Genomic DNA, 72,089 nt, shown 5'->3' with positions numbered 1-72,089 from the left:
ACAGTAAAAGGAGATCCAAAAGTAAGAAACCAATTCACAAATCCAGAACCAACCACATTGAGCATTTCAATAATTTGAAAATCTCCTTCCCAATATTCAAATGTGGAAAAAAGGATGATCATGATCTTCATATTCAAGCATTCAAGCAATATGCAAAACTTAAAGATATAGATGAAGATGAGTGGGGGGAGTACTTTCCATAGACACTGAAAGAGGCATCTCGGAAATGGTATTACCATTACCCAGCTTGCCAACTCAAATCATAAAACAAGCTCATCAATACTTTCAAACTAGAGTATTCAGATAATAGAGGAGATGAAGACATCTTATGTGAGCTTGACAAGATCAAGCAAGTTAAGCTGTCGGTCACGAGTTAGGTTGAAAAGATCAAGGAATTAACTAGACAAATGCAAGAACCTCCTTTTGAAAAAAGGACGGTAGCTTGGTTTCTCAATGAATTCAGAGCTAAGAAATTAAAAGAACAAGATGTTCCAATGTCAATGAAGAAGTTTAATGACTTGGTACAAAGAGCTCTGAAACAGGAACAAGTGAAGAAAGAGAAAGGTCACAAGAAAAGATAGTCTAGTGACACCGAGTCAACAATTGAACAGTCGGAAACCAGTTCCAGCTCCAGCTTGTCTGAAAGTGAGTCAAATGACAAAAAAAGGGATCATAGACCAGGAATCTAAAGCATTAGGGAAAATATGAAGTCCAAAAGGGCCCTTTGGGATCAAAGATTCTTTTGGAATATACTCTCTACACCAATGAAGATGGGTGTGTGGCCACAGTCCCACCAGTTTTGCATTTCTTTGAATAGTCATTACTTGAGCATTTCAACTTCAAAATTATCAGACAATAGTGCATTTGGATCGCATTGTCGAGCTCTTTCCCTAGATATGCTACATGATATAGTTTTGAGGTATATATATATGGGCTATCCATGCCCCCCCCCCCCCCCCCCCCCCCCCCCTTTATGTACTATTGTTGACTGAAATCTCATTGGTTGCTCTTATAAGGCCCTTTTGGGGTTCATACTTTTTCTAATGGGAAATGTCAAAAAGAATTGCTAAAACTGATAAGACAAGACCTTCAGTTGAGAAAATGGAAATTTGGTGCTCCGAGTGTAAGTCCAAATATCATAGGTCTTATGAATGTTCACAGTGTACTAAGTGTAAAGCCTATGGTCATGTTTGGAACAATTGTGTTATCAAAATCCATTATTTTAAGAAAGGTAAGGATCTATCAATGATTGTGATGAGTAATACTGAGGCAGCAACAACAGACGGGGCTAGTGGGTCCAAAGACAATGAGACGAGTACAAGTATCGGCACTCATATGGGAAGGTACCAGAGTGGCACTAGCAGGGGTAGGGGCAAAGGATATTTTGCAAAGCAAAGCCTAAATTACTACACATGCGGGAAGTATGGTCACTTTGTAGCGCAATCTCTAGATGCAGTGAAGCCAGAAGTACATAACCAGAAGGCACCAGAACCAGTGTCAGTCAAAGTAGTAACCAGAATCAAGGGTGTCATCATTGAGGAGATTCTATATGAGAATGAGGGAAATAAAAATTTGAAACTAGAAAGTGGGAGCAGCAGAGAGCAGTTTGGAAGGCTAAGGGCAAGGAGAAGGTAGTAGATAAATGACAGGAACAGCGTGAGATTGCAACAAAGATCATTGAAAATTTGAACAAGAAGCTGCCAGAACAACCAGAATGTTTTGAAGCTCGCACAATTTAGAAGCTACCACCTCAGTCTTCAGAGGTGGAGAACCACTAGAATGAGAAGGGAACATCTAGACCAAATGAGTCCATAATTGCTACGGTACAGAGTCTAGCAAATGAGGTACGGCAAGTCAGATCATACTTGACCAAGGCTAGAGTCACTAGTCTGATGAAGGACCATTTGGGGGATCCATCTTAGATCCAACCAGCAACTAGACAAGAGAAGACAATTAAATGGAAGTGTGAAGACAATCATGAAAAGAAATCTTCTAGTTCAGATAGTAGCTCTGGCAATGAGCAAGATGAAATATATGTAAAGGTCTGTGAATGCATACAGATGTTGACAATGGAGCTAGACAACATCAGACACAAGTTACTAGAGCTTGCAAATTTTATCAAACATAAGAAAAAAGTTGAGGATGAAGCCAGAGTAGTGGACCTAGTAGCCATTTGAGATGATGAGATTTCGGTAATTCAGATCAATTACAAGCTTCAAAAGCAATGGGAACCTTTTTTTTATAGTGATCTTGGATCGAGGAGTTGGTGTTAATATACTTGGAGAGCATTCGAGACAAAAATTGGGAATCACTAAGATGAAACAACACCATTTAGAGTCATAATGGTTAATCATAGGGTAGTCCAAGCTACTGGGCTGATTGAAAACATGCAAATCAAAGTGGGAAAGGAGAAATTTAAAACCACCTTCTTAGTGCTGGATGTGAAAGGAGCATATCGGATGCTTTAAGGCAGACCTTGGCTCAGAACTACTATTGCCATCCATGACTATGCACCAGAAATTAAATATTCAAGGGGCCAGCAGAAGGATCCAAATAAAGTCTGACAACACCAAAAGCTGGAAGAAAGCTTTGGGGCCTGAAGAACTATGTAAGAAATATGGGACAAAGAAAATTGAAAAGATGCTTGCCTCAAAGAACACTTTTTCCCTGACATAGATAGATCTGAGTGTTGTGCTAATGGATAAGGAATAGGCCGAGAGACAAAGGAAACAATATCCAGAACAAGCCACTAAATTGAATCCTGGTGAATTTATCCAGCTTGAAGTAATCATCACTAGCCAAATGCATGATTGCCGTGAATTCTGCCCAACATGTTTCAAAATGATCAAGAAATAGATTGAAATCTTCACTTACATCTTGTTAAATAGCCTTCAACTTTATAGCCACCTTGACTGGAGACACCTCCCTGTGGAAATCTTCTCTCATGTCTTGTTTAAGAGCCTTCATTTTTGCATCCATCTCGTCTAGAGACGCCTCCCTGCAACAATTGTGTGAGAACCACATTTATAGAGCTAGACATGCATGCCTCGGCTTGCCTTCGAAAGCTTCATACCATACCTTAGCTTTATCGTGCATCACCAGGGGAAAAGTTTGGATCTTTCTATCCTCGTTAGACAAACATTGTGACAGCATGTACAACGCAAAATCTGCCATCCACTTGCTTGGATTCTCTTGATCGGTGAAAATCATTCCATAGCTTCACATCTCCATGTTAGCCAACGCACACAAAAAAACTATTCTTTTTTTTCAATGTAGAAGCAATCAATGTGCTCCTCCATGGGGGCACTAGAAGATGGAGAGGGGGAATGGGGAACACACCCAAAACACAACACAACTGGTCTCTCTATAGCTATGGTATTCACAATGCCCCTGTCCTCTCAAAAACACCTTCAAAAAGAACAAATTACAATAGCAAACCACTGCTAGCTTAGCCTTGACATGTTCCTTTTCACAGATAGATTCATTAATCATGAGTGTTTCTCCTCCAACTCATCAGTAGCCTCATAGTAGTGATCATATAAAACTTATTTTTCCTCGATCAATTCTATGGATACCATCTGACAGAAATTATGTCTTATCCCTCCTCATCACGAAATTGTGTAGGTGGGGGTTCATTGACGCATACATCCATGGTGGCCAAAATCTAAGTCTACTCAAACGGTTCGAACAAGGGTTCTGGTATATATTCAACATAATTTACTTCACATTCTAAGATACAATCTTCTCGTCATAAACTGCCACTCTTGGAGGCTCCATACATCCAAATTGATGTGTCTATTTAACCATGCATGTAGTTTGGTTTCGATTGAGGTCTCTGAATCCAATTCTTGGATTGGTGTTCTCTGAACATCCTTATATGAATGGTCTTTCAGGTTTTTTTGTGTAATTGACCCGACTTGTTTAAAATAAAGATAGTCGCCTCCCCAGTCTTGGATCGATTGTATTTGTCTCATAAAAAGGTCATCCCAAAATGATTTTATAGTTTAGTTTTTTCTCAAAACCTACAATGGAAAAAGCATATTGGTAGTCAATTCCACAAGAGCTGACTATTGGTAATCTCAAAGGTGTCTCAATGTACCCATCTACCACTTGCAGTTTCATTCATTTTTTGTCTAATTGTTGGCTTTCCCCAGGCTTCACAGATTTCTTTCGTTGCAATGGTGATTCCTGCCCAACCGTGTAGAACAGCCATGGTTGTTACATCATTGTATTGTACAAGAAGGGTAGTGTTTTATTTGTTTCCTTCACAATAATCTCCTATTTTGTTCATAGGCACTGACTTAACAATTTTTGCCCGCGATTCTTCCTTATGCAACTCTTCAAGATTTTCTCTAATGAATCCCATTATGCCCATTTTTTCCATGTGCCTTGTAGATCCCTTTATAGATGTGGCCTTATCTTCAACATCTCTCCCAATGTGATGGTACATTGAATGTGAGTTAGCAAATTCTCCATATCCAAAGCCTGCTTTGGTCTATTTAATTTTGTGGTTTTACCAACCAGAGATTTTTCTTCGTTTCTTCCTAGGTATGAAGGTAATCTCTGAAGTATCCGATCCTTTGATAGGCTTGATTGCTCTGATCCCCAATCTCCATACAAAGATTGTTTGTCTAGCTCCATTGGTGATTGATTTAGACAAACTTCCTCCATTAGAGCCGACTTCAAAGCTAGGCTTCCATCGTTCATTTCCCTTACTTGTTCCCACATTCGATTTGGCCAATCCTCCTCTATCAAGGGAATTCCATCGAGCCCTTCCTCATTGTCTCAAACTATCAAATCGGGTTCTTACCAAAGATTCTCTTGGTTCCTTAGCAGCTTTCTTTTTCGTAGATCTTGGTTTAGTTTACTTTTTCGCTGGTTTTTCTATGATTTTCAATTTTGGTTCTTGTGTTTCCACCATTGACTGTGATTTGCACTAGGTTCTTATAAGCTTCAAGTTTTGTGGCTTCCATGTCGGGTGTTGGATAGTTTTTCCATTTTGTTTCTAGTATTTGACCTGCTTTTAGTCCCGGTTGGAAGGCTTTCAAGGCTGCATTGATAGGTTCGTATAATCTGTCTATCAACACAGTTCATCCCGATCTTGATATTTTGCTTCAATCATGTCAAAATAGCCACAAGGTCAATTTGCAACCTTCAAATCTAGACAACTCAATTTCAAGTAGCAAATAATATGCAAATGACTTTAGACTTGCTAGGTTAATTGTATATGGTGTCTATCAGTTCTCTAAAGCAAAATTGTGAAAATGGAACTCTATGGTTAGCAGGAGATGATAAGCACGCTTGTTATCTACTGAATCAAAATTTGATAATCGTCTTTTTTGGTCCACTCTGGTCAAAGCATGTATCCATTAGGCTGTGAAAGAGGTTATTTTTAATTTTTGGTCTATTTCTCCAATAGTTTTCGTATCTGAGAGTTTCAAAAATCTTTGAAAAAACCTTGCAATGAATGAATTTTTGGGTTAGGAGATAATAATCACACTTATTATCTCCAGGGTCAAATGAAGGAATTTTTCAACTTTTCTGGCCTGTGATGGATGTTCACACTCTAATCAAGCCACAAATCAAGTTTCTTGAAGTTTGGTTCAATCTTGAAGTTTCTAGGTCAAATTTTGTGTTTGCAATTTGGTTTCAATGATTTTTGAGCATGTCTAGCAACTTATAAGTCCAAATGCTACCAAATTTGAATCAAAGTATCCTTACACTATGCTTATACCTATGGAGTTGAGAAATGGTCAAAATTTTACCCTCGCTGATAATAAGCGCGCTTATTATATTGGTTCTAATTTTGTAAATTTTTCCCAATGTGTCACCTCCCACATTCGTAAGAAAGTGTTTTAAGACCTATCAAGAAGTTTATTCAATATCAAGTGTTCTTAATCAAAGGTTACTTTTGCCTAATTTTTCCCCCAAATGAAATTAGAATCACTTGTGCCTTCACAAAAGTGTTAGCCTATCACCCAAACAAGATATCCATGTGAAAAATTTTCAATTTCAATCCTGAGGAAAAAGAGCTCTTATTATCTATAAGACAAATTCTGCACTTTTTTGGGAGTTTGATGACAGTCAGGTCTTTTACAAGCTAATGCAAACACTTTTAGCCAATAAGACTCACTTTAGCATGCATCTATCTATCACTCACTGAAGAGATAATAAGCCCATTTGCGGCCAAACTTCGAAAATTTTCTAAAAGTTGATTTTCCACTTACCCCTATGTTGTTATAGGCTTTCCAAGATCAATGATGACCGAAAATGCTATTGTGAAGCTCTGAACTCACCTCATGAGTCCCGTACCTAAAAAATCTGAAATTTTCTGCAAGTAACTTTAGTGATGTCAAATCAGAGGGTAGATGGATCAAAAACCTTCCTCAAAGCCTACTTATCTAATTACATCAGCCAAAAGATAGTGAAAAGTGTCCACCAACACTAGATTTTTTGTTTTTCGCTTGAAAACTCAAACTTTGACACAGTCTAAGCTATCAACCACTAGAAAACAACCTAATCTAAGCCTAAAGGTTCTTGACAAGTTCATTAGTCCCAAGACACCTCTATACAGCTAAAGTAGACATACCTCTGCAAGCAACAGATAAAAAGGGAAATCAAGAATTGACTAATGATTATGTTGATGCAATTTGGTGCTTTGAAGGGAGCCCAAAAAGTCACAGATGACGACTGTATAAGGTACGTTTGAAGTCTCATCACCAAAACCAGTCAAGTCAGCCTGTGGTTATTGATACATGGGCTATTGTTGAAGAGGATTGCTAGTGGGTGGAAGCTTGCTACCGAGAAAGCAACATGGAGCTGCACTTTTCTATGCAAACACAATTCACACTCTAATTGTAAACACTAATGAGCATTATAATGATGGTAATCACGTGAACAAAGTGGGATGCAATTGGCTAATTGAAATGTAAACTCGAGGCTATTTGAATGCAATATAAATTATAAGATTAGGAGTTGTTCAATTAGAGAGCTTACCCTAGTGCGCAGGTTCTTAATCGGATTTAGGCAGCATTGTGTGAAATGTACTAGGGATTTGTAGTGGGCTTAGTCCTATTGAACTTTAGCTTAAGTATTATAAAGGGAGTTTACTAGTGTGATGAGCCTGGGGAGGGTAACAATGTTATATGACCCCCCAAAGTTACAAAATTAAAATGTTGAAAACGAACAAACAAAAAAAAATCAAAGTGCCACAATGTAAAATCTTAAGCTGGAAGAGAAATCTCAGCTTGATTTGGTACTAGAGCCCTAGAGGTTCCCAGTGTGGGCGCTTTTCCTTGAAAAGCAAAAAAACCAAGGCATACAAAATAAGCACGCACATCAAAATTGAATCATTGTGAAAAGACTTTGGGGGGTCAAAGAAAAGTAAATAAGTCAGGCGATGATTTCATGAGAATTTATTTTATCGTAGCTTAACTACGAGGTCTTCTAGGTATAGCCTCTACTCAACCTTTGAACATGAAATACTTGGCTCTCGCGATTAAACAACTTAATTTACCATAGAAAATTGAGAAGCTTACCCATGGTATTGATAGTCGTTCTTTAGTGCATTTCGACCTTAAATTAGTGACCCCAAACTTGTTTAGTTTTTTACCTTTACAACTTTTATGCATTTGATTATATTACAATTTAATGTTTATTGCTGACAAATGGTTTAAAATTCTGCTACCAATCAATTTATCTGACTACAACTACACATGCTTTTTAGTTGTATATGAGAATGCAATTACTGTGCCAATGTTGTTTGGTTTTGCAGTGATTGAACAAGGTTAAGGACATTCATCTCAAATGCTCTTCCACCTCGACAAACGAGCTTCAACTCAATAGCTTCCGAGGATAGAATCTACATCAGGAAGGAGGCATGTTAACCCTCACGGCTCATGGACACCCTATCACCTACGACAGATGTCGTATTAATTATTTGGTAGAGTCAGGGATCGAGCTTGTCGAATAGGAAAAGGGTAAGAGTGATCGCCGATGAGAGGTGCACTCTAACTGGAACATTCTAGGATTAGTTGGCTAAGCATGGGCGCCCAAATGTGAATGGGTAAGCTCATATAAAAGTCACCTAAACCTAAAAAACACTCATTCTCTCATTTGTGCAATTAAAGAGTGCTCTTGCTCCATCTCCATCTTCTTCTTCTTCATCTCCTTGTGTGTGTGTGTGTGTGTATGCGTGAGAGAGAGAGAGAGAGAGAGAGAGAGAGAGAGTGCGATCGAGCATTACAACGACGGCACGACGGCGATGAAGCGGTTGAGCGCGGCGCAATGGTGGCTCCTTCTTCTTCGCGACGAGGAATCCTCCATGAAGGCGAGCATAGGGCGGTGAGTGACACACCCTTGCTCTCTTGAATTTGCTAGATTAGTCTAGTTGTGTGCTTGGAGCCATTTGTGGCTCGCACATAGTGTATCGGCAAGTCCCTTGCATTGATACATGCGACAGACGTGCACACATAGCCACGAAAGCAATATGGGAATCATGGGGAAGACCAGCCATTAGACAAACTCGAATGAAATTGCAATTGGTTGATGGACACATCGAAAAACCCTTAGGACTGCTTGAAAAAGTGATAGTTAATTCCTGTGGGATTGATTATCAACACACTTTTGCAATAGTGGAGTTTGGAACAAAACTCAATTATGAAATCATCTTGGAAAGACCTTTCATGCGACAAGTACAACCCATCCAAAATTAGGGAAACAATTATTTGTACTTGAAGCAAGTGGGATCAATAACAAGGGTTAATCTAAAAGATCACACTTATAGAGATGTCATGAAAACGCCCATACAAGAATTTAACTCAGTCTCCTATGCTAAAACTAAGCTTCCATCTTGGATGAACAAAGACACACCTATTTGGATGTGCGGAGCTTCAGAAAACGGGAAGAATGTATCTTTATAAAGGGATTGCACAGTTAAACCTGAACCTTTCCGGAGCATTTGTTTGATCCATTTGAGTAGACTCAAATTTTAGCAACAATGGATGTATGCTAAATACGTCTATGCCTACTCAATTTTGCAATGAGGATAGTTATGACATAATTCCCATACAAATGATCTCAACCCTTCACATTGAAGATAAAACTCAAGAATCCAAGGAGTTAATGAAAGCTCAACAAGTCTTTTCAGACCTCTACTATGATGCAACAGACGAATCGGAAGAATATTCAGCTACTTCAGATGATTCGGGGTCGGAAAAAGAACATGTGAGAGCTAAACTACTCATGAAAGGAGGGGAGGACAAGTTTTTTTTCTTTCCAAGCCAGAAACCGAGAAGACAGAAATGGTATAAGAGAAAAAGAGACATGAGAAACTTCAAATCTAGACCTATGCCATCAATCTCCAGCAGAACACAGTTTTTGATGCAAATAGATGCACATGATTGTGTCAAATACAAAATCATTGGTAGATATCCTTTAAACAAAAAGCAGGAAATATAAAAAACAATGAGAAAAACGAGAAAGGAAACTCAAGCAAAACCTAAATACCAAGACAAGGATGGTTCCATGCAACACAGGAAGAATAGTGAGATGGTTCATCATTCTTTTGGAATTTGATTTCACTCTATTGTGAAAAAGGGCACCACTCACCAAAGAGCGGATCATTTGTCAAGGATTGTCTCAGGAGAACCACCCAAGGGAGTAGACGATGATCTACTGGATGCATATCTGTTCTCCGTGGAAATGATACCCAGATGGTTGAAAAATATGGTATCATTGATGACCATTGCTCAAGTGGATTCACACATACCACTTCCTATTATAATCAGATTAATTGAGCAATCGGCTATGTATCAACTACTAGCTGGAAGGCTGTACAGAAGAAATCGAGATGGAATATTGCTTTTGTGTATTAATCCTGAGGATAAAACCCATTACCTAAGTCAAGCACATATTACCATAGTGGGACTTCACTTTGCAGAAGACTATGCAATGAATCTTGAGACTTGGAGTATTTTGGCCAACTATGAGGAGTGATGTTCACTCATTTGTAAAAAATGTCCTCAATGCCAGAAACACACACCCATACCTTATGTGACATTGTTCCAAATATCACTTGTTCCTAAGTGGAGTAACTATCTAGTTACTTACTTATCAAGCCGAACATTTTCTGAGGATATGAGTAAACGCCACCAAAGAGAAATTGAAACTCAAGCAAGAGACTATGCTCTTATTGGAAACCAGTTGTATCAAAGAGGAAAGGATCAACATCTGCGTCTTTATGCAAATGAAGATGAATATATTCCCATTATAGAACAAGCACATGCTGGATTAGTTGGAGGTCACTTTCTAGTGAAACCACTGCAAGAGCAATCTTGATGGCAGGCATATGGTGGCCAACAAATCGGCTCCCTATCACCCACAAGCAAATGGACAAGCTGAGCATACGAATAAAATTCTTAGCTCGGTATTGACTAAAGTGGTTAGTTCATGACAAAAAACTTGGGAAATGAATCTCCATGCCGCTCTATGGGCTTATAGAATTTCATTCAAGACAACTTTAAATGCTACACCCTTTAACCTTGTTTATGGTCTTGATGCCATACTGTCAATAGAATTTCTATTGCCGAGACTAAGGGTAGCTAAGGATCTTGAGTGGACTGGACATGAATTGTCAGAGACGCTCGAAGATTTAGAAAAGCTTGATGAGCAAAGGCTAACAGTTGTAGCTCACATTTATGCACAAAAGCAAAAACAAAAACAGTTTTTTGATTCTCATCTAGTTACAAAAATCTTCAAAAAAGGGGACTTAGTTTTAGTCTATTCCCTTAAGCAACACATTCCCAAGTTTAAGGAAAAGAAAAACAGACCGTTTATCATTGAAGACGTATCTCCAAGTGGAGTAGTTAAATTGTCCACCCTAGATGGTGAACTAATGGCTAATTGGATCAGTGGATGCCGTTTAAAGAAGTACAAATTGCCACTAACCAATGAATTGCTAGAAAAGATGAATGCAGCAAAACAAAGAAAGATAAAACGAGAGCAGGTTATTGATGAAGCCCAAGAGGAAGCTCGGCGTCGAGTACTCAAAAGGAAAGCTGCTCTCAAAAATCAACAAATTCCTATTCCCATCAACAATCTGGAACTAGATGGTCGACTATGGGAATTACAGAAGGATGCAGTATCAACAGATGATGAATGGTTAGATGGAATGGACCTTCGCATCAAAGTACAACTGAACAATCATAGCACAAATGCATTGGTCGATACAGGAGCTCCAGTAAATGTAGTCAGTTATTTCACGTACAAGAAAGCAACGAATCAGTCTTTGACTTCAAGAAAATCGACTATTAAAGGATGCAGTAAGAACCCAACACCAACACTGGGAGTAGTCAACTTAAATGTGATAGTACATGGATGTTCATGCCCTCATCAGTTTGTATACTTACCAGATGAACACATGAATGAAACGACAATTCTTGATCTCATGGGTGCGGATGTACAAAGCAATACCAGATTGGGATATCAATCAACTCAAGTTATCACCTAAAGACGGACAACTCATCGTTCCAATTGCACCAAGCAAAGAAGAATGGAAAGGAGGTTACCAGCAGAACAAACCCACAAAGCAATCAATCTTCTCCATCCTATAAACAAGCAAATGCTACAAGTAGCATGCAAGGAGTCGGGCATATCTGGGTACCAAAAGCACAACTTAAGGACAAGCCGTGTCAAATTTGGGTGCCCAAAACATCATTGACTGTACGAAAGACGGTTCCAAGGTTCAAAACACAAAGAAGAGCATCTTCGAGCAGGGAACCTAAATCACAATGGATTTGGAGGAAAAAAGAGCACTTATCTTCTCTGCAAACCATAAAACCGATGAAGCAGTGGAGAGTTAAGTCTCAAAACACTCAACCACAACATTTCATTGAAGAAAAACCAAGATACCAATGGCGAGTTAAAGCTAAAAAACAATCAACATTGATACCGTCAGCTCAAGAAATCAACGTGCCAAAGCATCTTGACGATACAATAAAGAAAAGAGCACACAAACTACAAGACTTGCTCTTTGGGAAACAACAAAAGAAAACCTCGACCTCAGAAACCCTTGAGTTAATTACTCAAGACCCAACTCTTGCACAACATAATGGTTTGAATTGCATTGATCTTCAAAGCATGGTAGAGCCAACCAAGGCTATGCATAGACACGATCATTCAACCCATGCACACAGTCGTCCCGGAGTACGTCATCTAGGAGGGGTGGAAGGGAACTAAGTAATTAAGGGCAATGTTTGAAGAGGGAGGAAAAAGTTTGATGTTAACGTGTGATTTTTTGCAAAATTACCTAAAAATTCCTTTAACAAGTCATCAACATGGGAAATTTAATTGATAACATCTCCCCGATGAGTGTAAATAGTGTATATACTATGAGAAAATCATCAAAAAATGGTCTTTTTTTGTTATTCTCATCATTTTTCTTGATATTGGGACTTAAAAATGGAGAAATCCAACAAAAAACAATAAAGCAGTGTTGTTCAATAGATTTTCCTAATTTGATTTTTTACTTTGCTTTTTTAGCGCATTTTATGATTTTCTTTGATTTTTTCAATAAACAAGTCAAAAATTAATAATAAATAGTAAATGAGCTCAGATGGAGAAACTGAAGATATGTTGATGATCAGAAGGACAAGGTGGACATGCACAAAAAATTTTAATCAAATCGACAGATGGAAGTGGGAAGCCTAAATTAGGCTGCCAAGGCCTACTTTCGCAAATTCTTGCGGAATGAGCTAACGGAATCCGATTGAAGAAATTTTTGAGTATAACACAGATTTCACGGCCTAGTAGGACTAACAAGGGAATTTGGGAAAAAATAGTTTGGGAAGTCCGAGTATAGATATCCAACGTAGCCCAAAGTCACCTCATTTCCACTAGTCACTCTTGGAGGAGAGAGCTCTCTGCCTTCTTCGCGCGCGATTTCTGGAGTCCACAGTCGTCCATTTACAACGCCGTCTCATACGAGATATGAGGGGTAAGTTCTAAGCTTATCAATGAACAAATCTATATGGCCGGGTAGCAAGTCTATGCTCAGGAAAAAACTCTAGAAACCCAGCAGTGCACGAAGTCCTACAACACAAAATTGACGACAGCGGCCTGTCAGCTCAACCAAATTGGACGAGACTTGAAATGTAGCATGCCCTTATGTAATAAAACACTTCTATATCACCGGATAACTAGTTAGCAAGGGTCATGGGGGAGGGGGGCAAGTAGATAATCTAGGTTTTCGCCATATGCCAAAATTGGATTCTGACACCACAGACAACTTATAGACTGGGTACACAATGTACCTGGATGGTTTCATGAAAACTGTCAAAGCAAGCTCTCGAACAACAGAAAACATCTCAAAGACTACAAAGCGTCAAATTCGATATATGAAGTCAAACTGACTCCAAATGGGCCAAAATTAGATGGGCACCATGATGACTATGTAGCGTACAAGCCCATAGCTTCAAAAGTGACTAACCAATTCCACAAGCCATCTAGTCACAAAAAATGATGATTTTAGAGTCGACAAGAGTACGAAGTAATGCCGACACGACAAAACTTTACCAAATTCATTTTAGTACTTATTTTAGATGTATTGAATATGTCTAGGGCATCAAATTGTCAAGTCTTGCAAAAGAATTGACTACTGTAAATAATCACGATTATTTACTTTTGTCCTTGTTTGGCTTGAAAATGATCTCTTCACTTCACCTATCACTTGCACACATCTATTACATGCCACATTTCAAGTATGAGCCAAAATGATCAAGAAAAACTTAGAAATTGTCAAAAAAACGCACCAAAGTCTTTCAATCCAATTTTTGACTTATCTGTCACATTTTTTGATCCAAATATCCCCATATCTCATACACAGATTCTACATCATGCCTAGAACCAAGTTGCAACAAAAAATGTACATTTTGAAAAAAAAAAAGTTAATAACCGCGATAATTTACTTTCTTGCCAAAATGAGTGCAAATTGCAACTGTGACCTTATGGGACCAAAGAACATAATGTCCCAAGTCCACTGATCAAGTTTGAGCAAATTTGGATCTCAAAAACTCAAAATCTCTTTTGTATCTACTGTTTCAGACCCTGAAAGCATAAATCTGGCACCATTTCCAACCAGTGCACTCAAATGAGCCCACACATCACTCAGAGAACCTAAATGCCATATGTTTCAAGCCTATGATGTCAAAAATGCAAAAAGTTGGAAAAAATCCCCATACGTAAATAATTGCGATTATTTACTGTATGATTTTGATCTCTACATGTTTTTATGCATCCATGCATGCTCCAAAATTGATTTGAGGCAAAATGTACATCATTTATCAGCAATTCAGACTCCGAGCAATTCAGAGCGGAATTTGCAAAATTTTCTAACTTTGACACTGTATTCACTTAACAAGAGCAACGCAAGTTGCCACAAGAAGGCAAAGAAAAGGGTGACACAGAAAGAAAAGTTGCCACCTTACCAATTAGATCCAAGTTCAGTGAAGACGGCAAAGGCGACTTACTTGTCAAAAGAACAGCTTGAGGAAAACAACACAACTATTTTCACTGGTAGATTTAAGAGCGAGGAAGGACACCAAGTAGGATTGCAAATTCTACCAAAGGAGATATATGATGTAGCTGCAAATCTAGACACCAAAGAAGCCAACAAGGCTAGGCCTAAGAGACTTCTACGACCAGGAACCATGCGGCGTGGATTTCCAGAAGGCATATGAATTACTATCCACAATCAAAGAAGATGGGTCAGTCCAAATCATTGACCAACAAGGTCAAAAAGTAGAAGTGGCAATCACTAAAGAGATAGTGGCCAAGGCACCGAAGCTGCCAACTGAAGGTATGACGATGCGGGCTAGAGACGGAAAGACGACAGGTACTTTTACCAAAGATACTGCTACTGCCACATTTTCCAATCTCATCGAAAGGCAAGTGGAAGAACCAGCTCGCCTCTACCATCAACACTTCCACTTCTTATCAAAGAGACTGCCACGGTACACAACTCCAAACCATGCAGTTGCGACAAGATTCACTCAAGTATTGAAGTCGACAACCAGGTAGGTAATTGATCATGCGCAATATGTGCTTACGACACTGAAAGACACAAAGAAAGAAGGCAAAATCACATATATGGGCACTCCAAAGATGCTAACCAGAATAGCATATCATGCTATTGGAATGGCCAACAATTTGTCACCATCCCCAAATCAGAACACCTTGATTGTGTCTGCTCAACCTTCTCTAAGAACCACTCGTTCAACAAAGAGAGTGTACAAGTCAGATGAAGAATATGCACAAAGCTCCCATGAGGCTCATAGCAGTGAAAGCTTGGACAATGAGGAAAGAAGAGCAAGAATTGAAGAAATGAAAAAGAAAGCAGTAGCAGCACACCAAGAGGAACCTCAACAAAATAAGGCAAGATTTGAAAGAGAAAAGCAGACATATGAAAGGAGCGGCCAAGCTGCAGGTGAGGACCCTGAAATATGGAGTCCAAGAGATATAAGGGGACCAAGAACCAAGAACCCTGCAAGGAAAGGGACAGAAGATCCCAAGGATTTTCTTGAGCGCATGTATGCGGAAGCTAAAGCTCTAAAGCTAAAGGAAGCTCAAGAAGCTCAAAGGAAAGCAAAGGAGGAAGCGGCCGAGCAACAAAGACAAGCAGAGGCTACTGAACAAAGTGAGTCACATCACGACCAGGGGGAGATGTCTCCAAATCCCACTTCACCCACTACGGAGCAAGAAGACCATCCAATGCCAAGCCCAAAACCTTCACCAACTACTAAACCCAATGAAGGCGACGAAGCAAAGGGAAAAGAGAAACAACAGGAAGAGGCCAGTTTTGAACAGCTAAGTTAGAGCTGAAGCTGGAACAATCGCAAAGACGAGACCTTCCATTGATGCGGGTCCAAAGAGAAGAACATCTGCTCAAAGAGATAGCAGAATTAAAGAGAGTACTCAATCAGCTACTGAGAGAGGGACAACCAGAAACTCAGGATGAAGGAGGACCCTCTGAAAAACCAATCGTTGACATACCCTCAGTCTCATTTGCTGAGATGGAAACACAGGCGTCAGCAGGGCTAGCAGGAGTGTTGGACTTTCAAGTACCACTCATTGAAGCTGAGCAAGTGTCCCTGGTCCAGCTTTCTAAAGCTGAGAAGATGCACTAAATGAGGAGATTGTCCAAGAAAAGATGCCAAGAAAGAACCAGATATCTAATTCTATTTACAAGAGCACCTGCAGCCCTCGAGAAAGATCCTATATTCTGTCTTGTACCAAGGGTAAGGACATGGCAGGCATACGAAGCACTGAAAAAGAAGAGGCCGACATGGCTGAATTACCCACGACTACCAGCTCCAGAGCAGGGTCTAGCAACGGAAGAATACATGGTGAAAACCCTAATGGGTGCCATGACCTTCTTTAAGAGCCTCCCTGACCTCTCATGTGCAATGCTGTATAAGATTTGCAGAATGCTGCTCACATGCATTCAAATTTTTCACGAGCCTGAGCAAGCAAGGGTACCATGGATGTATTTTCTCGAAGGCAATAAGGCTCTATGTTATGACTTAAGTGCACAGCCTTCAGAAGAAGTCCTTTACGATTTCTACGCTAGATGCCTGTTTATGCCCTCTAGCAATATGTTGGCATTCGAAGAAGCATTCTATATAGGTTTCTTCACATGGCGAACAAAGATACTCAGCCATTGAACTTAAAAATAGAGTCACCATGCAGTTCTTGCAAGTCCCAGACAAAGAAAGACGACTCATATATGAGAAGCACTACATGCGCTTAAAGACCACCTCGCCAGCCGTTAACCCAAAGACTACTTCAGTCCATGAAGCTGTGTCAAGGGACGACACAGTCGAGGAGGAGGGGAATGTTAGCAGCACGCTAACTCGGATAACGTTTTCACTTATTATTTTGATGAATCGAGAATGTTGTAATTTCTACTTTCCAGATAAACAGTGTAATTGATGAGCCGGGCCCACAAGCTTCCAGATTCTATCAACCTGTCTTTAGTTAGAGCTCCCAGATTATTAGTTTTGACCACAAAAACCTTGGCTAAGGTATAAAAGTCAATTTTTGTAAGTATTTTATAAGTTTTGGGATAATAGAAACATAGCGTGAGCTAACGACGCTCACTTCTCTCCTTCTCGCGCTTCCTACTCCCTTTTCGGTTGTCACATTGCAGTGCCGTCTGTTGTGTTGCAACCGCAAGTAAGAGCTCTATGCATTGACGTAAGCATTTCATGGTAATCCGTAGCTTTTGGCATCGCCGATGCACGGCCTAATTTTATCATAAATAGGAATTTAAGCTTCAAAATCATAAAATAAGTATAGGCGGGGTATTGCGGCATCATTGCTAAGCATATAGATGCATTCTGGGTTGAAAACGCCTAGGTCGAAAACTCACTACTGTTAATAATCGTGATTTTTGCGCTTAACCTAAAGTAAGATTTGAGACTATAAGCATGTGTGCTTAGGTCTTATAAACATGTCCTGGAAGTTTCGTAACGATTGGATGTCGTTTGATGTTGTAACAATTGTGATTTGTTTGCCGATTAGCGACTAGCTTTTAGTGATTTCTGTCATTTGAGTGTAGCTTGAGGTAGATGCGAGTTGTTTGTTGTTTTCCAAGAGATTGACAACCTCTTGTAGCCTCTATGCACTAGTCGAGTCAGCTTCGTCCCATGGATTGACAATTATATTCGTGGTTCCCGCTATGTCTGCAATAAGATATGAGTGAGGTTAGACACCTGTCCCACAAATGCTCGAAGCTGTTGCTGCACGGGGTGAAATTCAACGTTTAACTTTGCCTAGCAATGACCAACTCCTGGCCAAGATGTTCGCGGATGACTCCCCTCCTCTTCTTGAAAGCAAGCCCTTAGGTACTCAGGAAGGCGTTGGATATTGTGTTGACATTTGTTGTGGCTTTGGCATTGAAGTGTAGTATTGAGAAGTCTAGACTGATCTCCCTGACGAAAAACGACCATTTGACCTATCAGTCTAGTCTGGGGAGATTGTGTTTAAAGGAAGGGTATTTCGACATCTAGGCACCCCCTTGGGGGTGGACGTTACACACAAGCAAAGGTTCTAGTGGGTCCTTGAGAAGATCCAGCGAAAAATGAGAAGGTGGGAGTATGTGCTACTTCCCTTCTTGAGTCCTGTCAAAGTGATCAATTTATTTATGCTCCCTTATATTGCCTTCACCAGCCCGCTTCTCAAAATAGCTAAATGTAACTAGAAGGAGTTTTTGAAACCTATTAAAGGATTTTTATGGAGGAACAACACCAAAGCCTCTTTGCCATGGCAATGGGCAAAGTGGGAAGTTATCGCTTGATCGGTAGTTCAAGGTGGCCTCATAATTCTCAAGTTTGTGTCCCAAGTTTGTGGTCTCAATTGCATGTTGAGGCCATGTGTCCCAAGTTTGTGGTCTCAATTGCAAAACAAGACCAGTCTTGGGCTATCGTGACCAAGGATATGATAGACAAGGCAAACCTTTGCTCTAAGGGAGGTCAGTGGAAAGGGATCGAGGTGCACAACAAACTAGTAGCCCCGAGATGGTCTGCCTTGAGACTGGGTGGCATCACGGGAGAGCTAGTGCAATAGAGAAACATGGATACTGGAATGGGGGATATTCACCAGATACTTCGAGAACTCCATTTCACACTAGTCACCTTGGTTGTCTAAAGCTGCTGGTGTAATTATGAACTCTTATTGGAGAGAAATTGCAAGAAAGATGAACAATAAAGGACTCCAGTGGTTGATACAATTATGGGATGGGAACAACAAGCGGTGAAAATCCTTAGACCAATTGGCTGCCCAATTCCAACTCAATGGCACTGGGAAGATTCTTGTCGATAGAGCAGTAGAAGGCCTCGACAACATTCTAATGCTGATCTGGGAGTCTACTCTTGAGTGGAAAGCTTGGAAATGGCCCATGAGTAGCCAATTCTTTAAACCTCATACCAAGGGCATCTACCTAGCACTTATGCATGAGATTGATTGGTTCACCTCTTTGAACAAACAATTGGAGAAACAATGGTCGGAAGCTCGTTGGGTTGAGGTCACAAAGAACGTTTGGAATACACAGTGGCCTCATTTTATGAAGGTATTTTGGTGGAAGGTGCTCTGGGGGGACTTTGCTGACACGCATAAAGATTCAAGCACGTAGTATCGAGTCCGATAGATGCTCAGGGTGCAGATTGGCTAGCGAAGACCCCACCCACCTTTTCTTGGAATGCCCGGCAATTAGAGGCATGGCAAGAAAGGTGTGCAAATGGGTACAAAGATAGGGTTTTACAAGAAGGATCTATGCCTTGGTGGGAAACAGTTTTGAAGTCCTGCACCTCTAATCTATAATCAAATTGTCCGATATTGTTTCTTCAATAATATATGGAAGGCCAGGAATTGCCGTGTTTTTGATAGCGTCCTCTCTGTGGCTATCTTCATGAAGATTGTACAAGAAATTAAGGATTAATTTATGTGAGAGGTAAAGGGCAAGACTCGGATGATTCGCTTAGGGCGACCCTCGCCATCTGGTAGAGCCGTACTGTTTAAAGGGCTTTTGGTAATAGTACGGTATTGCAAACCTCTAACTAGCCTCTGATGTACACCCTTTAGTCCCCCTCAAGGCTCGGCAGGAGCTTGATACAGATTTGTATATTTTTGGGTGGCATTTTTTTTTTCGAAATGTGTTCGACATACTTGTGAGTTTGGCAAAAAAAAAAAGGTGGTTTTTAAGTTTACAATTCGATGATGTTTACGGGGTTGGAACGAGGGTTGAACCGTAGCGGGCGCCCTTCTCGCCCCGCGCTAGGCAGGGTGTTAACACCTACTATCAAACAACAGCTCTACGAATTCATGTAGAGTTTGAACTCCGTTCCAGTCGTCACCTCAACCTTCAGTCGTATTGCAGAGACCCACGACTGCGGAGCTCATGCTTGTTGCGAACACATGTATGTCATTGGAGCTTCACGGAGTCGCTTCAAACTATGCAGACTGGCATTGTGCATGTCCCGCTTTTCACAGCCCTTTGCAAACTCCGAGAAGGCGATCATCGACGTTGCAGACCAATCTGGGCCCAATTTAGGGTTCTGCACTAACCCTAGCACCAATATCGTCAACCTCACAATTAACACTGTTTCCAATCCTCAATCAACTACCAACCCAAGCTCGTGTACTGCCCCTGCTGGCTCTGATGCAAGCTTACCAGAAGGAGGCATATGGGCAGTTGAGCGTCTAGCTAAAGGGAAGCGGTTTGCCGGGCATGACAGAATGCAGGATAGAATCCCTGGCTATGTGTTCGACTTGTCAAAGCCTGAACTGGAGCACGTGCTCATCTTAGTGGACAAATTTCAGATTCAAAGCTTGTGGTTAAGCATGGGTGAGGGGAAGTTCCTGGTTACAGTCTTCACATTGGAGGTTTTTGATGGATATGGCTCTCAAAACATCCTTTACAAGCTTCCGGTCTTGCCTCGTAGAGTAAGAGTTCACTCTTTGCTTTCTGGTGCAGATGCTTTTGTCCACGCATGGGATAAGAAGCGCTTGTACGATTTCATTTTTCTATTTGCCATTAGTTACGTGGTTCTTGTTATTTTGTGAGTAGAGGTCGCCTCTTAGTTATGGCACTCTAATTTGTCTGTCTCAATGCATTAACCTTCAAATGACTGCGAATAAAGCTTATATCTGTATGCCCAAGTTTTTCTCCATGAGGCTTTCAAGGTTTATGCAATGAACAGTGGAAAACTCATGAACGTCATTTTGACAATTATAGATAATGTTTTTTTTCTATGGGCGCAGATAAATTATGATAAAGATGGAGATATTTGTAACATTGGGTTTGTCAAGGCTCTTCCTGGCGCGAAAATGAAATTAGATACTCCTATTCAGATTCTTGGTGAGGATGGCTGCATTGGCGTGAAGAAAGGTGCCATTTTTGTTTTTGTGCAGCTGTTTGTATAAAAAATCTATGTACTTCAGTTATCATTTGGATATGGTCCTATGGACACCACCTCTGATCCACATGCACATGCTGGAAGATACACACACGCACACATCCCCCTTCTAGCAACCTTCTCTAAAAAACACAGGCAGTAAAATAAGGCATCTCATCACTCAGGCCAAAAGGACAAACGAAAGAAGACCCCTTGTAAAATAGACAAAAGAAGGGGAGAAGGGTGACCAACCTCAAAGTGGAGTTCTTTTTTGGGGGTGGGGGGCGTCAAAGTTGACAATGTGGAAGTGCCTTAACCAAGGAGAGGAGCAGCACGAGAGAGAGAAGAAGAAGAAGAAGAGAATTTTAACGTCGTAGGAAACTATCTCTAGAGAGAGAGAGAGAGAGAGAGAGAGAGAGAGAGAGAGAGAGAGAGAGAGAGAGAGAGAGAGAGAGAGAGACACTTTTGAACCAACCAACCTTGGCAATGAAATAAGCATATTTTACAATGGGGGCTAGGTGTGTTTATATATTCACCTTAGAAAATTGCCCTACCCAAGAATTGACAAATAAGTAAAATAAAATAAATACCTAAAGCCAAAAATAAATATTGGGACCACATTGGGCTATTCACTTGAGATGCAACAAACTTTGACACCCACAGTGGACATAAATGGTGAGACCAAGTCGATGAAGAAGCTACCATGGATACTCTGGCAATAGCTGGTGTGCTGGATACACCTCGGATTTGCTATTATCAACGTGTCACATGAGAAGAATGCCTTCTTGAGCACCAGTTGCATCATGGAAAATTGAATTATAGACCAACTACGTCCAAGAATCCCCATTTGCGAACTGTGAACACATCACGTCCAAACTTTCCTAGATAATGAACTTTGAAACACGTCCTGTCCATAATCTAGCCAACAACAATGAATTGGTACACTCATTCATAGTGTTTTAGATACCTCTGATTGGTTCCTTGTCAGATGCATGTGCATTGAACTTTGACCCACACGTTCAAACACCCATAACTTGAACTCCACCACATGGGTCCAAATCATTTGTAGGGAGCACTGTCTTGCTAAATTGGCTTTATCTGACAGGAAAATAATTCTAAATGAATTATTGGATTTATAAGTGAGAGGGTTTTCTCGCTTGGAACACCAAGAAAAATAATTGTAAATGAATTATTACTTCGTTAGCGTAGAAGGCGAAATCGCAATGCTGGCTGGAGGTTCGTCTACGTGGCGACACTTTTTAACGGGAAAACGTTTATCAGCTATCGGCTATTTTCATCTGGCTCAACTCAGGCAATGCTTTGATCCATATGTATGCCAGATAAGGTGTCCATATGGAAGTACAAAAAGTTCTTGATGAGCCTTCTATGCAAAAATATCACCTTCAGAGTGCGTTGATTGCTGAATATGAGATACATGGCTCTAGCAAAGAAGCTTCGGACTGTCTTATCCATATGCAAAGTCAGGATTCTTGCTCAATGCATGGATTGATGCCCAAGTAGTCTTGGACAAAGATGTGTGTTGGCTGACATGTATGTGAAATGTGGTGTCCTTGCCCTTATGAAAGCACAAAATGTTCTTGATGAGATTTCTATGTTAGTCTCTTGAAGTGCATTGGTTTCAGGATATGTTCCACATGCATGCGGCAATGAAGCTCTGATTGCTTTTACCCGATGCGAATTGAGAGATTCTAGCCAGACGTTTCTTGGAGGTCTCTTATAGCACGACTTTGTTGTGTTTGGGAAGCTTTGGGCTGCTTCAACCAAATGGGAAGTGAGAGTATCTTGTTAAGCGCAGTCTCTTGGAGTTTATGCCAAATGTGGTGCCTTTATGAAAGCACAACAAGTTCTTGATGAGCTTTCTATGTTAGTCTCTTGGAGTGCATTGATTCCAAGATATGTGCAACATGGATGTGCCAACAAAGCTCTGACTACTTTTACCAGATGCAAATTGAGAAATTCTCGCCATACCGTCGCTAGTTTTTGATATTTTACTTAATCTTAATTCATACGAATGCAGCTAACGTTGCACTCTAGTTGGAATTTTAAGTGAGAGGGTTTCTCTCATTGGAGACATCCGAGTACAGAGTATCCCTAGTGCGTCATTCAAAGTAATGACAGGAGCACTGTGAAAGGGAATATCTGTAAGGCCACCAGGAGCGGGTACTTCTGATGCGTCACAACGGATGGGTGACAGGGAGCATCGATAAAGAAGTATCCGACCATCCGGGAACGGACATCTCTGATGCGTCATAGGATGGGTGACATAGAGCATCGTGAAGGGGATTGTACCGTAAGTTCGGTAGGAAAGGACTAGGTGATGGGTATTCCTAATGCGTCACAAGGTGGGTGATGGGTGCATCGGAAAGGGGATAACCATAGTCGAGAGGAAATCCGAACTAGAAAGAGGAATACGCGTAAAGACGCAAGCACAAGAATAAAGATGGGTTCTGAGAAGCTTTTCTTAAAAAGCGGAAAATTTGAACGAGTTTTCCGGTAAGAGAAAACGCTTTCCTGCGAGGAATCTATGTCTGCATTGCATTTGTGCATGTGGTTGCATCCAGGGACGCTTGGGAAGTGTTGTGAAAGCATTGTTTTTAACTTATAAGGTTTTAGTTTTTGGGCAGATTCAGACTATTTTTAAAATACGCCGGCCGTCCATTTAATAAGTGGGCATCCATCCGATAAATAAGGCAACAGATCAGCCAGCGTTTTCTCTTTCTCTTTTTCTGGCAGAACATTGGAAAAAAAATGTTTTTTTTTGAAAAAAAAAAAAAAACGGCTGCGATCTCTACGCGAGCATCTATTCGTACCGTGGCCAAGGAGCTATAAAAGCACCACATGCCCTCACTGAAAGGAGGTTATCAACGCCAGCAAGAGAAGACTCTGCCGCTAGAAGACGCGAGAGATCGTCACGGAAGTCACTTTTCCCGCGAAAGAGCGACAGTTATCTATTGTGGATTTGCCGTACGAATTGTTGTCGCGTGTTTGCGTGTGTTTGCAGGTACTTCATCGTGAAGGAGAAGCGAGAAGGCTTCGGCCTACGCTTGGGAATTCCGGGAACGGAATTTGGAAATTGTCTGTGGAGTCTTGACTCCGAGTACAGACGGAAAAAGGATTGAGAGCTCGTCTCTCGGATTTCCCTTGCGGGAAGGAACGACCATTGATTCAGAGATTTAGAACGGAGGGGTTTTCTTCGGTTCTTGTGCTTGTAAAAAGATTCTCCCTAATAAAGGATTCTCTTTAAGGGGGGGGGGACCAACCCATCTTCTGGTCCCAGTACTGTGTCGATCTTCTCACTCTCTATCTCTCTCTCTATCTATTTCTCTCTATATCCTTTGGCTTCAGTATTAAGTGATAAATTCTATTTATCCGAGTATATTTTATATTGTTATGCGCTCCCGTTTGTGACACACTGTTTGCCCCTCGTTGCCACTCACAAGCCTCTCTCTTGCTGAAGCTAGTGGCGGCAACAACATCCACTTGACTAGAAGGCGGGAGTCCTTGCTAGTGTAGTCACATCAACAGACTCCTTAGAATCCTTCCTTGAGTCATTATCATTGCGTTTGTCACAGTTTTGACATAGCTTTCTCTGGAGGGCATTACTCAGAGCACTCCAAGATTAGGAGGGCTACATCTTTCTTCAAGGGAAATACTCGAACATGGTGGCCCACTCTTCTTCTGAGGAAGGAAGCTCTAGTTAAATGGTTGAAATTCAAAAGGCTCTTTATTTCTTCTTGGCTGACTCAGGAGTATGAACGAGATATACGAACCGCTTGGAATCATCTTCGGATGACCAAGGGAGATTCTTTGGACGCTTATTGTGAGAAATTTAGGAACTCTTTTCTACCAACCTCTTCATTTAAGAAGGTCTCTTTTAAGGAACAAATTGAGCGGTTTTACTACGGACTCCCTACAGAGATCAGAGAATATTGTCTGGAACAAAAGTCGAATTCTACTTTAGAATTGATGGTTCATGCGAAATGGGGTTTTGCAATACATTCGGGAAATTTGACCTACCCTACTGATGAGATCTTGACTCAGAGAACCCAACAGACCTCTCACAATAAAAGTAGAAAGAAAAAGAGTTTCCAAGAAAAGAAAGACAAGGATATACGACCCCGGCTCACTCTTCAAGAGAGGGCCAATTACATCAAAGAAGGGAAGTGTTTTGGATGCGGGGAACATTGGCATGTCTCCGCAAAGTGCCCCAAAAAGGCACAGCAAGAACAACATGAAGACAGGCCAGAGAGTTCAAGAGCAGCAGAGGAACGTGGCAGAAAAGGCAAGATGAAAGCAGGACTGGTTCCAGATTGCATGGGTACTGACCCAAGCATGATTGAGAAAGTACAGAACTTTGCCGAGCTTGGGGCAAAGTGAAAGATCAAGAAGCCCTAAGTTTCTTTGATGGAGGAGCCAAGGCCAACTTCATTTCACCTGAATTGGCGACGCGGCTCGAGATAATAGATTACACGTGATAGGATGGAACCACCAGCAGAGGCAGTTCTAGCGGCACCCGGACGGGACATAGCCATTACACCTGTCATTGGTAAACTTCGGTTGCATTGTCAGGGGTATTTGGGGCATGAGGACTTTTACATAATGCCATTTAGAGGGTTGTGACGTCCTCCTAGGAGTCCCTTGGTACCATAAGAACAACGCCATGGTCGATTATCAGACAAAGAAAGCGACTTTGACAAATGAAAAGGGCCAAAAAATTGTACTTGATGTGAAACTGAAGGGCGAGTCTGTCCCTATTGTATCGGCTTTGGCCGTTTCCAAATTAATGAAATCCAGTCTGTTTGTTTACTCGATCTACTTGAAAGAGTTACATGATAAACACAGAACGAATATGTCTGAACTTGATAAAGAACACTAAGATTTTCTCCACACTCATGCCGATTGCTTTTCTGAGGGCCTGCCAGGCGAGTTGCCAACATCTCGTCATGAGGATCACACTATTGATTTGATACTTAAGAGCACACCGAACCGGCCACCATACCATGTTAGCCGAGCCCAGAATGACGAGATTATGAACCAAGTGAAAGACCTTTTGGAAAAGGGTCTTATCCAGCCGAGTACTTCACCCTACTGCTCTTCGGTGTTGTTGGTTTTAAAGAAAGACGGATCTTGGAGAATGTGCATTGATTACAGAGCTCTCAATAAAATCACCATCAAGAACAAATTTCCAATTCCAAGGATCGATGGTATTCTTGACCGACTACAAGGATCCTCTTGTTTCAGCAGGATTGATTTGAAAAGCGGATATCATCAGATCCAAATCGCGCCGAGAGATGTCTACAAGACAGCCTTTCAGACGAGCTTCGGTTGATATGAATTTTTGGTGATGCCTTTTGGCCTTACCAATGCTCCAACGACTTTCAACCGAATGATGGATAGGATTTTCAGAGAGTACAGATCTTTTGTCGGCACTTTCTTTGATGACATTATAGTCTTCTCCAAGGATGAGGCAGAACATAAACACCATCTTCTTCAGGTCCCGTTTCAGGCATTGCAAGATCACAAGTTAGTTATCAATGCCAAGAAGAGTGAATTTTTCTTGCCGGAGATACACTTTTTGGGACACATCGTCTCAGCATCAGGAGTACAGATGGACCCGGCCAATGAGAAAGAGCTTTTGGCGGTTATCCATGCTCTTACTCAGTGGCGACATTACCTACTCGGAGCCGATTTTACGGTCTTCACTGATCATCAGAGTTTACGCTACTTCTTGTCACAGAAGCAGCTTTTGGAAAAGCAGATGCGGTGGGCTAACATCTTGTCACAGTTTCACTTCCAGATTGTCCATGTACAGGGACAGAAGAACTTGGTGGCAGATGCTTTGTCCCGGAGGCCGTTAGTCTTGGCTATTTCCGCGATTCATTATAGAAGCTTCGAGGACATGGTCGATCAGTACGCCACAGATCTAGATTTTTCTGATGTATTCACTCGAATACAGAATGGGAAGGTAGTAGCGGGATATTCCATACGGGATGGCTACTTGATGAAGAAAACGATGTTGTGCGCTACACAACCGTTGAGGGAAAAGGTTCTAACCGAATGCCATTGTCCACCTTTTATGGGTCACCGCCGCATTGACACCACCTTGAAAGGTGTGGAGTGTTACTTCTTTTGGCCAAGACTCAAGAAGGATGTGGACGACTTTGTACGCAGTTGCTTGGTATGCCAAAAGGTCAAGTTTGACAGGCATAAAGCACAGGGATTGTTACAGCCTTTACCCATTCCCACCGCCCCTGTGAAAGTATTGCTATGGATTTCATTTTTGATCTCCCGAAGACACAGAGTGGGCATGATGGCATTTGGACTGTCATCGATTGATTTAGCAAGCAAGCTCACTTCGTTCCAGTGAAGAAAACAGTCAAGCCGGATCATTTAGTGAGACTGTTCATTTCACAGATTTTCAGATTACATGGCATGCATGAGACAATAGTCTCTGACAGAGATTCGCGATTCACGAGTTTGTTTTGGAAGGCTACTTGGGAGAACATTGGCACACGGTTGTAGTTCTCGTCATCTTTCCACCCGCAGACAGATGGGCAATCTGGGATTGCAAATTCAGTCGTATTGGATTTATTGAAGTCTTACATTTCTAATCAGAAGAATCAATGGGAATTTTTTTTGCCCTTGGTGGGGAAGGCGCCATTTGAGATCATTGAAGGTGCTACGAAGGTTCCACCCTTCCTTAGCACGAAAGATAAGATTTTTGAAGTCGACCAATACACAAGGGACTTGGACACTGTTTTTGCCAAGGTCCGAGAGGCTTTAGCGAAATCTCAGGAAAGTCGCAAGAAGGCAGCAGATCGACACCGTCGCGATTTGAAATTAAAGGAAGACGATTGGGTATTCTTACATTTTGAGAAGGCACGCCTAAGAAAGAAAAAGGGAAAGGAGCGGCTTTTGCCAAAGCTTAGCATGAGGTACTATGGCCCTTTCCAGATGAAAGAAAAGATAAATGATGTCTCCTTTAGACTGAAGCTGCCCGATGCTTGAAAGATTCACAATGCTTTTCATGTGAGTCTCTTGAAGCCTTTTAAAGGCGATGTGCCCGATGATGGGGTGCCAGATGAGCAACCCGAAGTGGAGGAAAGCGAGAAGATACTCGTTCCAGAACAGATTTTGGCACACAAGGATAGAAAGATAAAAGGTAAAGCGATTAGGCGGTTCTTGGTTAAATTCAAGAACTATCCTGCATTGGATTGCATTGGATTGCATTGGATGGAGGAGGAGGACCTAGCAAATACTCCTCAGATTTTGGAACTTTACCTTGAAGCATTACCCTGATTTCAGCATGGGTGAATCTAGTGCAGCGGGCTTGCACAAGAGGGGAGTCACTCCGTTCCTTTGTCAACGGATTACCCCGATTTTGAAATAGAGTCACTGATGTCCCTTTGGGTTTCAAGGATACTGCTGGGCTGACAATATTCTACTGTATGACTTTATGAACTGGGATTCCCAAAAATGAAATTGATTGATTTGTACTTGACTTGTTTGAGTGCAGGAACTGAAAGACGAAATGACTGCAGCATTTTGGTCTCATGAATCTCTATAGACATGATTGCAATAAGGATTAGTTAATCGGGCATCTGTGAGGTCCCGTCTGGATCTAGATGCGATTACTAAATACGTTGCCTATTAACACGGTGTGAGATTTGGATTGAATTTGAATGTGATGTGTCATGTGATGTCCTGTGATGTTCGGTGATGTGACTGTCCATTTGTACAAGTGCTAAATGTGTTGTGTCTAGTGCGTCAGTACTAACAGTTAGTGTCTACTAAGACAGTTTATGGCCTCTGTCTGTTTTGCAGGCGTAATCGAGGGCGATTACAATTCTTTCAAGAGGGGGGTATGTTACAAACTGGTGACGTGGTTGGCCCCGGACACACTCATCCACCCTGTTGCCCGTAAAATGCACCGATAGGCAAACTATATGGATTTCGCTGACTGCTTACGTGGCATTCTCCGCAAAACGCGCTAACTTGCTGACGTGGCAGTGCGTACAGATTTTCGGAAATTGCGCTTGTTGTTTTTAGTAGCTTTTGGAAGTTCAATTACTTTTGAGTTTGAAGCTTTTGGGGGCTCTGCTTTTAGCAACCCCATGTAATCTTTATAAGTGGCCTTTGGGGCTCACTTCTTAGAGCATCTGGACGTAGAGTATAGTTACACGGAACGGGGAACAGGGGGCTCCAGGACGTTTCCGGAATGGGGGGCCCTTGGAGTGGTGGAACGGGAACGGAGGCCGGAATGGTAGCCTTGAGGGAAAGGGAGAGGGAGAGGGAGAGAGAGGGTGAGATAGAGAGCTTGAGAGAGAGGGTGTAGTGTAAAGCCCTTCTTTATATAGGAGAGGATGGAAATAACACCCCACTAAAAGTTCCAAAGACATGTCCCAAACTGTCTTTTTTTTAATAAATTTGGTGTTTCGGATTTGCCATTCCGCGTTCCGCTTGCTATTCCGGGCCCCGTTCCGGTTATGCCTGGGAAGGGAACGGCATTCCGTTCCGTTTCCGTTTCGAGGAGGCGTCGGGCTTGGGAACGCGTACCGGGAACGGGAGGGCCCCGTTCCGCCCATTCCTTGTTACTGTGACGCAGAGCCTGAGAGTGAGAACCTTGGGCCCTCTTTGTACTTTGAACACATATTAATATAAAAAGAAATAACGAAAGGGGCGCCAGTCTTTGGGGCCAATACCTCTGGGCATGGAACTACACGAGGCCATGTTGTCTTTGTGAACTGTTTTGAAGTGCATCTCTGTTGTGTCGCGGTAGAATCTTGACTTGGGGCGTCCAAGTTTGTTACAACGTTCCTCATCATGCTTGCCTTTGCCTTTGCCCTTTGTAGAGCTTCTTTGTCTTTGGCTTTGGATCTGCAATCTTTAGACAAATGACCACGCTTTCCACAATTGTAACAACGGCTATTGGACCTTCTTTCTGGAATCTGAAGAGGCAAGTGCTTCACCACCTTTGTCAGAAACTCGAATTTTGCCCTGGAGTGATTAACACGGCTTCCTCCTCAATGAGGATGTGGTCTTCTTCGCATACAGGGTGGAGCGTATGCAGCAGTTTATGGGGATTTTTGAGCGATTTTACCAAAATAGTGGTTTGATGGTGAATGTGTTAAAAACAAAGCTAATGGCTGTGCACACCTAGCGATCTTTGAAAGATCCCACCAAAAGTGTATTATGCAGGTCAGCCTATAGAGGTAGTTCCCACCTTCAAGTACTTGGGATTGAGATACCAGCATATCATAGATGGCATAAATGCGTGTAATGTCATTTAGCAGCCGGGAAAAGCAAGTACTATCATTTTGAAAATGATTGCAGCCGAACAGACATTAAATGTTGGAAAGTAAGTTGGTCTTTGATGTGTTTGTACTACAAACAATATTGTACGGAGGGAAGTATGGCGTGAGAGCATCCCCTTATCCGCATGGAACGACATTGAGAAGCTACAGAAAGCATTTATCCGTAGACATTTGGGTGTCAAAAGCACTACACCATATGTACTTCTGCACTGGAGGCTGGATGTAGGTTTTGAGATGCATGGTATGTTTCGGGTATTGACGCATGCTACTCGAGTACATCAAATGGATGACAGTAGGCTGCCCAAATGGGCATGGGATGCTAGTGCACGTCTACGGAAAACTTGGAAAAGTAAAGTGCTTTCGATAGGGTGGGTGTTGGATATGCGGAAGTGGTTTAAGAAATGGGTAGTGGATGACTATCTAGATATGGCACCTGAAGATGTATGCATGGTGTCACAAAAATACGGAAGCGAAAACTGACTGTTAAATGCAATTTATATACTCAAGAGACTTTGGAGAGAAAGAGAGAAAGCTTGACACATCATTGGGGACCACAAGATGGGCTAGTCCCCCCCCATAAAGAGAATATCTTTATTACTAAGGGAGAATCTTTACAAGCACAGGAACGGGGCAAAAGCCCGTTCTCTATTCTTTCTTGTCCTTTTTCTTCTTCTGACTGAGAGAGTAACAGAACTGCTCTCTGACTACTGAGAGGATCTTTCCTCTTCTGTGAGATTTTGGGAAGCTCTCGTAGGCGAGAGTCTACCTTCCACGAAACTCATCGGAAGCTCTCATAAATGAGAGTATCTTCCGCTAACTGTGTCTCTTCGGACATAATCGTTCCTGTAGTCAAACCACGAAAGAAACATGCAAAACACACGCACACACGCTTGTTGTAATTTTCTGCAAATAACCAGAAATTGTTACGTGAGCGCGTTCCAATGCCGAAATGGAGGTCCTTTTCGCGATAGAAACGCTCCAAACTTTGTGTATGTGTAGAGTAGGTAGAGAGGAATAAGATTCTATTAAAGCTTTGCTGAAATTCACCCTAATACAGGTGATTAGGGGCTGAACAGAGAATTTGAAGACGCTAGACAAGAGAGAAAGAGACTTTTCTACTACTTTACGCGATGAAACCTCTCCCACAGCTGCCTACAAACATGAGAGGCCTTGTTCTAGGCTATGGGTGCTCAGAGGCTCCACATACACCACAAGGTGATGCTCTCAAGCTTCAATGGAGAGCTTCATTGCGTAGAGGACGTTCAACTTAGTTGGGGTAGTGCACTGTCAACCTGGCAAGAGGGGGAGGGGCTGCTCTTATATAGCCAGCTCAGAAGAGGGGGCGCTAGCATGAAGAGAGAGAGAGAGAGAGAGAGAGAGAGAGAGAGAGAGAGAGAGAGAGAGATTGCATGGGTAAGTGTGTCAAATGGCACACTTAATAATTTAAAAACCATTCAACTTTTGACTTTAAAAGTCCTATGCTAATTAATGAAATGTGCAATAAAGTGCACAACTGCACACATAGATGCAACCAATGAAAATGTTAGTTGCTCCCTAGCGCAATGCCGTACCAGCACTGCTCTGGCATTACCTGTTCGCACTTGTCCGGCCATTTGGTCCAGCGAAGACATTTCAAAATAATTTAATTGACTTATCCTAAGGCCGTAAAATAATTTAGGCCTTAGGATTACTGTTGTTCTAAGGACCCCATCTCATTCCTATGCTTGCACTACCGCGCGTAATTTTCTGAGCCTGAAATCTGAGGCTACTATCTACCCCTTCATTGAAGACCCGATTTCCCAATCACTAGGGCTTCAGGGTATTTTTTCTGCTAGGGTCTCCATGAGGTGCTCTGGCCCAAACTTGGGCGCTCCTGAGGCCCCAGAACTGCTAGATCTATTCTGATGTGCACACAATTGATTAGATAATTCTTTTCTCGTAAATACATTAATTATTTACAAAGTCTGACATAGTTACATCCCTCTTGGTTCTAAACAGTTGACCTCAATTGTAGAGCGTCAACATAACTGTGCAAGATGTCTGGGTAGTCCTTAAGATCGGACTCAGTCATCCATTTTGCATCTGAAGGGGTGTAATTCTTGAACTTGACTGAATACTTTCGATGTAGGGTCCCCGACTTTAGTTGTCTCTCAGAGTGGTGTATTATCTGTTTAGGTTGAAGGATTTCCTCAGTCTCTTCGACTTCTGGAGGATCTTCTTGTACTGGCGCCACTGGAGGAGGTCCAACATATGGTCGGAGGAGACTTACATGAAAAGCATTATGGATGCGCCAGTGAGAAGGCAAATTCAATCTGAAAGTCACGTCATTGACTTCATCTGTGATTTTGAAAGGGCCGTAAAATCTATGGGAAAGTTTTACAACTTTCCCTTTTCCGACCCGCTTTTTCAATCTAGCTTTCTCAAACCGAAGCAAGACATATTGCCCTTTTTCAAGATTGAGAGTCCTTCTATGCTTGTCAGCTTTTCTCTTCTGTTGCTCGAGTACGTAGAATCGCTTGCTTTACTTGTTGATAGGCAATATCAATATTGCGCACAAACTCATCTGTAGCGAAGATGTTTTCTTTGGTAACCATAATAGGAAGTAAGAGTGGCTTCCCATAAATAATTTCGAAGGGAGCTTTACCAGTTGAGGAATGGATGGTATTATTATATGCAAACTCAACTATCGGTAAGTACTGTTCCCATTCGGATTGTCGTTCCGAAACATAGCACTTGAGGAGGTCTAAAACAGTGGCATTAGCGATTTCGCTTTGACCATCTGTTTGAGGATGATAAGCTGATGAAAAATCAAGCTTAGTTCCCAAGTTTTCGAACAATGCTTGCCAAAATAGACTAGTCATGCGAGGATCTCTATCGTTGACAGTAGTCTTTGGCAATCCATGGTGTTTAAAAATCTGAGCTAGAAATATTCTAGCCATGTGATCAGCTTTGATCGTCTTCTTTACCGGAAGGAAATGTGCTTGCTTACTGAATCTGTCTACTATAGTCCAGATTGCATCATTTCCATTCTTGGATCTAGGAAGATTCGTAATAAAATCCATGGCAATACTTTCCCATGGCGTGCTAGGCACAGGGAGTGGCTGAAGCTTGCCGTAAACTTTATGTCTGTCATATTTTACTTTTTGGCAGACTAAACACTCACGTACATGTTTTTCAATGTTTGCACAGAGTGTTGGCCAAAAGAAGTATCTTTCAAGGGTACTAGTGGTAGCAGCAATTACCCGATGCCCGGCATAAGGAGAATTATGTGCTTTATCCATCACCTTCTATCGTAAGGGTTGAGCTATGCATATTGCTTGTTGAAAATAGAGCGTGTTATCCCTAATGGAATAAGGTGGCCTTGAGTGACCAGCTTGAAGATCTGCCCAAATTGTAGCGAAGTCTGGATCTTGAGGATACATCTCACTGAGAGATTCTAGTTCCTCATGATAAATTGTTGTCAGTGCATTGATCTTTGGACGCCTGGAGAGAGCATCTGCAACTGCATTCTTTGTTTCAGAAGTGTGTAAAATCTGAAAATGGAACATTGAAAGAAAGTTGGCCCATCTCATCTGCTTTTCTGATAACTTTCTCTGTGTGAGAAAGTAGCGAAGACTTTGATGATCTGTCTTGATAATAAAATCAGCTCCTAACAGATAGTGTTTCCAAATGGAAAGAGCATGAATTACTGCCATTAGCTCTTTCTCGTTTATGGAAACATGCAACTCTGCATCTTTAAGGCGCCGACTTTCGTAGGCTATGGCGTGACCCTCTTGGTTCAAAACTGCTCCTACACAATCTCCAGATGCATCACAGTATACCTCGAGAGGTTTGCGAAGATCAGGGATGGTGAGAACAGGTCTGTGACTGAGTAGATACTTAAGCTTTTTAAAAGCTTGTTTTTGTCGAGACCCCCAATGGAATGGAATCCGCTTCTTTGTCAGGTCATGGAGGGGACGTGCTATAGCGGCAAAGGCTCGAATGAAACGCCGATAATAGGAACAGAGGGCGAGGAAACTTCGTACATCATGTACTGTAGTTGGCGTAGGCCATTCTACAACTGCTTGAATCTTATCAGGGTCCATTCTCACCTGGTTATGAGATATTATATGGCCCAAAATAGTGGATTTCTTTTAGAAAGAACTCACTCTTCTTCGCATTCACAAATAATTTGTGTTTGCGTAATTCTTCAAACACTAATGCGAGATGCTTATATTGTTCGTCTTCGGTCTCTGAGAAGATTAAGACGTCATCGAAGAAAACGCCTGTAAAGCTTCTATATGAGTGAAAGATTCTATCCATCATTCTGTTGAATGTGGCTGTTGCGTTAGTGAGTCCAAAAGGCATCACTAAGAATTCATACAACCCGAAGGTTGTTCTAAATGAAGTCTTATGCACATCCTGAGGAGCTATGCGGATTTGATGATAACCGCTCTTCAAGTCTATACGACTAAAGAGACTTGCTCCTTGTAACTTATCAAGAATGTCATCAATCCGAGGGATTGGAAATCGATTCTTGATTGTGATCTTGTTTAAAGATCTATAGTCTATGCACATGCGAAATGTGCCATCCTTTTTCTGTACTAGCAAGACAGGTGAACAATATGGAGAAGTACTAGGCCTTATTAAGCCCTTCTCCAAAAGTTCGTTAACTTGCTTGAGAATTTCCTCTTGCTGCATTAGACTAACTCGAAGGGGGTTGATTTGGAGGAGAACTTCCTGGGATCAAATCAATTGTATGATCCTCAGGTCGAGGAGGTGGGAGTTCGTTTGGGAGTTCATCTGTGAAAAAATCTTTAAACTTTCTAATAACTTAAGTCTTTTTTGCTCTAAAGAGGAAGAAAGTTGTGAAGCAGACACATCTCTCTCTCTTGCAAAAATCAAGTACGCTGAAACACACTTTTTCATTACTTTCTTGATGGCAATGTGATTGGCGATAGGGATACGCCAATCACCTGCATCTGCAAGTACAAGATATTCCTTTCCTTTATGATCAAAGGATAAAGTTTTCTGAACATAGTAAGGAATGGGATGCATCTTGTAGTGCCAAGGCATTCCCAAGATAACATCACACCCTTCAAGTGAGGCTATTAAGAAAGACTCTTGATCTTTGTAGTTGTCGACCTTTAAATTCAACTTCCCTATGATTGGAGTAGAGTTAGAGTTCTGCCCTTTGAAAGCAGATTGTGCTTGAATAGAAACTCCAAAACGGTTGGGCTGTAAATTCAGATCATCGGCTAACTTTGTAGAGATGAAGTTGTCTGTACTGCCAGGATCAAACAAAATAAGAGCGCATTGGTTGTTGATACTACCCCATGCTTTGAGAAGAGATCTTTCTTTTGCATCCTTGGTTGTATTCCCCTGTACATATGGGACTGCATTAGAAGAGGGTGGTTGCGGAGTTTTGGTAGGACAATCACCCTTCATATGTCCAACTTGTCCACACTTGAAGCATCTTTCTTCGCTGATCTAGGTTCTCAATTCAGCAGGAGAGAGATATTTCCCTTTCTTGGGCTGATTTGGCTTTGCTTCTGCTTCGGAGGCGGTTCTTTTCTTCTTTTGAGAAGAAGAAGTAGAGGTAGGCTGCTCATGGAGAGCCTTCTGCTTGGCATGATAGGTGCTTTGCTCCATCTTCCTGGGAGTACCCTTGTCATGTATTTCATCAGCTATGCGAGCTAATTCCATAAGTATTTGCAAGTTACCACGAGGGTAAAGCTTCATAGCCTTTTGCAAGGCTTCATGCAATCCTGCTTCAAACTTGCGCATCTTCTCCGAATCGTCAATCTTCTTGAATGGAGTGACTTTCAAGAGAACGTCCCAAAACCTATCCATATAGCGTGGAACAGTTTCGTTCTCTGACTGTGAGAGTCGATCCCATTCTTTCTTTACCTCTTCCTCATAGTCTGGAGGAAGGAACTGTGCGTAGAACTCCTTCTTAAAAACAGTTCAGTCTTGGGGTTTGCGATTTTCTAAGATCAGGGTTAACCACCAACTGTTGGCGGTGCCTTTCAGGTACATACTGACATGGCAAAGCTTGGATCTTTCTTTAAAGTTCCCTTCTGCAAAGGCAACTTCAAATTGGCGGATGAAAGCCAAAGCTGTCATTATCACGCTGTCCATTGTAGGTATCGAATTTGACATCTTTGTCTCCCGACTTGAATGTTTTCTGCCTGTGGAGCTTCTTCTTATGGTGCTCCTTCTTTCTATGCTTAGACTCCTTGTGGACAGGAGTCCTTTCCCTTGAATGCACTTCTTGCTGCGACGGATCGTCAAGGAACATGTCTTCTGGAGCGACTATGTCATCCAGATCCTTCATGAAAGAAAACTGAGGAGAATCAGGAGGATCTTGCTCTTGAACCTTTGGATTAAACCGCACATGACGTTCTGGAGGTTTTCTCTGCCTCTCGTGCATGCGGGAGGTTCCAATTAAAGGATATTTCCTTGGTTCTGGCGCCTTTGGGTTCTGCGGGATTTCTCCCGACCCCATCGGAACTTTCTCCTTCCCTTTCTCAAGAGTATGGAGAATCTTTTGGACTTCTGGATGGGAGAGAGCTTTTTGCAACTCTACCACCTGCTGTTGAAGGAGAGAGAACTCTATCTCGCTCCTCCCATTTCTGCAGTCTGCCAAGAGTCGTCAATCCCTTAAGGAAGAGAGAGATGACCTTGCTCTGATACCACTGTCACAAAAATACGGAAGCGAAAATTGACTGTTAAATGCAATTTATATACTCAAGAGACTTTAGAGAGAAAGAGAGAAAGCTTGACACATCATTGGGGACAAGAAGATGGGCTCGTCCCCCCCCATAAAGAGAATATCTCTATTACTAAGGGAGAATCTTTACAAGCACAGGAACGGGGCAAAAGCCCGTCCTCTATTCTTTCTTGTCCTTTTTCTTCTTCTGACTCAGAGAGTAGCAGAACTGCTCTCTGACTACTGAGAGGATCTTTCCTCTTCTGTGAGATTTTGGGAAGCTCTCGTAGGCAAGAGTCTACCTTCCACGAAACTCATCGGAAGCTCTCATAAATGAGAGTCTATCTTCCGCTAACTGTGTCTCTTCGGACATAATTGTTCTTGCAGTCAAACCACGAAAGAAACATGCAAAACACACGCACACACGCTTGCTGTAATTTTCTGCACATAACCAGAAATTATTACGTGAGCGCGTTCCAATGCCGAAATGGAGGTCCTTTTCGCGACAGAAACGCTCCAAACTTTGTGTATGTGTAGAGTAGGTAGAGAGGAATAAGATTCTATTAAAGCTTTGCTGAAATTCACCCTAATACAGGTGATTAGGGGCTGAAAACAGAGAATTTGCAGACGCTAGACAAGAGAGAAAGAGACTTTTCTACTACTTTACGCGATGAAACCTCTCCCACAGCTGCCTACAAACATGAGAGGCCTTGTTCTAGGCTATGGGTGCTCAGAGGCTCCACATACACCACAAGGTGATGCTCTCAAGCTTCAATGGAGAGCTTCATTGCGTAGAGGACGTTCAACTTAGTTGGGGTAGTGCACTGTCAACCTGGCAAGAGAGGGAGGGGCTGCTCTTATATAGCCAGCTCAGAAGAGGGGGCGCTAGCATGAAGAGAGAGAGAGAGAGAGAGAGAGAGAGAGAGAGAGAGAGAGAGAGAGAGAGAGAGATTGCATGAGATTGCCACTTGGCACACTTAATAATGGAAAAACCATTCAACTTTTGACTTTAAAAGTCCTATGCTAATTAATGAAATGTGCAATAAAGTGCACAACTGCACACATAGATGCAACCAATGAAAATGTTAGTTGCTCCCTAGCGCAATGCCGTACCAGCACTGCTCTGGCATTACCTGTTCGCACTTGTCCGGCCATTTGGTCCAGCGAAGACATTTCAAAATAATTTAATTGACTTATCCTAAGGCCGTAAAATAATTTAGGCCTTAGGATTACTGTTGTTCTAAGGACCCCATCTCATTCCTGTGCTTGCACTAGCGCGCGTAATTTTCTGAGCTTGAAATCTGAGGCTACTATCTACCCCTTCATTGAAGACCCGATTTCCCAATCACTGGGGCTTCAGGGTATTTTTTCTGCTAGGGTCTCCATGAGGTGCTCTGGCCCAAACTTGGGTGCACCTGAGGCCCCAGAACTGCTAGATCTATTTTGATGTGCACACAACTGATTAGATAATTCTTTTCTCGTAAATACATTAATTATTCACAAAGTCTGACATAGTTACACATGGACACGTTTCAGATAGATCTCCTACGAGCTTATCAAGCCAAACATCAAAGCAAAGGAGAGAAATGAAAACTTGCATATTACAGCGTATATACATCCTTCATGCTGGGAACTCTATATGTAGGCAAAGGCACACACGCAACCATACATAGCTAGCCCACTCTCAGTGGTACGAAGACGGATTATTGCACAACTTCATAGTCAATCGTACACTTTATTGATCAAGATAGGTGCATGGACCAGGGTAGTAGTAGACAGACACGTGAGGCGAGGCTATGCAAGATGTGTGGACTACAATGTGTAGAATCTGAGGAGCACATGATTATGATGTTGGTGCGACCAAACTTGGTCGGTGCTGTGAGTAGTACAATGCAGTGCTATGTGCCTCTACATGTGCCTGGCAGGATGCTAAAGCAGGGATAAAGGTCCTAGGCAGGCAAGTGGTGGTTGAAATGCATGCCTGATGTGGTTTTTTAGGCCAAAAGGGCTCCACGGTGGGCCAATCAAAGAGATAGCTCCAAGCGTCCGAAGTGCTAGGATTAAGCCCGGGAATGTGGTGTTCGAGATGCTCTACGAGCCGGTCCAGACGGCTCCTCCACCGGAGCCACGATGTGAAAGATATCCAAGTTCAAAGATGGAATGCATGGCAGATCCCCATCGAACACGGCAAGTGCACATGGGTGAGCAGAGCTGATGTCAGGGGATAGGATTGAGGTGCTCGAGTTGTGGAGCATGCCGGTCTTTCTGGAGCCTGGATTGGAGCTCAGATGGGCAAATTATGGTAGTTTGTTGAAGATTTGCCGGGGGCCAGTTGTGTGGCAAGTTGACATCGGTATGCGTGCCATCTGAAGATTTCTCATCATCGCCAGAATTCGAGAAGGTGTAATGCGGACGGGCATCACGTGCCAATGGAAAAGAACAGATTGAACACCCTTAAGCACTTCAAATAACATTGAACTTAAAGAGATGCACGACACGAGACAGGGAGTGGCGGAGTTCCATCCCAAGAGAGCATTGGCCCCAAACCTTGGTGCCCCATTCTGTATTTCTTTATATTGCTTCAACTTAGTACAAGACGGTACTCCACGCTATGTACCTTCACTTGGAAGCGTGCCAGAATGAGCCCATGGCACATTTTAAAGGCCCTTGGCCTATGAAAAGCAGTTACATGAAAAGCTTTAAACTCAAAAGCAACTGGTCCAAAAGCTGTCAGCACGTTTTGCGAAAATCCGTACAACTGCCTCGTCATCAACATAAAACGCGGAAATCCGTACAAGTGCCACGTCAACATGTTGGCGTAATTTTCGGGTGTCTGTCACATCATCATCTTTTATGCAATTTTTCTCTGTGTGTGTGTGTGAGTGGATCTTGCTTTATCTTTAGGTCACTTGGGTCCCATTGGCGGCGGATGGGGTCCCATAAGTTGGTGGGAACTTCTTTTGCTTCTTCTTCTTTTGTTGCTGTTGCTTCTTAGGGTTTAGGCCCCTCGGTCAGGATGTGCAGATTGGCTCTGGCTCCGTTCTTCAGTGGCTTGACACGTGTGACAAAGGTAGTGGGCACTATATGAAGTTGACAGGATTTGACGGCTTGTCAATTGGAGTCACAATGGCCGAGGTATGCCAGGTTGAAGTTGAGTGCATTTTCCAAAGAGGCGGTGCTGGATAATTTTTGCTTGTTTTTGTGGCCTCGGTTGGCGGTCTTAGGGAAGTCGAAATTTGGTGGGGTTCTCATGGTTCGAAGTTGGCAAAGTGAATTTTCGGCTGGGTTTCTTGAGTCTTGACTCGGGAATTGGATCACCGAGCAGGTAACAGAGCCAGTCTAAAGGTGGTCCAAGATGGGGTTCTTTTTTTTTAGAGTTGATGTTTGGGGTTTTAAGCCCTCAAGAGGGAGGATTGACGTGGTGTTGCTATAAGGCAGGTGAATAAAGCCGCATGCGAGCGCAGGGCCATGGGATGCGGTGTATAAGGGGCGGAGCGTGAGCTCCATAAGGTCACAAGCATGGGGGGAGAGAACTCCCTTGGTGTGTGGTAGCCATGGCGGGTGCCGTTAGGCGGCGGGCGCTGCGCATGGCGGAGGCTCTGGGCGGTTTTGCGCAGTTGAGGCCGGAGATGGGGGCGTTGCGATGGTGGTGCGGCGGCCGACTCTGTCGGGCGGTCGTGCAACGTGATGATTGTTAGGAAATAGGACGTAGCTAAGTAGATGAATGAGTAGTTTACTTAAGAGAAATTATCACACGAGAGATTATAGAGTAGAGAGAGAGAGAGAGAGAGAGAGAGAGAGAGAGAGAGAGAGAGAGAGAGTGTACACATGATATACGTGGTTCACCCAATCAATGGCTTTAGTACTTCAAACAAGTAGGTTACAAAGGGATTATACCCTTAATACAGCTCCCACCTTGCTTCACTCTCACCACCTCACACCCACCTTGTTGCATCAACTTCACACTCCAAAATGTGTGAAGAAATGGCCTCCTTTTATAGGCCAAAAGGGTTGCCCTCTCTCATGAGAGGCAGCTGTGTGTAGCCGCCCTTGTGTAGACAAGTCCAAATGGACCCTCCAATCCGCCCATGTGTGGTTGCCCTTGAGAAGACAAGTTTGCCTTTGAAATCGGCCACCGGCCATTGACTACCGGCCAACCGGCCAAACGACCGGCCGTTTTCCGATCACTTTCCGGCCGCCATCCGGCCATGATATTTCGGTGAAGGCTCGAGACTGGCCGTGAAAATTTTGGTTTCCCGCAAGTGATTTTTCTTCACGTTCTCTTCATAATGGGGGACCTTACAAATGTGTGTTTTTAATACAAAAAATTACAAGGGGTAAATCAGGCTCCATACGTAATAATGACGCGGTAGGCTCGTCTCGGGTCAGGTTCACACGGCCCTTGAGGCCCCATTTTATTTGTAAGGTGCAGCGGAAGTGAATGTTGAACTTTGCTCAAGATGAGTGCTCCGAACTGTGCTCAAGGGTTCCTTTTACTTGCGGAAGAGAGAGCCTTCCGTTCCTTTAGTGAGAGAGTGCAAATGATCACAAACAAAGTGGGTAAACACTGTGCATGAAGGTACTGAGACTAAGAGATAGAGAGAGAAGAATACGACACCAGAAAAGTTGTCAAACCCTCCTCCAAGGATGGAGCACTAGCGCTAGCATTAGTGCCCCCCCTCCCTGAAGTCATGAGGGTGTGGTAGAGAGAGAGAGAGAGTTGGAGAGTTGCTCAAGGAGGCTTCAAAGCTTGTCTAAATTGCCAAATGAAGCACCAAAAAGGGCCAATGAAATCAAAGTTGCTAAAAATGGGCAATGGCCTCTATAAAACAATTTTTTTAGTCATTTTTAGGGGCTTTTTTGCACAGATATAGTCTGTGAGAGTCAAGTGAGGAGCCCGAGGGACTGTTTTCTTGTAACGCTCGCCGTTTCGGCGTTTTCTCCTCTTTTCTCTTGCTCTTTGTGTGTGTCGGTGCCGGCGGATGTGTGTACCCAGGGACCGTTTTGTGTTTTGCAAAGAGAGTGAGATAGGGTTGTTGCGTTTGTCGGAAGCGATGGACGAGGAGTTGCGGTGTGTCTGTGCTGAATGGTGGTCTTGCGACGTGTGTGTTGAGAGGTGTGCATGCGTGGGTCTGCTAGTGTATGTTGTATCTTTTGAAAGTGTTTCTGAGAGGATAGGGGTGCTGTGAATACCTTGGGCTATAGAGAGACATTTGTGTATGTGATGGGTGTGTTCCCCATTCCCCCTCTCCATCTTCTGGTGCCCCCATGGAGGAGCACCCTAATTGCTCCTAGGCTGACGAGAAGGCATAGGTTTTTGCATTAGTGAGCATCGCGATGCGAAGTTATAGTCCGATTTTCATAGGCGAAGAGAATTCAGACGAGTGGATTGCAGATTTCGAGTTGTATATGCTGTCACTGTGTATGCCGAGAGGACATCAAGATGCAGACATTTCCCTTGGTGATGCGCGGTAAAGCGAAGGTGTGGTATGAAGCATTGGAAGGTGAGCCGAGGCATGCGTGGCCGGCTCTACGGGTGCAGTTTCTTCACTACTTTCGCAAGGAAGGCGTCCCCAGTTGAGATGGATGCGAAGCTTAAAGCTCTCCAGAAAGATGTAAGTGAAGATATGTTTTTTAGACCGTTTTGAAGCATGTTGGGCAGAATTAGCTGTAGCCATGCAGTTGGCTAATGGGGACTATTTCACGTTGGATAAGTTCATGGCATGCGTGCATCCTAAAGTGAGCGAAAAGGTTGACTTTGAAAGCCCGGAGAATTACAATGGTGCAGTGGCGATTGCACGGTCAAAGAGTAGGAAGATTAAATAGAAGATTGAGCAGAGCTTGTCGGGCTACGAAACGGTGGTTCCTACCCAACCTCAGAGTCCCCGAGATGCTGTTCACGAGGAGAACCATGGGAACTGAGGCATAGCAGTGGTTCCACAAAATTGGGTGCGTACCGTCCAAGATTTGTTTGAGCAGATACAAGAACTGAGGCTAAGTGTGATGGATAGAGGACAACCAAGAGGAGCAAGAGGCAGGGCGAGGCCATTGCTGGGCAAGTGTTACAAATGTGGGGAAGAGTGTAAGGATTCTAGTTACTAATCCTTAATTAAGTACTTAAACTCATGATTAAGAGTTAAGAAACTTGAACTTGACTCAGAGACAAGACTCAAAAGACTCTGTGTTTGATTGATTGAATGGTTGAAATGTGCTACAAGGGTGTTCTTATATTGTCACGTGACACATCCAACCCTATGTGTCCGTGGACAAGCTACAGCACGACAAGGGTTCAGTAAGTCCAATCAGTCTAGATTTAGAAGTGATCTGGCACTTTTGTGAGTCTGTTCGCAGACCGTACATGTCCAGACACTTAGTGTAGATGCATATCCTCTGGTTGCACACAACATGATCATAAGCATTCCCATCAGAATCCATCAAAATCCTTCAGGGGAATTTTCCAGTGCATTTAGCCTATTTTCCCTATTTTTGACATTTTTCACTTAATATTTTTAAGTGACTTTTGTTGGAAAGTAGGTAGGGCAAATTGAGTAAGTTTGTATATAAGCAAACCTAGACTAGCACTAATTGGCAGCAGGAGCACCAGTGCTCAACAGGCAACTTCTCGGCAAAAGCCCTTGGTGGCGTTTTCCCTCCAAGCAAAGACTTCCTCTCAACCAAGACCTTCCCTTGCTGGCGTTTTGCATCAGATGCTCATCGCTATCATCAACCTCAACATAGCGTTTTCAGCAGGTATCAATCGCCACCATTCCCCCCTTTTTGGCTAGCGTTTTCCATCAGCAGGACTCCATCGCCAAAGGATTGCAGTACCTAGCGTTTTTTGTCAGCAAATCAGCGTTTTTACATAGCCATTTCAGCAGATAAGAACCAGCAAGAATTCAGCCATAAAGACCAGCAAAGGCAGCGTTTTCTCTTGCGTTTTCAGCGGCAGCAAAATTCAGCCTATCAGCGTTTTTGGACAGCAGATAAAGAGTAGGAGATTTCAGCCATAGCGTCCATCTCGCCATCCCTGTCGTTGACATTGACCTAGCCTAGACTTGCATCAGTCACATGCATTCAGTTTGTACCAGTTTGTGCAATCAATAGTAGACCACTCTTGTCGACGAAAGTGGGGCCTTCGGAGGAGGGTTTTACGTCTCTGGTGTCGTATTCTCTTCTCTCCCTATCTCTCAGTCTCATGCACTTGCACGCATAGTGTCCATTCACTTTGTTGTGATCATTGCACTCTCTCATTAAGAACGGAAGGCTCTCCCTTCCATAAGAATAAAAGGAACCTTGAGCACAGTTCAGAGCACTCATCTTGAGCAAAGTTCAAACATTCATTCCGCTGCAGCTAACATATATAGAAATTGAAGAGACACGATGAAGAGACATGACCATATGTCAAAAGACATGACTCTAGGCCAATAGTCCTGTCCTTTTGCTGTAGAGTCGTGACCCTTCGGCGTAAAGGTGCAGCTATTCGCTGAACAGGTGTGACTCTTGGGCGAAGGGACGCATCCTTTGGAGAATCGAGGGTCTCGGATATGGTCCGTCTTCGTATCTGCAAAAGAGTCAATCAAGAAGGTAATACAAAGACAAAGAATACGTCACAATCATGACATTCTCTCCCATTTAAAATAAAACCTAGGGTAGTTGTAGAAACTCCGGGAGAAGGAAATGTATTGCTGTAATGCTTCTGCATCCAAAGCTCTTTCTGTTAAGTCCCACGTCATGGCACTGTTATTGACCATAACTATCTTGCCAAACTGAAAACTGATCATATTTGCAACTTGTCTCATCTTTGTCAAAAGTATCAGTATCACATCTGCAACCTGATTAGTGCTTTTGTCTAAGTCATTTGTAACTTCGAGCTTTGTCCAAGAAAAGATTGAATCTTTATCTGCTTCGAGTGAAACATTGGTAAATTGACTTGAGTTTTCCGTTGAGTGATGACCATTGGTTGGAAATCTACAAGGTATTTCATTGGTTTGTTCGGAACAGTAAAATCCTCCTGAAGGGATGTCGTAGACTGAAATAGAGTAGTGTTTGAAGGTATATCCATCTGTAAAAGTTTATCAATGGACAAGTTGTGTCCAAAGATTCAATTGTAGCGACTGAAGTCGTGCTGCAAGAGTCTGCCTCTGATTTATCCTTTGCACCATTAAAGGTAAGGATTGGAAATTTCAAGTTTGAAAAATTATCATTGACCATTGCATATTTGGTATTTGTTCAGAGACAAAGACTTTATTATGCAAGGGCAGTGATGAGGCGAATTTTCCTGCATAGTACACGGCCAAAGAAGGGGTTATGTGCTTGTTGGTTGTCACACAAGAACTAGAATCTTCTGAATCTTCAGCTGTTTTAGCGGGTATTATGGCTTCCATTTGAGAAGGGGGAGGTCGAGGGAGCTGTTGCCTCTTAGACCTCTGAAGGATCCTCTTGCACAAGGAAAGGATCAATAATCTTCAACTGTACCACCATAAAAAAAGAAAGACTTAAATGTAGGGCATGGCTCGCGAGGGGGAACTTGTCCAATGTCGCAGCATTCACGATCGAGTACTCGATTAGGGTCGGATATATGTGCCACTAAGTAAGCCCATCTTGATATCACGGATGATCCTTTGGAAGCTTCATGTTGCTGCTTTTGTTGCAGATGATTCCAATAAGATGTTGGTTGCTTAGAACTGAAACATTTTCAAGAATATTCATGCTGAGACTTTTGCTGCTCGCATGAAGGTACTTTGTGTCTAGTTGTCTTTGAGAAACCATGCTTTGGGTGGGAAAATTTGAGTTGAAAAACCTCTGATTTGTTCGGTCGAGAGGTTTGCATTTGCAACTGCTCCAGGCGAGTATTGATTGATGTGAGGCTTGTCGAAAGTGCTGCCACCTGCTCCTTGAGGACTGCTATCGTGTCCTCGGGTGGAATAGAGTTGTTGCCATCTTGTGATTCAGTCATATTGACTACTTATAGAAAGTAATTGATAACTTGGAATAAGCTCATGAAGTGATACTTCGAGAGCAGGAATTGTTTTTGGAGCAGGTTTCGGCTCTCGAGTCAGGAAATCGGGAATTATGACGACCTCCGGCTTGGGTAGGTGTGATTCCAAAATGACAATAACCTCTTGTGAACGAAGAGGATTTGCCGCCAAGTCTTCTTCGGGGACCTCGTCTACATACAAGAGGTACGGCAGGGCCTGTCGAAGAATTCGTCTGCCATTGCGCGCGCAGAGTGGTGGCGAAGAGTGTGCCAGCGCTGAGGGAGAGGGAGCAAATCTGGCTCATCATATGTGTGTGTATACCCACCGTTTTTCTGCTTCCATACAATGCCGAGAAAGGGGAGGAGAGGGTAGCGGCGAGGGTGAGAGGCTCACAACCTTCGGGTCCCGCGAAAAAATTTGCTCTGATACCACTGTAAGGATTCTAGCTACTAATCCTTAATAAGTACTTAAACTCATGATGAAGACTTAAGAAACTTGAACTTGACTCAGAGACAAGACTCAGAAGACTCTGTGTTTGATTGATTGAATGATTGAAATGTGTTACAAGGGCGTTCTTATATAGAAATTGAAGAGACACGATGAAGAGACATGACCATAGGTCAAAAGACATGACTCTAGGCCAATAGTCATGTCTTGTTGTAGAGTCATAACCCTTTGGCTTAAAGGTGTAGCCATTCGTTGAAGAGGCATGGCTATTCGCCGAACAGGAGCGACTCTTGGGTGAAGGGACGCATCCTTTGGAGAATCGGGGGTCTCGGATCTGGTGCGTCTTCGTATCTGCAAAAGAATCAAGCAAGAAGGTAATACAAAGACAAAGAATACGTCACAATTGTGACAAAGAGGGTCATTATGCACCGGATTACCCCCATCCGCCTAGGGAGAGAGGTGGTATGTACCCGCTGTTTGGTAGAGGAAGAAGTCAAGGACAATTTAATGGCCAAAGGTAGCAGGCAATTGAGAATCCTGTGTCGCCAGCTCTGCCAGATGGTGGTGAAGTCCCTAGAGTCAATATCATTGGAGTGCACAAGCAGGATGCGGAGTAGCTAACAAGAGGGCAAGAGGTGAAAGGGAAACAGAGACCGAGTGGGCGACGAGTTCGCAAGGGCAAGGAGAAATCGTATTGAGGTAGAGAGCAGCCGGAGACTAGCAAGAGGAGAAGGCGTCGCAAGATCAAACAGTCGGACTTTCAGTTGGGAAGTGGTTACCCTGAATATGACCTGGTAAGTGATGTGCAGAGTCAAAAAGCTAACATTTATTTTGGTCAGCTACTGGCTTTTAACCCCAAGCTAAGGAGGCAGTGGTCCACGAGTGTTAGCACGAGGTTGCGAAGAGCAAGGGCAATGTGCATGCGGTGCGTGGGAAGTCCAACTGATGTCCTTTCTCTAGTGGATGCTGTCATCGAGGAGAGGATGCAGCCTGGCAGGTGCAGGCCTATATAGATGGTGGAGCGCAAGTATGTGTCATGATAGAAGCAGCTATGAGGGAGACATGTGTCAAGGCAGTAGCTAAATCAAATGTGCACATGAGGATGGCCAACCATGCTAAATCTAGATTGGGCGTGGCTCAGGATGTGAGAGTGAAGGTGATGGGCATAGAGTGCTTGATCGACTTCTTTGAAAGCAAGTGATAACGTTTACCCTATCATCTTGGGGAGGCCGTGGCTTTTAGCAATAGGGACCAAGTAGGATCGGGAGAGCAGGGTGTTTACCTTGCCCGACAAAGAGAAGGGTAGACAGATAGTGCTGGATCTGAAGACCAAGGAGAGTCATTTCCATCCTATGGCAATGAAAGATGAAGGTGATACAACTACGAGTGTCACAAACGGGAGCGCATAGCAATATAAAATATACTCGGATAAATAGAATTTCACTTAATAGTGAAGCCAGAGGATATATAAGAGAGAGAGAAGATCAACACAGTACTGGGGACAAGGAGATGGGCTGGTTCCCCCTCGTAATAGTATCTTTATTACTGAAGAGAAGTCTATACAAGCACTTGAACCGAACGTATTACCACGTTTGTTCTAGAATAAAACTTGATGGTTCCTGGAAGCCTCGACTTCCTATTCCTAGGGCAAAACTCTATTCCAAGGAACTTTCGTTCCTTATTTCAAATCCTCGAGAACCAAGGTTCTCGCCTTTGGATCTCGCCTTCCATACTCAGGGCATGGCATCCCTGCAACTCTCTGCTGACTCGGTTTCCAGAGTCCTATTCCTGCAAAATAACTCTGCTTTCCTGGACACGAAGTCCTTCCCTTGGGAATTTCAACTTCCGAATCACATCTTGAGAGTCTATCACTCTCGGATCCGTGGATCTACTTCCGAAACTCGGGTACGAAACCCTTGGGCCGATCTGGCTCTAGTTCCTCAGAGCGCTTTTCTCCTGCAGAGGCTCATGCCTTTCTCTGCTCCTACTCCCTCGTGAAGAGGTAATACACTTGTAAACACACACGAACACGGGAAAACAATTCGTATGGCGAATCCACAATTGATACCTGTCGCTCTTATCGCAGGAAAAGCGACCTCCATGCTTCGTAGTCTCGCGATCTCGTGCGTCTTTTGGTGGCAAACTCTTCTCTTGCTGATGCTGGCAACTCACCCCTCTGAGAGAGGGCGTGTGATGCTTTTATAGCTCTCAAGCCACGACAGGAATAACTGAGCGTTGGCTTTCAGCGTAGAGATTGTGGCGGATTTTTTTTGGTTTTCTTTTGTGCTCTTCTGCCAGAAAAAGTGAGACAAAAAATGTTGGCTGGTTTTTCTGCTTTATTTTCCAAGTGGTTGCCCACTTATTAAGTGGCTGACCGATCACTTTCAAAAATGGTCTGAATTTGCTAAAAAAATTCAATAAAACCTTATAAGTTAAAAACAATGCTTACACAACATTTTCCAAGCGTCCCTGGATGCAACCACATGCACAAATGCAATGCAGACATAGACTTCCTCATGGGAAAGCATCTGCTTTCCCGAAAAGCAACCCGCTTTCTCAAAAAGCATTCGTTTTTCATGAAAGTTTCCTTTGAACCCATGTTCATTCAAGTGCTAGCTTTTCCTTGTGCACAATTCTAACACAGTTCGGAATTTCCTCCTGACTATGGATATTCCCTTTTCGATGCACCCGTCACCCACCTTGTGTCGCATCAGGAATACCCATCACCTAGTCCTTTCCTATCGAACCTACGGTACAATCTCCTTCGCGATGCTCTATGTCACCCATCCCATGACGCATTAGAGATGTCCGTTCTCGGATGGTCAGATACTTCTTCTCGATGCTCCCTGTCACCCATCCGATGTGACGCATCAGAAGTAACCATTCCTACAGATATTCCCTTTCACAGTGCTCCCGTCATCACTCTGAATGACGCACTAGAAATATCTGTACTCGGATGTCTCTAGTGAGAAAAAACACTCACTTAAAATTCCAAAAATTCATTATGAATGATCTATTTTGGTGTTCCAAGCGAGAAAACCCTGTCATAAAAACTAATATCTAGTTCTCCCAAATGATTTTCTCATGTTAAACTGATCATTTAATATGAGGAAGTACAAGGGGAGTAAAAGCTAGAATATTGGTAAGGCTGCCAGACCGGTCTCTGTCAGGGATTCAAAGGAGGGAAAATAGGGATCCAAAGGGGGACAGTCTGCAAAAGAGCAATGTGCTTCAAGGGGGCTTAAAAGATCTAAGGTTCAACTCCATTAAGACTTCCATAGGCTAAAGTTCCTAATTTAATTGTATTGTCCAATGGCCAAAGTAGGGAAAAATTGGATGGTCATGGGAAGACTAAAAAGTCTTCCCACATCCCTAGGAAGGAGTAGGGGATGAGAGAGAAACACACACACACACACACACACACACACACACACACACACACACACACACACACACACGCGCGTGCGCGCACACACACACACACTCCCAAGCTCTCCCCAAAGGGAAGAATGGACACATGGCAGGCTCCTAGGCCAGTTGCCCCCAATTTCCCCTCAAATCCTATTGGATTGCCTTTGAGGTGGACCAATGAGAATTAAGCTAGAGTAAAATTAGTCTAATCAGTTTATAAATGCTTGATAAAAGAAGCACCAACGAGTTTTGTCAAGGAACACTAGAATTGTATTGTACAAAAGTCTCCTTTGATGGGAGAAGCTATAATACAAAGCCTTTATGGAGGGGGGACCGTCTCCATGTAAATCTGGTCCTCAACTGTTGTCAATTGTTCTATTTCTCTCTCTTTTTAAGTATTGTCTATGCCAAATTAGCTAGATGTAAATTGCTATATTGCTTTCTCAAATTAAGTACTCTCTCTATGCTCATCAGGAACTTGTTCTTAATGAAATGCTCACTATGTTATCAATTTCCGCTACACACAAGTTACTAGTGCATTAAATGCTACATTGGTATCAGAGCTATTGGTTTCTCTTTTCTTGCTCAAGAAGAGAGGTCCTCATGCTTGCTACAAATGGTTGATGTTATTAATTGCAAAAGAGTAAGTAGAATAGGGATTTTTCATCCTTGAAGCACACCTGCTTTATGCAGTTAACGAGGATACCATCGAGAGCTATGGTCTTAATAATGGAGTCCTACGAGGCTTGCCTATGGCTTAACCATTATTGAGCTATTAGAAACTTGACAGAAACCGGTGCTGTCTTGGCTCTGTTGAACCCTCTCTTCTATTCCTTGCAATTAATAATATTCGAGCCACAGGTATAGATGCTTGAGTGCTTATCTTTGAAGGTATAGAGGAGTAGCAAGTAGGGCTTGAAGTGCCAAAGTACAAGGAAAAATTTACACCTTAAATTTGCTAGTATGGCTGACAAGGGAAACGAGATTGAAATGAATGTTGATAGCTTTGATTTTGCTAATGAAAGAGCAACTAATGATGCCCCTATGCTTGTAAACTATCTTGTTTCTAGGCTTCAACAAGCCCCGGGCAACCCATCCCTCCAAGGTGAAGTACTATAGCAATTGCGCACACATGGTATTCTCCAAACTCCCCACCAAGAAGAGGAAGTACCTAGGAAAGCTCCTTGTGAGACTTCCAAAAGAGGACTCTCTCCAATAAGAGAAGAAGAGGAGGATCCGTACGAAGGGCTCAAAAACTTACTACTTGATGAGGCATCTCCCTCCCAAAGGAGAACCCAAGTTTCAACGGTAGAGCCCCCATCGAAAGAACGAGAAAGAAGTGAGTCTCCTGCCACCTCGACGGAGATGGCTCCACGAAGATGGCGGACAAAACGCTCTCCAACACCCCCTAAACCGAGAAGACCATCACATACTTCTCTACATCATAATTCAAAGAGGGAAGAGAAAACACAAGAGAAGAAAAAGGCGAGAAAGAGGTCACCCTCTTCTCCATCTTCTTCATCCTCTTCCTCTTCTGAAGAAAGTGATGATGCAGACAAGGAGGAACAAGGGAAGAAAAAGGTGAGAAAGAGGTCACCCTCTTCTCCATCGTCTTCATACTCTTCCTCTTGTGAAGAAAGTGATGCTGCAGCTCTCGAACCACCTAAAAGAAGAGGCCATAGGAAATCCTATGCCGCCTGGAAGAGGTCTTCCAAGCTCAAAAAGTTCAATGAGGGAGGAAAGAACATCTCTTTTGTTACCTACGATGGCACTTTTGGTGCTACGGACAAAGTCTTGGCCTTTATCCAACAATTCGATGCGGCGTTTGAAGATGAGGGCTTCACGGAGTCCTCTAAGCTACGTGATGTTGCTATGCATTTCAAAAGTCCGCCAGGCAATGGTGGTCTAGCCTACGAGCAAATGGTGAAGCTCCACGAACATGGAAAGCTTTAAGAGCTTCCATCATGAAGCAATTTTTGGCTACCACTCACCAAATGGCGAAGGTTGAAGCTCTGTCCTTACGAATCTCTTTACAAATATGTAGACAAGTTTTGAGATTTACACCTCAAAGCCACTGTCTGCAAAAAGATGGATTTTGGAGAGCAAAAACAACAATTTGTGCGGGTTTAACTGAGGATATTGCGGAGTATGATAACTCCCAATTACCACGCACCATATCTACGGTATACCATACCATGGTGGCTTCAAGAATCAACTTCCAACAAGGGGCTAAGAGAAATCTTAAGCCCATGGAAAACAAGGACCGTAACGAGCCTAAGGGGAAGGACAATGTCCAAAAGTCTCCCAAAGGCAATGCCAACAACAACAAAGCTAAGGAGAAGGGAGTTTATAAAGGCAAAAATAAACTCTTTCTTGAAGAGCTAGAGCGTTATCGAAAAGATAACCGTTCTTTCAAGTGCGGGGAGCAAGGACATGCCTATCGTGCTTGTCTTCACAAGAATACACGTAATGAGCCTCCTAGAGCTACCTTGGTCGAAATTCAAGGAGAGGATGCTCATCACAAAGGATCTCCTCTATGCCATGCGTGGGGAAAGGTAAGAGAACATGATGCTTTCATTCTCTTTGACCCTAGTTCTACTCACAATTTCATATCCACAGAGTTGGCCACCAAGCTAGGCATCCAAGCCTGTGAGATGGGAAATGTCCTTCCTGCCGATGGTGCTTTCAAGGGGCAAGAAGCCTCAGTCACTCCCTTAATTGGGAAATTGAGGCTCCATGTCCAAAGCTATGTGGCAAGGAGGATTTCTTCATCTCTCCTCTCAAGCATGAGGATGTAATGATAGGGGCACCATGGTTTGATTGCATGGCTGCCAATGTTAAATTCCCTAAAAGGCAAATCTACTTTAGGTTCAGGGAAAAAGATATGTATGTTAGGTGCAGCGGAATGAATGTTTGCGCTTTGCTCAAGATGAGTGCTCTGAACTGTGCTCAAGGTTCCTTTTGTTCTTATGGAAGAGAGAGCCTTCCGTTCTTAATGAGAGAATGCTATGATCACAAACAAAGTGAATGGACACTGTGCGTAAGTGTATGAGACTGAGAGATAGAGAGAGAAGAGAGATACGACACCAGAGACGACGTAAAACCCTCCTCCGAAGGCCCCACTCTCGTCGGCGAGAGTGGTCTACTTATTGATTGCACAAAGTGGTACAATGACGATGCAATGGACTGATGCAACCTGGGACTATGTCGGTGACGACGACGGGGATGACGACGACGACTTTAGGGCTGAAATCTGCGGTCTTCTATCTGCTGTCCATAAAAACGCTATGGCTGAAAATCTGGGACTCTTTTCGGTGGCTAAAAATGACTGTTTTGGCTGCGTTTTTGAGGGCTGAAAATGGGGATCTTCTGCAAGGTCTGGGGCTGAATCTGCTACTGTCTTGAATGCTGAAAACGCTGCTGCAAATGCTTCATTTACGGCTGAAAATGAAAACGTTGGCAGAATGGGGTAGCGTTAGCAAAAATGCTAGGCAGTATGGGAAGCTTGGCGATGACTGCAACTGGAAACGCCAGGGAACTGTGGGAGGTGCTGATGAAGACCAAAACGCTAGGCTGAAGGGAGAGGGAAAACGCCAAGGTTGATGGTGCTTGCGGGGTTCTTGCTGAGAAGATGCCTGTTGAGCGGGAAGCTCCTGCTGCCTCTTCTACCATTTAGTGCTAACTTGGGTTTGCTTATATATTAACTTAGCAAAATTGCCCTACCTACTTTTGTTGGAAAGTCACTTAAATTAATAAGTGAAAAATGTCAAAAATAGGCTAAATGCACTGGAAAAATCCCCTAACTGATTCTAATGGATTGTGATGGAAATACTGATGATCATGTTGTGTGCAACCAGAGGATATGCATCTACACTAAGTGACTGGGCATTCATGGTCTACGAATAGACTCACAAAAGTGCTAGATCACTTCTAATCTAGACTGATTGGATTGACGGGAACCCTGATCATGCTGTAGCCTGATCATGCTGTAGCTTGTCCACGGACACATAGGGTTGGATGTGTCACATGACAATGTACATAGATGCTAAGGAGTTGGGTAGTACCATACCCATTGTACATAAGCAAGCTTTTAATAAGTCAATAAAGAGCTCTATTTCCGTGTACATGATTTTTGTTAAAGATTCTCAAAATGAACCTAATGTTTTAGCAAAAGAAGATATAAACAATCAAAAGGAATTAGAGTTACCAATTTCCTCAAGGGATTCCAAGATGTTTTTATTGACGACATCCCTTGTGAACTACATCTCAAACGAGGGGGTTGACGACCATGCAATTGAACTTCTTCCTAGAAGCTCACCGCCTAATAAACCTCCTTATCAAGTTTCTCAAGCTCAACAAGAGGAGATTATGCGGCAAGTGCATGAGTTGGTTGAGAAAGGCATGGTTGACCTAAAAGGTTGCTACCATCAAATAAGGATAGTTGATCAAGACATTGTAAAGACCGCATTCCGCACTACGTTTGGTCTTTACGAGTGCATTGTTATGCCTTTTGGCTTGACCAATGCACCAGCCACATTTAACCGCTTGATGGAGAAGCTATTCAGACCTCACCGAACCTTTACTGGAGTGTTCAATGATGATATAATCATCTACTCTAATTCAATAGATGAACACAAGCAACACCTCTAGGTGATATTTCAAGTTTTACGAGAGAATAAACTTTATATTAATCAAAAGAAAAGTGAATTTTTCTTACAAGAGATTCAATATTTAGGTCACATTATCTCTCAAGATGGCATCCAAATGGATCCATCAAAGTTAGAGGTAATAAAGGATGGCCTAATCCAAGGAATCTACATGAACTAAGAAGCTTTATAGGTATGTGTGCATACTATAGACGCTTCATCTGATGAATAAGACTCTAATAATCTTTAGTGAGTGCCCACGGTAGAATATGCGTCATCTGCGTATTAAAGAAGAGGGGAGACATCTCAAGCAAAAGATTTTTGGCTTCCGTATCTGGCAGCAGAACTTCATAAAATTCACGCGCACCGAAGTAAACGCCACGGACAACTTGTCGTTTAAGGAGAAAATCGACCCATTGTCCGACATCTTGCGTAGTAGGCATTTCCCTCGGGAAAAACAGGATGATTGCATTCATAGCATATTGCACAACTGGATCCATGAGGTCCTGCATGGGAATGCGCACCTCAAGAGTAGGCGCCTGACCATTCCATGCTTGCCGAGCCTCCTCAAAGTTCTCATACAAGAAAGCCTTGATCTCCGAAGCGGCCTCCGAAGCAGGTTTGATTACTCTCTGACACTTGAACACACATAGAGTGTCGAACATATATCAAAAAAACCTCATCAAACAAAAGCAAACGTCTAGAAAACTCTGTAGAAACTGTGGAAGGTAACTAAAGTTCTGTACAGAGAAAACCACGACAATATTACATCATCCAACGCTGTCCTTGCCACACTATTGAGCATAACACACTGCGAGTGCCCCCAAAATCTCTGAACAAGCTGAGATAAGAAACAACACCACCTGCGAGGTGAAATCGCCCTTACAGACCCTGACACACCTTGTAGACCACACCCCTACAGGGTTGCAAAGTGTGCACACTGCCCAACGAGGTGCTGTAGAGAGAGGCTGTTGAGACGTGTGTAAAGACTGTCACGCAGGCAGAGAGCAAACAAGTCGATTGGCTCTGGGCTGCAACGCACGCGCAGGAGGAGGTGCAGGTGCACGTGCGGGCTTTCACGAGCAGGGTGCAGGTTGACATGCATACTCGCCATAGTTACATGGGACGGCGGGTCGGGGTCGGGAACGGGGTCGGGACGGCAAAAGTCAGGAAACGGGGACGGGGGTCGGAACGGCAAAAAAAAAAAGAGAGTTTTTTTGGCATTTTTTGACCTACACACATGCCACACACATAGAGCATCACTTTGACCATAAATTTACACTAAATAGACCAAAGAACACGAGTCATATAGGCTGAAATGTGCTAATAAAACATCGATGATCGATGGATACAAAATGAGAAGTGCATGCCACAAGGGCTCAAGAGTCAAAAAGCCTAAAGGACTTAGGACAAGCTTGAGGCCTCAAGGATAACAAAAAGTACAAAGGGCTATGTAGTAGGTAGAGTCGTAGACTCAAGAGTCTAGACTTGAGAGTCGAGTGATCAATGATCATCAAACTCAAGAAGTGCTTGCCTGCTGAATCTTCACATCGTCGTCGTAGTCGAGGTCGTCAGCAACGTATGAGGGCTCCGGCTCGGGAGGCTCGCATTGAGGCTCGAAATCCTCCTCTAGCTCCTCCAAAAGAGTATCGGCCATAGATGGATTCTCTTGTGCCATCTTCCACTCAGTGAAACGATCTGCCTTGTGTGTGACGCTCTTGGCAAGCATGCGCAAGTTAGCGCTCACAAACACCAAATCATTGGCCCTCTGAACGCCAAGGCGATTCCTCTTCTTAGAGGCAATGTGGCTGTACACACTCCATAGTTGCTCCAAGCAACTAGTGGTACATGCTTGGCTAAGGACACGAATAGCCAAGCGCTGGAAATGTGGGCCATCTCCTCCATAGTCCTCCCACCACAAAACCGAGCCAATCTTGTTGCGATCAAGCTGTGCATCTACACATCCATAGGAGCCCTTCTTTTGCTTGTTGTTGAGTAGCTCGTCTCTAATCTTGCGCCTAATGTCACTGCTAGGCTCAAGGCGCTCCAATGCAAGCCGCCATCCTTTGCTCACCTCCTTGTCGGTCTCTTGACGCCTTCCTTGAAACTCAGGGTCAAGCACATAAGCTGCCGCATGAAGTGGAGAGTAGTATCCATTCCACCTCGACTCACACAAGCCATGAATCTCCGCATACTGAACAGGGTCAGGCACAAGCTTCTCAAGTGCCTCTATCATCCGATCCATGGCTTCGTAGACTTTGCCAATGCATGGCTGCAAGCCATCCACCACTCGAAGTAGGTGTAGAATAGGCTTGACCATGGCGTCAAGAGTCTTCGCCTCCTCCCACCAAGCGGCGTCGTCGGCCCATTCTCGGCATTTCAATCCTACTGCTGATGTAGACTCCGGCATGGCCTGGAACTCATCACTGAGAAAGAGGCCCCTTAAGGCTCCGCCACATGTAGACAAGCGGCCTAGCATAAGCCAATTGAATGCAAATCTTGTCTCTGAATATTTGAGCAAAGACAAGTGGCTCCTCTTTGAGAATTCATGGCGCACTTTTTGATGGTTGAGCACAAAGGAGACAATTCGAGAGGCGTCACCAATGGTGGGTGAAATCCATGACAAGTTCCCTATGTCCTTGAGGAGGTTATTGAGGCAATGCGCCATGCAAAATGTGACATGGATGCTGGGATACATGCCCTCAATGATAGCTCCGGCTGCCCTATTTGACGCCTCTCCATCTGCAACCATACAAAGGACATTCTCCGGGCCGGTGATCTCTATGGTGCTTGTCCACTCCGCAGCAAGCATCTCGGCGGCCTTGCCACTATCGGATGCATCATGTGACTCCACAAAGTACATCTCCCCCCGAGAGTAGGCCACCACCCCGTGGATGGACCGCTTGCGGGTGTCGCTCCATCCATCTACAAGAAGAGAGACGCCATTGGTCTCCCACAAATCCTTTGTTGCTTGGGCCGCTTGCTCCACGGCAAGCTTCTCTTTGTCAAGGAGGGTGGTGCGAAGCCTCTCCGATGAAGGTGGCACATAAGAGGAGCCATATTCCTCTATTTTCGTAACCATGGTTCGAAAGTATGGAGACCTATCCACACAAAATAGAGCATGTTGCGTTAGTATGGAGAGTCCAGAAATTATAACCCATTATGAATACAAAATGGAAGATTGCAATGTGCATATGCCAAGGGAAACTCACCGCGAAGCATGGAAGGCAATGTGGTCGTGGAAGAAGAATCGGGCAACCGACCTATCTACCTCTTTCTTCAATTTAGGATTCCAATTTTCGTTGAGAGTGGTTTGGCGATGCGGAAGGGAAGAGGACGGTGTAGATCCATGGCTCTTGAAGGTTCGAGAGATGTCGTCAAGGTTGGCTTCCCTTTGCTCTCGCGGTGTCGCCGTGGCGGAGGGATCAACGGCAACAAAACGGCCCCTCTTGGCCGCTTCCGCAACCTCATACACCGTGAGTTTCTCAAGAAGATCCAACCTCTTCTCGGGAGCTACATGAGGGCAAAACTTCACCTCGTGACCGGGTTCATGAAGAAGATGGGCTCGCACTTTGTTTGAACCACCCGATCTCTTGTATGGACATAGCTTGCACGTCCATGGTCTTGCACCGCCACCTTTGCCACGCGAGCTAAAGTCGACTTCATCCCACCACGACCACGTTTGCACGGCGGGCCTCCTTCGAGAAGAAGCGGCTTGAGAAGTGGAGTTGGCTTGAGATGACATGATGGTGGAGAGACTCGAGAGAGTAGAGCTTAGAAGTTAGAAGGGTTAGAGGAGAGCTTGTGTGGAGAGAGAGTAAAGGAGAGCTTCAAAGTGGGTAGAAGAGGGAGAGGAGAGCTTCAAAGTTCAAACTTGAGCCTTGAGCTTGAGGGAAATGGAATGAGCTTGAGCCTTGAGCTTGAGGGAAATGGAATGAGCATTGAGCATTGAGACCTCAGACTATGAGTATTAAGAGGCCCAAGGGAGCCTTTTATAGCCTCCCAAGGGCCAAGGCTTAAAAAATATGGCAGTTGGGGCTGAACAGAGCCGTTGCAAACGGTCAAAAACGGTCACTTTTTTGAATCCGACCCCGGCCGACCCCTGCCGTCCCCGGCCGACCCCGGTCCGGCCCCGGCCGTCTCCGGTCCGTCCCCCCTGCGACCCGCCCGTCCGGCCCGTTTTCCGTCCGTCCCTCGGCGTTCCCAGCCGTTCCCAACCCGGTTACGGCCGTTCCCCGGCCCTAGGGCCCGTCCCCCCCGTCCCCTGTAACTATGATACTCGCACAGGCAGGTTGCAGGCCCGCTAGACAAAATGCGCAGACCACACACATACACTCTCTTTCTCTCTCTCTCTCTCTCTCTCTCACACACACACACACACACACACACACACACACACACACACACGAGTTCAAAAGAAACTCGTACCCATAAGCACATGAGGTTAACTAACATACATAGTGTTGGGAAACTTACCATTAGCACTTTCTTGCTCAGTTTTCTTGCTCGCTTTTTCAAGCTTGCTCAGATTTCTTTGCTCGCCTTATTGACTACCTTGTGTCAAAGGATGGTGTCCGAATGAATCCTGCCAAGGTTGAAGCAACCAAGACATGCCCAGCTTTGAAGACTTCGCATAATGTCTGTAGCTTCTTGGGATTATGTTCATATTACAGAAGGTTTGCCGAGATTGCTTTACCCTTGCATGCTTTACAAATGAAAGAGGTCACTTTTAGATGGACGCAAAAAGAGATTTCAACGTTTAATCTCTTCAAGGTAAAGATGACTTTGGATCCAGTAAGTGTTTTGCCAGATCTCAAGAAGTCATTGTGTGACACTTTTGGCAATAGTATTGGTGTAGTATTAATGCAAGATGGTCGGGTAGTAGCCTATTAAAGCAGAATCTTGCAAGGTCCAGAAAAGACTATGCAAGTCTATGAAAAAGAGCTACTGGCTGTGACTCATGCGTTTTCAAGTTGGAAACACTACCTGCTAGGTACTGATTTTGTTGTTCAAATAGACCATCAGACCTTGCGATACTTATTGACACAATCAAAGTTATCAAAAAAGCATATGAGATGGGCAAACATTTGGTCTATGTTCCACTTTCAGATTTTGCATGTGGAAGGCAAGAAGAGTGTTGTGTTTGATGCGTTGTCAAGAAAGCCACAAATTTCAGGTGTATCAATCCCTTATCATCATGAACTTGATGATATGAAGGAACAGTATGCGACCGATGAAGATTTTGCAAGAATCTTTGAACAATTATTAGATGGACAACACCATCGGTGGGTTTATGATGATGCATGGCAGAGTATGTGTCACTAGGCCATTACATAATAAGGCTATGGTAGAAAGTCATGTCCCACCATATGCAGAGGATTGTGGTATAGATGCGACAGTGAAAGCGGTCGAGACATTCTTTTATTGGCGTACTTTGAGGAGAGATGTGGATGCCTTTGTGCGAGCATGCGTAATTAGCCAAAAGGTCAAGTTTGATAGGCAAAAGGCACCAAGGTTGTTGCCTATTCCATATAAGCCATGGGAAAGTATTGCTATGGATTTTATTTTTGATCTTCCAACAGGGAATGATGGGATATGGACCATTATTTGCTGGTTCAGCAAACAGACCCATTTTATTCCTGTCAGGAAGAAGATAAAATCTGAGCAGATGGCATGATTGTTCATGTACTTTGTGTTTAAGTACCATGGTATGCCACAACCAATTGTCAGTGATTGTGATCCTCACATAACAGGTCTGTTTTGGAGAGACTTATTTGAAAGCATGGGCACTACGCTCAAGTTTTCATCCTCATTTAATCCACAAACTGATGGATAGTCAAAAGGGCCAATTCTAATGGCTTAGATCTGCTTAAATGCTATGTGTCAGACAATAAGGGCAATTGGGAACAATATTTACCTTTGCTTGAGTGTGCATACAATAATACAATCCATTCGCCAACAAGCAAGATACCCTTCGAAATTGTTGAGGGTGGCAAAAAGGCTCTTTCCATTTTGCACACAAAAGATAAGATTTTTGAAGCAAATCGATATTTAGTAATATAGATGAAATGTATAAGAAAATTAAGCTTGCCTGAGAAGGCTCGGGCAAAGAAGAAAAGGACTGTTGATCATCACCGACGTGAACTCTTGTTTTCACTTGGTGATTGGGTTCTTTTGCGATTTAAAAAGGCAAGATCAAAGAAGATAAGACCAAGGAAAGGTTGTTTCCCAAGCTCAGCATGCGTTACGATGGGCCTTTTCAAGTACGTGAAAAGATCAGCGGTGTTGCATACAGGTTGAAATTGCAAACAGTTGAAAGATTCGTAATGCGTTTCATGCGAGTCTTCTAAGACCTTTTGTGAGTGATGTGCCGGAAGATATGCCAAATGAAGATCAGTTTGAAGTTGAAGAACTTGATGAAATCTTGAAACCCGAGCAAATTTTGGCACATAAGGAAAGAAAAGTTACGGGAAAAGTTGCAAGACGTTATTTGGTGAAGTTCAAAACCTATTTGCCTATGGATGCAAAGTGGATGGAAGAAAGGGATCTGGTAGAGTCACCAAATGTATTGCAGCTTTACCTTGAGGCCTTTGGTTTACAACCCACATATTCCCCAACTGAGATCACTTCAGTAGAGCAAAGGTCAAAGGTTTCGACACGTGCTCAAAAGAGGGGTGATGGTGGAGCTAGCACTTCTCATGTACATATGGATTCAGTGCAATAGAAGTGTTCATTGCTTGACAAATGTTAAAGGTACAATGCTCACTTCTATGATAGATAGAAATGACAAAAGTATGAAGGCTTCATTAAGTCATTTGTACACATGTTTGATAGTTTTCTTGCGGATATATGCCAAGGTTGAAATAGGTACGTATGGATCCGTACCGTACGTACGTATCGTACATAACGTATACTGTACGTACGGAACGATCCATACGTTTTTTTTTTGGGGGGGGAGGAGGGGCTTTTTGGCCGCGGAAGGTAACAAATTTACTATTGCTACTTGTATGCCCTATTTTTCATTGTCTTGTGACTGTCAAATTGTCTTAAAAGTTAACTCAGAATTGTCTTGATCTTTTGATGTCATGATAGGAGTTTAAAAGTGATAACTCATAAGTCTTTAAGCCTGTTTATTATTTAAGGTACACGAGTAAAAGTTCAGTGCTCTTTGGCGCATAACACACGTCAGGTATGTGATTCATGAGTCTCTAGCTGTTGTGTATAGAGTTTAGACATATTCAAAGTTGTGAAACATCCAATTGACAAATTCTGTAGCTTCGTCTCTGAAACTAACAGTTATTTCTGGGGTTTCTACCCTTATTTACCAATGCCACGTATTTTTGCGTACATAAAAAATTTACCCATACATACAGACGTACAATACGTACTTCCACGTACCGTACAACACGTATGGTTCCACCTTGATATATGCGATGAAAAATGGTGCTAATCACACTAAATCATTTGTGGCATGTATAAGATGCATGCAATCGAGGTGGTTTGCGATTTCAAGAGAGACGTGTGTCACGAGAGTGTGACAAACACTAACTTTATTTGTTGGTTTGCTTCCCTTGATTTTTATTTAATTTTTGGGGCCCTCTTTTTGAAATCACAAATGCCCATTGGACATTGCATGGCTGGTGTGAAAATGCCGTTGGCTGAGAGTTTCACCCGCAGGAGTCAAGGCCAGGCAGCTACGAGATGGTTGGGCCGATGGGCACTGGAATCTGACTAGTAAAGAGGTGGCTAGGCTCAGTTAAAGTCATTTAGGCTCCTCGACAAGACTTTATAAGTTGGTGGGTAATAGGAAATCAAACCACACGGAGCAAGCTGGACACATGGCATTAGGAGAGCAGCCAGCAGGCCAACACACACATCCAAGCTCTCACCCCAAGAGGGGGCGCCCAAAATTGAGAGGGGGTTGATTTTTTCTCATTAAGTGAGTACAATGTGTGTGTGATTTTTGCTCAATAAGTGAGTACAATGTGTGTGTGAGTGGTGGGCGCAGCTGATTACAACTTTAATGGAAAGCTTGTCTTCTCCCTTGTCTCATGTAGCGCGATGATTTGCTCTCGTGCATCTCTCTCCCCCCTTTGCACGTAATGCCCCACTAGTTGGGCTTCTCAGATGACCATGTACAGTTTTGTGGGTATTATGCGTGTTTGCCAAGGCAAGACCCTTTTGAACATGAAACGGGTATGCTAATTGCTAATCCCCACATGTACACACAGTTCCATCACGACAAATTGTGAAACGGAGCGTTTTCTCATGTGAAAACTCGTCCAATTTAAAGGGAAACTGTCCCATTGGGCACGGGAGCTCCTGAGACACATGTAGATGTGTTTGCTCCGCTCAAAATGATCCAAAACAGAAAATTACAGCCTGTTGTGTTTATTTGCAGGTTTAGGGTTTCACACCTAAATTGCAAAATAACAGAGAACACCAAGGGAGCCTCGGGAAAGCCTAGGGTGCTTATACAAGGCTTTGGGCACCTGACAATGACCAAAACAGGAAATTATAGCATGCTGAAATTGACCTGCAGCTCACTGGAAAGCTTCTATCTAAAGTGCAAGGGGATCCGTCCTAGATGTGTACTTTTGACCTACAAGGGTTTGGGCGCCGCTATGCTGCCAAAATTGGGTCAAAAACCTGCGATTTCAGCCCTCGACAGCTTTGGACAGCTTGGTGAGAGTTTGGTGAAAGTGTTCGGGTCGTTTATTTGCAATCGGATAAAGAAACATACGAGATTGGAGGCAGGAAAATGTTGCCAGAGATTCTTCTTCAAAGGATGCGTTTCAAAACGCAATGGAAAGCAATCACCAACACCTACAGTAAACGCCGCCCCGCCACCTAGGTCCACCTGCGTTGTAGAACGCCATTAAAATGCCGCTGAAGGGGGTCTCCAATTCCTCAGCTGCTGGCTGCTCCTCTTCTCCGTGCTTCTCCTCCCATAATCAATGAGCACTAGGCTCTGATACCATGTCAAAGTTGACAATGCGGAAGTGTGGAGAGAGAGAGAGAGAGAGAGAGAGAGAGAGAGAGAGAGAGAGAGAGAGAGAGAGAGATGGAGATGTTAGTGTTCGGATTGCTCAATTTTTGCAGGAGGGTTTCTAAAGGTCCACACGAAGTATGTATCATGTTTTTGTTCTGCGGAAGAGCTTCATCCTTGTGTGACAATTGATGTCTCAATGATGGACATTGGGGATAGAGTGTGTTTAGGGGATCTTAATCTTAAGACAGAGCTTCATTCAAGTAACGAATCATCATCAGTCGTTTGTGAAGTGGTAGATTTGCCTTCAAAAGAGTAATGGCAGCTGCTTCCTTTATCTAGTTGCTTTTTTGATTTCAAGTGAAAGAGGGCTGCTTTATATGGAAGGCATCTGTGTGCTGACTCACAAATGCTGCTGGCAAGCTTGCAAGCTTCCTACTAGTCTTATGCGCTGTGTTTTACCCATTTTGTCTTTTTTCGTTTCACTCGGCTTTGATTCATTGGTGAACTTTGAAGAGGAGGTTAGTGGATGTAATTTAGGTGCTCACTAATGCAGGGAGGCATGATGATTCGCGACTGAAAACTCGTGGAAATTTACACAGGCATGTTAGATAGATTCTTAGTGGTCAAGACCTCAATCGGTCTCACTTGGGTGTTAAAACTTAACATGATTCTCATGGATCTTGAAGTGGGAATTAGTATGAGTTGCATAATGTGTTTTGTTTTAGAATTTTTAGGGCCAAGGCTGGAGAGTGTTGTTGAAACTTATACTGAAGATGGCATTTTTGTTTGTCTTAAATTGTGATGATTGTGCTACATGCAGTAAATGCTTTATAAAGCAATGACTAGTTCAGTAATAATTGACCTTTGCTGGCAAAATGGAGCATAAATGATTTCCATTTGGGCTAGAAGGTGACATCATGTGAGTATTTGTATTTGTCTTTCCATGTGCATGTTCTCAATTGACACCTTGAATGCATATAATGCGAGTGCCATGTTTGGAATAGTAATTTGGGGATCTGCTTTTCTGAGCAACGTGGTTTGGTTTGTTTATGCTTGATGGTTTATGCATGAAAAACCAATGTAGCAAATGCCCTTACTCTTTTGATCACAGAAGTGTCTCCTAGTGGATAGTCTTGAGAGTTTCCTAGAGGAGGCATGTGAAGTATCAAGTGGGTTGAAAATCTGTGAGAGTATTCAGCGAAGTATGACATTTTCTGGTTAAAAGGGTACAAATGAGGTTAATTGAGGGTATCACGTGTATGTAAGAATGCATAGTTTCCATACTGTAGTCCTTGTCATGTTTCCAAATTTTCTAGGATTGCACATTGCTCTTGCTCACCATAAGGAGAAATTCCCGACTCTCTAAAAGAAACTAAACATGTTTAGTTTTCTGTGATCTCTTTACATGTGCTAATGGGCATCAAGTTGTTTTTTAACTACATGTTGAGATAGAGCCAATATCCAAGTGTAGTAATGGTCAAGTGTATGTGTGTGTGGAGAGAGAGAGAGAGAGAGAGAGAGAGAGAGAGAGAGAGAGAGAGAGAGAGAGAGAAGAAGAAGAAGAAGAAGAAGAAGAAGAAGAAGAAGAAGAAGAGAAGATTAACGTCGTAGGAAACTATCCCAAGAGACCTTAAAAGTCTATCTGACGAGGAGAGAGAGAGAGAGAGAGAGAGAGAGAGAGAGAGAGAGAGAGAGAGAGAGAAGACAAAAAGGCTAGGAGTCTTGAATTGCTTGCAGAGAAGTGTCCACTGATGGAACATATTATGCAATCCAGTATGTGTAGTATTGTGATAGTCATGGGTGATGTGTCTACATGGCTCTAATTGGATGATATTTGAAACTTGTTTATACAACAAAACTTTAAAAAAAGAAAATTCCCTAATTGCCAAAAAAATTTGAAGAAAATTTGTGGGCTCCTAACATGTGTTACATGGAGGAACAAAGGATCATTTTTAAAATGCTGACAATCTTTTCCATTTCATTGATGGTAGATTTTGTGGAAAGACCTACGTTTCCTCCCAGCTAGAAAAATTCTCTTCGTCCTCAAATTGGAAGAGACCCCCCCCCCCCCCCCCCCCCCTCCCGCCAGCTTTGTACTTTTATATCGACCTTTTAAAAAGCAGTAGATATAAGATAATGATTTCCTGTTAGTCAGACACAAAGTTTATGGGGAGGCATAAAATGTAAGTGGCATGTGGTGAGAAGAGGCAATGTATTAAGGGTGGTTATGGGATGGTAGTTTCAAAGCTCAACACTCTTGCTTACATCTCTATTGGGGTGCGGGCCTAGTTGCACCACATTTATGGAACCCCCCCCCCCCCCCCCCCCCCCCCCCCCCCCCCCCCCCCCCCCCCCCCTCCTTCTTGCTTGCATGTCTATGCCTATGTGTAAGCCATGTGATGTGTTCTATGTGGAAAGTTTAGTTAACAATGATGTGAAGGTGTATAATAAGCTGCCCAAAGTGTTTGCATTTATGACAACTCAAATAACAAAAGAGTTTGCTCTGTGTAAGCATTATGCATAATAATTTACGATTTGCTTCGTCACAACTCTCTTGATTAGTTTGTAATATTTTATTAACCTTGCTAATTACATGCTTTGGCTATGCTTCATTATCGTGTCCATCATAGCTATGTTAATTGGTACCAAAGCTCTAAACATGGTCAGTATATTCTAATCACACACTAGATTCTAGTCATGACTTCTCTAGGTAAAATATGTTTCGCTTAATCCTCTCACATAATGGGATATGTTCATGGCAATCCATTCAGCCACTACTCTCATTGTGAGCTTGATTTATCAAGCTTAGGATACATAGACTCTAATAAAGCTCATTAATTGAGTAGTCATTAATGTGTGTGTGTGTGTGTGTGTGTGTGTGTGAGAGAGAGAGAGAGAGAGAGAGAGAGAGAGAGAGAGAGGTTGCACTTTGATTAGTGTACAATTTACTTCAGTGAACTGCTTGGTTAATTTTTTAATAATTCGAGATTGAATCCCTTAATCTCAATCCTCTTGTGTGTGCGCACTAGGGTAAGCTCTCTAATTGAACAACTCGTAATCTTATAATTTATATTGCATTCAAATAGCCTCGAGTTTACCTTTCAATTAGCCAATTGCATCCCACTTTGTTCACGTGATTACCATCATTACAATGCTCATTAGTGTTTACAATTAGAGTGTGAATTGTTGTTTGCATAGAAAAGTGCAGCTCCATGTTGCTTTCTCGGTAGCAAGCTTCCACCAGACTTCAAACGTACCTTATATAGTCATCTGTGACTTTTTGGGCTCCCTTCAAAGCACCAAATTGCATCAAGATAATCATTAGTCAATTCTTGATTTACCTTTGAGCTGTTGCTTGCAAAAGCAACTCTTTGTGCTGACAGCTTTGTTGCCGTTGGGTCTTGTGTGTCCAACATCTTTCCATAAAACAAACAACAACCTACCTTAAGCATTATTTGCCATGACTTGGCCCCACAACCTGCTCCAACTTGCAAAGGAGGTTATTGCTTATTAGCACATAGCTAACATCATAGCTTATACATATCCGGTCTATGATGTAATTTTTCACTTTTTTGATCAGTTTAGACATCTATAGCTCTAAGACTTTGTAATTCTTTGATTTTTGGAGTTAATTTCTAAACAATTGTGTGATTATGAGCCAAACAGTGGCGCTAAATACTTCCAGATTGTATTAATGGAATTCTAAGTTGCAAAAGAGTTAGAAAGTTTCTCATTTTTGAATCCATAACCTTTGGCTAACGTATAAAAGCCACTTTTTGTAAAACCTAAAGACTTTTTGGATAAGAAGCGTTACAACTGTTTCGCAGAGCACTGTGTACTGCTTTCTTCTCAAGTTCATAACTTCTTCGTGAAGTGTCCATTTGAAGTGCCGTTTGTTTCATTGCGTTCACAGGTGAAAGCTCTTCGAGACATTGTGCTTTTCTCGCGGTAAACCTGTGTTTTTGTTGTTGCTTACCTACTCTTTAATCTCCTTATAATTGAAGGTTTAGTTAACGAAACTACATTTTATGCATTAGAGGGGTGTTGGGACATTATCGCTAATCTTTAGGATGCAGTCGGGGCTAAAAACGTTTAGCTCAAATCTGCCCTGTAGATAATAAGTGCAATTTTGGCAAGTGATTAGAAGGGGGATTTGAGGGCATAGGCACGTGTCTTTAGATGTTGTCCACCCGTTCTATAAGTTTTGTCTCTGTTTGCTTGGTGAATTGATGACATTTGTTGGCTGTGTCGTAGTGAGCTTTTGATGTCTGACATGCAATAGAGTATATTTTTGAGTTAGATAGGGATTCAATGTGTTTTTTCGAGAGTTTGAAAGCCTCTCGTAACCTCCATGCACTAGTCAAGTCGATTCCGTCCTACGGTATGACATTTATCTTTGTGGTTCTCACTATCTTTTACAATAAGATAGCGAGGCTTGGCATTACGGGAGCCCTACATTTTCCGTTGTTGCCGGGGACGAGGTGATCTAAACTAGGAAAAACCTTAGTGCTCAGTAGAATTGTCCAGAAACTTCCTCTAGGCTTGCATGGAGTACAAAAACCAACTTTTAAAAACCACACGCTTGAGGTGTGTCTACTTTAGTTGTAGAGAGGTGTCTTGGGACTAATGAACTCGTCAAGAACCTTTAGGATTAATTTAGGTTGTTTTCTAGTGGTTGATAGCTTAGACTATGTCAAAGTCTGAGTATTGACACACTTTTCAAGCAAAAAACAAAAAATCTAGTGTTGGTGGACACTTTTCACTATCTTTTGGCTGTTGTGATTAGATAAGTAGGCTTTGAGGAAGGTTTTTGATCCATCTCACCCTCTGATTTGACATCACTAAAGTTACTCGTGGAAAATTTCAGATTTTTTAGGTACGGGACTCATGAGGTGAGTTCAGAGCTTCACAATAGCATTTTCGGTCATCATCGATCTTGGAAAGCCTATAGCAACATAGGGGTAAGTGTAAAATCAACTTTCATTTTTTTTTTTCAAAGTTTGGCCGAAAATGGGCTTATTATCTCTTCAGTGGGTGATAGATGCATGCTAAAGTGAGTCTTATTGGCTAAAAGTGTTTGCATTAGCTTGTAAAAGACCTAACTGCCATCAAACTCCCAAAAAAGTGCAGAATTTGTGTTATAGATAGATAATAAGCGCTCTTTTTCCTTAGGACTGAAACTAAACTTTTTTCACATGGATATCTTGTTTGGGTGATAGGCTAACACTTTTGTGAAGGCACAAGTGATTCTAATTTCATTTGGGGGTAAAATTAGGCAAAAGTAACCTTTGATTAAGAACACTTGATACTGAATAGAACTTGAAAAAACTTCTTGACAGGTCTTAAAACACTTTCTTACAAATGTGGGAGGTGAAACATTGGGAGAAATATGCAAAAATTGGAACCAATATAATAAGCGCGCTTATTATCTGCGACGGTAAATGTTTGACCATTTCTCAACTCCATAGGTATAAGCATAATGTAAGGAGAATTTGATTCAAATAATCATTGAAACCAGACTGCAAACACAAAATTTGACCTAGAAACTTCAAGATTGAACCAAACTTCAAGAAACTTGATTTGTGGCTTGATTGGAGTGTGAACATCCATCATAAGCCAAAAAAGTTGAAAAATTCCTTCATTTGACCCTGGAGATAATAAGCGCGATTATTATCTCCTGTCCCAAAAATTCATTCATTGCAAGGTTTTTCCAAAGATTTTTGAAACTGTCAGGTACGAAAACTATTGGAGAAATAGACCAAATTGACCAAAAGTTAAAAATAACCTCTTTCACGGCTTATAGGATACGTGCTTAACCAAAGTGGACCAAAATAGGGGGGAAAATATCAATTTTTGATTCAGTAGATAACAAGCACGCTTATCATCTCCTGCTAACCATACAGTTCCATTTTCACATTTTCGCTTTAGAGAACTGATAGACACCATATACAATTAGCTTAGCAAGTTTAAAGTCATTTGCATATTATTTGCTACTTGAAATTGAGTTGTCTAGATTTGAAGGTTGCAAATTGACCTTGTGGCTATTTTGACATGATTGAAGCAAAATACCAAGATGGGGATGACCTGTGTTGATAGACAAATTGTACGAACCTATCAATGCAGCCTTGAGAGCCCTCCAACCAGGACTAAAAGCGGGTCAAATACGGGAAACAAAATGGAAAAACTATTTAACAATTGACATGGAAGCCACAAAACTTGAAGGCTATAAGAACCTAGTGCAAATCACAGTCAATGGTGGAAACACAAAAACCAAAATTGAAAATCATAGAAAAACTACCGAAAAAGTAAACTAAACCAAGATCTACGAAAAAGAAAGATGCTAAGGAACCAAGAGAATCTTTGGTAAGAACCCGATTTGATAGTTTGAGACAATGAGGAAGGGCTAGATGGAATTCCCTTGATAGAGGAGGATTGGCCAAATCGACTGTGGGAACAAGTAAGGGAAATGAACGATGGAAGCCTAACTCTGAAGTCGGCTCTAATGGAGGAAGTTCGGCTAGACCAACCACCATTGGAGCTAGACAAACAATCTTTGTATGGAGATTGGGCATCAGAGCAATCAAGCCTATCAAAGGATCAGACACTTCAGAGATTACATTCATACCTAGGAAAAAACAAAGAAAAATCTCTGGTTTGTAAAACCACAAAATTGAATAGACCAAAGCAGACTTTGGATGTGGATAATTGACCAACTCACATTCAATGTACCATCACATTGGATGGAGGGATCTGCAAGGCACATGAAAAAAATGGGCATAATGGGATTCATTACAGAAAATCTTGAAGAGTTGCATAAGGAAGAATCGCAGGCAAAAATTGTTAAGTCAGTGCCTATGAACAAAATAGGAGATTACTGTGAAGGAAACAAAGAAAACACTACCCTTCTTGTACAATACAATGATGTAACAACCATGGCTGCTCTACACCGTTGGGCAGGAGTCACCATCGCAACGAAAGAAATCTGCGAAGCCTGGGGAAAGCCAACAATTAGACAAAAAATGAATGAACCTGCAACTGGCAGATGGGCACATTGAGACACCTATGGGATTACGAAAAAACGTGATAGTCAGCTCTTGTGGAATTGACTACCGATATGCTTTTGCCATTGTAGATTTTGAGAAAAAACTAAACTATGAAATCATTTTGGGATGACCTTTTTATGAGACAAATAAAATCGATCCAAGACTGGGGAGACGACTATGTTTACTTTAAACAAGTCGGGTCAATTACACAAAAAACCTGAAAGACCATTCATATAAGGATGTTCAGAGAACACCAATCCAAGAATTGGATTCAGAGACCTCGATCAAAACTAAACTGCCGGCATGGTTAAACAGACACATCAATTTGAATGTATGGAGCCTTCGAGAGTGGTAGATTATGACAAGAAGATTGTATCTTAGAATGTGAGGTAAATTATGGTGAATATATACCAGAACCCTTTCCGGAATGCTTGTTAGAACCGTTTGAGTAGACTTAGATTTTGGCCACCATGGATGTATGCGTCAATGAACCCCCCACCCACATAACTTCGTGATGAGGAGGGATACAACATAATTTCTGTCCAGAATCCATAGAAGGGGAACAATAAGTTTTCTCTGATCCCTACTATGAGGCTACTATTGAGTTGGAGGAGAAACACTCATGATTGATGAATCTGTCTGTGAAAAGGAACACGTCATGGCCAAGCTAGCAGTGGTCTGCTATTGTTATTTTTTCTTTTTGAAGGCGTTTTTGAGAGGACAGGGGCATTGTGGATACCATGAGCTATAGAGCGGCCAGCTGTGTTGTGTTTTGGGTGTGTTCCCCATTCCCCCTCTCCATCTTCTAGTGCCCCCATGGAGGAGCACATTGATTGCTTCTACATTGAAAAAAAAGAATAGTTTTCTTTTCTTGCATTGGTTAACATGGAGATGTGAAGCTACGGAATGACTTTCACCGATCAAGAGAATCCAAGCAAGTGGATGACAAATTTTGCGTTGCACATGCTGTCACTATGTATGCCTAACAAGGATAGAAAGATCCAAACTTTTCCCCTGATGATGCACGATAAAGCTAAGGTGTGGTATGAAGCTTTGGAAGGCAAGTCAAGGCATGCATGTCTGGCTCTACAAATGTGGTTCTCACACAATTGCCACAGGGAGGCGTCTCCAGACGAGATGGATGCAAATCTGGGCTCTTAAACGACATGAGAGAAGATTTCCACAAGGAGGCGTCTCCAATCAAGGTGGCTACAAAGATGAAGGCTAGTTAACAAGACGTAAGTGAAGATTTCAATCTATTTCTTGATCATTTTGAAGCATGTTGGGCAGAATTCACGGCAACCATGCATTTGGCTAGCGATGATTACTTCAAGCTAGATAAATTCACCAGGATTCAATTTAGTGGTTTGTTCTGGATATTGTTTCCTTTGTCTCTTGGCCTATTCCTTATCCATTAACACAACACTTAGATCTATCTATGTCAGGGAAAAAGTGTTCTTTGAGGCAAGCATCTTTTCAATTTTCTTTGTCCCATATTTCTTACATAGTTCTTCAGGCCCCAAAGCTTTCTTCTAGCTTTTGGTGTTGTCAGACTTTATTTGGATACTTCTGCTGGCCCCTTGAATATTTAATCTCTA

The 72,089-nt window shown here is 42.7% G+C and overlaps 1 protein-coding gene across 5 annotated transcripts; it reads left to right on the top strand.

Moving 5' to 3' along the window:
* Positions 1 to 19,791: 19,791 nt before the first annotated feature.
* Positions 19,792 to 64,158, top strand: LOC147422282 (uncharacterized). Of its 5 annotated transcripts, none has more exons than XM_086503665.1 (3): positions 19,792 to 20,496; positions 20,815 to 20,911; positions 63,559 to 64,158. In XM_086503665.1, exons 1-3 carry the CDS (start codon positions 19,969 to 19,971, stop codon positions 63,762 to 63,764), a joined length of 831 nt encoding a protein of 276 aa, XP_086359791.1. In that variant the 5' UTR covers positions 19,792 to 19,968; the 3' UTR covers positions 63,765 to 64,158. The 5 variants fall into 5 exon arrangements, with proteins under 5 accessions (XP_086359791.1, XP_086359794.1, XP_086359792.1 ...); XM_086503668.1 differs by having other exon boundaries at positions 63,573 to 63,677; XM_086503666.1 differs by having other exon boundaries at positions 19,793 to 20,496; positions 20,815 to 20,941; positions 63,573 to 63,677.
* The last annotated feature ends 7,931 nt before the right edge of the window (positions 64,159 to 72,089 follow it).

The sequence above is a fragment of the Adiantum capillus-veneris genome, chromosome 27 (assembly GCF_014529385.1).
Source record: "Adiantum capillus-veneris isolate H3 chromosome 27, ASM1452938v2, whole genome shotgun sequence".
NCBI classification, from domain to species: Eukaryota; Viridiplantae; Streptophyta; class Polypodiopsida; order Polypodiales; family Pteridaceae; genus Adiantum; species Adiantum capillus-veneris.
This window is presented reverse-complemented; position numbering and strand designations above follow the sequence as displayed.

Excerpts from the sequence above, each read along its gene's own strand:
- LOC147422282 (XM_086503664.1), top strand. The coding sequence starts at position 19,969 with ATGTATGTCATTGGAGCTTCACGGAGTCGCTTCAAACTATGCAGACTG. Across the intron at positions 20,497-20,814 it reads TTCCGGTCTTGCCTCGTAGA|ATAAATTATGATAAAGATGG; the intron begins GTAAGAGTTCAC and ends CTATGGGCGCAG. Across the intron at positions 20,942-63,558 it reads CTGCATTGGCGTGAAGAAAG|GAGGGTTTCTAAAGGTCCAC; the intron begins GTGCCATTTTTG and ends CAATTTTTGCAG.